Raw genomic sequence first — 72,089 nt, forward strand, 5'->3', positions numbered from 1 at the left:
ACTAAGGAAGCTGGCTAAATATTGACTGATAACTTATGGCAAAGGGGTGGGATTAAATAAGAGTGTACTTCTTCCCACTCCCTTTCGACATGTAATTGAATCAGAACAGAAGCAATATTGAAATGTACTTTATTTTGTATAGTATTTATTTCTCTAATTTTCTTTGCTAAATGTACCTGTATATTTACATGATCAAAATAAATTAACAAACAAACAAACAAACAGGCCCAAATACAGGAGAAGGACAGCTGAGAGTGGGGGAAAAATCACAAAAATGAATACTGCCAGATTTTCAACTTCGGTCTACAAGAAAATAAGAAGATCATGGGATCAGCCTCGATTGCACTTTGGACCTGCTGACGGGATGCGATCCGTCCCTTGATGCATCTACACTTTCAATTTCTGGTTGGGCTGCTTGGGTACAAATTAAATTTCATCATCAGATGATGAGCTTCATGTAAACATCTGCATGGAAACTGGATGCCTGGACTTCTCTGCTTAGACTTAGACCAAACTAAACCCTGAATTATGTTGGAAAATACGTGATGTTTTATGAATGATCACATAAGAAACAATTTTTTGTTTTGTTTTTGAAACTAAAAAACTATTCATAAAGTTTTAAATAGTTTAGAAAGCACTTTTACGTTTTCATAAATATTCATGGCTGTGTGGTAAAGCTGACATTATCTCACTTGTAATGGTTCAGATTGGACACTGTGACTGGCCGGATCTGTGCTCCAGACCACATGTTTGATACCCCTGGACCCACGCAACGAAGTATAAAAAGAACTGTGTCCACGCTTTGAGCTGTGAAGTGTGAAAGCAGATAAACAGTGTGATTTTGAGCCAAATGCTTCAAAGTGTTCCTTGATGATGTGATAAAGAAGTGGCGTTCCTCCTCCAACCACAACAGGAAGCTCATGAAGCGAGCAGTGTCAGTGTTTGTATGACACTCACCAGGAGACCTCTGAGCAGGATGGCTGCAGTCGCACAGCTCTGCTTCTCCCTGCTGTTCACTCTCATCAGCAACATTCATGCAGAAGAATTTATCGCCATAAGAAAAGAAGGAGACTCTTTACAGTTCAAGCTCCCAGATCAAAACAGCTCCTGCATCACCTCCAGACGTGTTGGTGAAGATACTCTGGTCCTGTGGAACATCTCTGACCCCTGGAACAGAAACTTCACAGTACATGAAGACCTGACAGGACGACTCTCATTTCCTGACACATTTCATGGTTCTCCTTCATTTACTCTCAACAACCTGACCCACTCAGACTCTGGACTGTACCAATATGTGTGCTGGACTCAGGGCAGCGTGACATATGAGAGAAACATCAGCCTGACTGTGTGTAAGACAGTAAGGTGGGAAGAATATATCACAAGTCCTGAAGACACTGTAGACGTACGATGTAAGGGAGCAGGTGAGAATCTGACGGTGCGTTGGATCAGACATGACAGGAAGTGGCAACAAGCTGGGCCGAGTAGTTTTGAAGACAGAACAATTTTGGAGGTGAATAAAGTCCAAGAAAGTTTCCTGGAGGTGAAAAACACATCACTTCTTCATGTCTTCACTACACAACAAACATCTTACATCTGCCTGGTGATGAACCAACAGCAGTGTGTGAGCACTTACTCTGTACGTTTGACCAAACACACAAAGCTACGTTATGCTTCAGAGGGAGACACAGCTGTGCTGGAGTGTCCCTTCATGGACCCCATTCATGACCAGCCCCCGGTTTGGTGGAAGGAAAGAATGACCGACAGTATTACTAATCAAGAAATTGGTCGAAACTTCTCACTGGTACTTCCATCACTAATGTTAAATGATTCAGGTATCTACTTCTGTGTAGGTGAAATAGTAAAACATGCGCACTGGCTTTTCGTGTGCCCTAAGTTTGGTCCACCTGCAGTAAAGGTTTTCTCAGAGGGAGATGAAGTCACTTTGAGATGCTCTGGTAAATGGGACAGTGATACTTCGGCCTTTTGGCTCATGAAGTCGATTCAAAAAGAAGGCAAAATTGTGTACGATCATGAGTTCTGCAATGACAATAGAATCACTTGTTCCGATGACAGCCTGATAATCTCTAATGTCTCACTGGAAGATGCAGGAGAGTATGTGTGTGCAGGATGAGTGTGTGTCAGCAGAAAAATTTGTTCTGATCCACAGAGAGCCCTTTGGGGTTTAATCGACCTTCTACAGAGTCAGGTGGATACTGCTCAGCGGTCTGCAGGTGATGCTTTGTGTTGTTGTGGTCTGTGTGATACAGAAAACCAGGAGAGGAGAGCGGCTTTCAGCTCAGACACACACTTAGTATGCTTATCAGCATTTATAATAATAATAATAATAATAATAATAATAATAATAACAATAATACATAGAAGTGATGAAATCAAACCAAAAACAAACAAAAATATTATTGTAGATAAGAATCTGTGACCTGACTGGATGGCTTAGTCTCTTATGTGATTATATATTTTAAACAGTTTGCCTTTTTCTATCTTTCGACTTAATTCTTCTATATTTCTGCTCATATTTTATTTCAGGTATAATGATTATGTGCTTTTTTGTTTTATGTGATTTGATGTTTATCCATATCTCATTCATGTATCTCTCAGAGTATAATTTTGAATATTCTTCTGTTTCTATCAGTGATCAGTTCGATCTATAATAAATGTTAGAAACCAGTTGTAAATGTATTCGTTCTTCACTCTGATGTGAATCATTATCATCTCTCTTGGAAAATGTATTTTGTTATTGTGTTTAAGAGCAGATTCATTACAGCACCATGTTTATCTGCACTATGTTGTTTTCATTGTTGTAAATCATTTATATTTGTATTTCAAATTGTTGTGATGCAGCAGACTGGAAACATGATTGTCTGATACAGCAAACACTTCATAATATGGACTTTACTGCTTTGATTGTGTTTTTATATTCTCCATTTCTGTTAGGAATCATTTCTGAAATAAAAATATCAAAATCTAATTTAACAGGCTCAATGTTGATGCTCTTCTGTCAATGACTCCATGATGATTTTTAATTTTAATAAACACACAATCCTCCTATTTCAGTGCAGGATTTAGAGCAGAGTATATCAGTAAACTGGATCAGAGCTCCTAAACTTTGACTTCAAATGATTAATCAGCATTTTGACCTTAACATGCAGCCAAAAACAGAATGCAGGCTAACACCTTATTGATTTAAATAATTTAAGGGATGGTTTATGGTGTCTGCTTTATTTCTTCACTAATTTAGATTTCACTGCAGAAGTAGATTAGAAGTAGAAGAAGCAGGTTAATTAAAATAATCTACTGCAACAAAATAGTGAAGAATACTTTAATGAACCAGTACTCATGATCATACTTCATGATTCTGCATAATATAAAAGTATTATTGACATTAAATATAATTTGATAGTAACTCTTTTGTACTGTTTGGCCGTTTAAAGATGATTATTGCTTCTGTTTGAGTAAATTTTAAAACGTTTGTGTGTGAAGTCACGGGGCCGCGAGTGGGAGAAAAAACATGGATGAAAGGGGAAGAAGGAGAAGAAACGCAGTTAATCTGTCCTCCTTTCCCTACATCGTTATATTGATTTGAGTCCGTACTGTGAGCAGACAACCAGCAGGAGGAGGACTGCGGAGCTCAGTCACTTCCGCACCATGTGAGCCACCGGGACTGAAGCTCATTTGCTCCCGCTTGAACTCCACATCCTCCGGTATAGAGAAGGAGCACCCCGGCACAGCAAAGACTTCCGCAACCCATCATCAGTGCGCTCCAGTGGGAGAAAGGAGGCCCGCAGCTCAGTGCACGCAGCGGCCGCGCACAGGGTCCGTCCCCGGCTGGGAGCGCGGACCGGCCCGCAGCATGTCTGCGGACGTGGCGGTGTCTTTGGCGGTGCTCGCGGGGATCGTCGTGCTGAGCGACGTGACACGCAGGTTGCTGGCTCGGGCCCTAGCAGGCACCGGGCTCTCCGAGTACGCGGTGGAGCTCGTGTCCACCTTCCAGCTGTGCTGCTGCACCCACGAGCTCAAGCTGCTGTCCGAGGTGGGCGGCATCGAGCCTGGTCTCGCGCTCACCTTCACGTATCTGGCGTCGGTGGTCCACGGGCTCACCTTCAGCGGGGCGATCGGGAACCCCTCCGGTGCGCTCGAGCGCGCCTACCACGCCAAGTTGTCGGGCTCCCGCGCCCTGCGGAGGATCGCGTGCCAGTTCGCGGCGGCCGCCGCTGCACGCGCTGCGGTGCCGAGGCTGTGGGGGGTCGGGCTGTCGAGACTGCACGCGCGACACAAGCTGTTCGGGTTCCGATGCACCAGCCCCATCCACGCGCCCCTGCACGAGGCCGCTGCGGTTGAGCTCGCGTGCGCCTTTGCGGTTCAGACTGTTATCACGCACACGCAATCGGTGGAGGAGAAATACCGCGTGCACGCCGTGGCTGCGGTCATCACCACAGCGGTTTATGCAGGTATGATAACTCTATATGACTGCTGCAGGGAATCAAATCTGGCTCCAGCGCTAATTAATCACGTGATCGGAAATCACGAGCACATCAGAGTATTTACATGGTGCCGGGGTCTGTTGGGGGGAGACACGAACCGGGCACCAATCAGACACTTCAGCCACGAATACATAAAAATCACCTAAATGTGGCTGAACAGTGGCTCAGACCTCCTGCTCTCATAAACACGCATTAGCGGTGTGAGGGACGGAGCTGCTTTGTTTGTGGTAGTTTTCATCATATTACACACAAAAGTGTGCAGCTTATAGTTATGTGGTAACGTGTCCCACCTCAGGCTAGTGCAGGCATCAAAAGGCAGTGACACGTTACCCTGCGGGAGAGCCGTGATAACGGTCTCTCTTCACAAACACTGGGGGCTTGGAAAAGCCTCAGTCCTAAAGTGTTAAGAATGGGAGCCAATCAGGTGGCAGCATGACTGTAGAACCTTTACTCTGTGTGTGTGGTGTGTGTAGAGGGACACATGTTCACTGTGTGTTTATATAGAACAAGCAGACTGGGACAATTATGATCAAACCAAACTCAACGCTTAAAATCGACTCCTGATCTTTGATCCGTCCTCACCTGGTCGTGAACGTGATGGTCAGCCAGGTATCCAGTTTACCTTTGCGTGTCAGATTTAGGCAGATTTGATTGCTTCCGTTTCATAATGACAGATTTAAGTGAACTCCTCTGTATCCATTCCCAGACTGCTACTTTTCAATAACCTTTCCTTTAACTTGCTCCGAGTGCACTTTTGTCTGCATGGTGTAACTGTAGCCTGGCATGCTGAATAACCAGTGAGTGGACCTTCCAGAAATATGTGATTTTAGGATTTTATAAGTCATTTGGCTGTTGAATGAGGTCAGTCATCTTTAAAGAGGTGAATATTTATGGAGTCATCAGTTGACACTCATTTGTGGAAGTCTGTTTTCACTCTGATAATAAAGAGGATTTATTTTTTTTCATTGACCAATAATAAAAAAGGCTGTTATTATTATTAAAGACTGGTTTGAGGAATACTGCACTGTTTGTCCCAGAATAATCAAACTGCCATGAAATACACTCACTAATTTACTATTTAGAGCTAATACACTATTAGTACATCTCAGAGACACCTTCTTTCTCACATGAAGACTAATAGATTACATCTCTCACTGTGTCCGACCAACCAACTCCTGTGGAAAGTCAGTTATTAGCAGTTTTTTAACTACACCCATAAATGAACGTTTGACTGAATGCTGAAAAGTGAATACTGAGAATTTAGGAGGAAATATTTTCAAATTTTCCTCCAGAGAATCTGATTAAAATGTAAGCAAGAATCTGTTTGATCAATGACCTTTTTTCAGCAAGTAACCTTTAAAGTCACACATCCGCTGGAATATTATAATTTTCTGCTCCCTTTTTATACCTTTATGGAGAAGAAAAGCGTCTGGAGTCCAGATGCTTTTCTATCCAAATATGACCTGGATGACTGAGAACCTTCACAGACTTCATAGACTTTCTAAGGCAGATTCAGGAATGCATTCAGCTCCTTTGTGCTGTATAGCAGATTAAATGATGAACAAATGTGAGTTCACTAATAAAACTGTGCATGTGGTGTCCAGGTGGCAGCGTGACTGGAGCTGTCTTTAACCCAGCGCTGGCCTTCTCCACACAGTTCCCCTGCAGTGGACACTCCTTCCTCGAGTACTGCGTGGTCTACTGGCTGGGCCCGCTGCTCGGTGAGACTAACACACCTGACAGAGACGTTAGAAAAATCTCAACTTAAAGAGATCACAAGTGTTTCTCCTGCTGCCGACTGAAGCCAGTAACATAAGTTTGAAAATAGTTTTTAATGTGATTTTTGCACAAACTGGCTGGAAAATCCTCAGTGTTATAAATTCAGGTCTTTGACATTTAATAATTATAAACATAAACTTTTTTTAAATTGAAATTTATTCTGGCTTTTCATTTTGTTTATAAACATGACAGCTCAAAAAGTTCTGAATGAATTCTGATAAAACTTTGAGGGGGTTTAGCGTGGAGTCATGTTAACGATCCAGTAACATTTGCCTTACACGCTATTTGAAAATTGACAAAAAGCCTTTTAACTAAGAAACTATGATTCTTACAAATGTGGTGTGTATTCAATTCAATTCAATTCAATTTTATTTATATAGCGCCAAATCACAACAAAAGTCGCCTCAAGGCGCTTTATATTGTACAGTAGATAGCACAATAATAAATACAGAGAAAAACCCAACAATCATATGACCCCCTATGAGCAAGCACTTTGGCGACAGTGGGAAGGAAAAACTCCCTTTTAACAGGAAGAAACCTCCAGCAGAACCAGGCTCAGGGAGGGGCGGGGCCATCTGCTGTGATTGGTTGGGGTGAGAGAAGGAAAACAGGATAAAGACATGCTGTGGAAGAGAGACAGAGGTTAATAACAGATATGATTCGATGCAGAGAGGTCTATTAACACACAGTGAGTGAGAAAGGTGACTGGAAAGGAAAAACTCAATGCATCATGGGAATCCCCGGCAGCCTACGTCTATTGCAGCATAACTAAGGGAGGATTCAGGGTCACCTGGTCCAGCCCTAACTATATGCTTTAGCAAAAAGGAAAGTTTTAAGCCTAATCTTGAAAGTAGAGATAGTGTCTGTCTCCCGAATCCAAACTGGAAGCTGGTTCCACAGAAGAGGGGCCTGAAAACTGAAGGCTCTCCCTCCCATTCTACTTTTAAATACTCTAGGGACAACAAGTAGGCCTGCAGTGTGAGAGCGAAGTGCTCTAATAGGGTGATATGGTACTACAAGGTCATTAAGATAAGATGGGGCCTGATTATTTAAGACCTTGTATGTGAGGAGCAGGATTTTGAATTCAATTCTGGATTTAACAGGAAGCCAATGAAGGGAAGCCAAAACAGGAGAAATATGCTCTCTCTTTCTAGTCCCTGTCAGGACTCTTGCATTGTCAACATATAGAAAATACCATATAAAGGTTTAAAATATCATATCACATTTGACCTCCGACCTTTCCTTCAAGGTCAGTTGATTGATCTGAAGGTCAAAGGGATAATAATAGAGCTATTTAAAACTATGTTTCTTACTGTCATTGTATTTTCATCGTGTCGGCATTATAGGGAATGATAAATGGGGTTCCTGAATATCACCTTATTTTGGACCTCGGACCTTCTTTCTGACCTTCTCAGTCTTTCCATGTTCTGTGCAATATTTTGGTCTCAGTGGAATTACCATCCCCACCCTAAATGACCATAGCCCCTCCACCCTTATTTATTTATTTATTATATTGTATAACTGCCCTTGTATACCGCCCCACAATGTTTCTGTTTCAATGTTTGTACGCATACACCATGTAAGTTTACTCACATATATGTATACATATATATTGCTTTTTATTTTTTTTTATTTTTTTTTCCCTCCTTGTATATTGTTTTCTTTTCTTTACTTTTGCACCTTTGTGGTCCAGCTACCCAATTTCACTGTGCAAGAAACCGCTCAATGACAAAAAAGGCTCTAAGTCTAAGTTCTTTTTTTTTTGACAACTTTATTTATGATTTTCCAATATGACAAAAGTACAGAAAAATATAACTCGAATTGCAAAGTCTAAATTCTTTAAGGTCAAATACAGCCAAACCTTCATAAAACGTTTTTAATCTTTAAAACTGTGCTTAAAATGCTGCTGCCTTTGTATTGACGACAGTTAGGAAGTAGCACTGGTATATGCGGATTTTAAATATCACAATATAGTTTCGATCCAAATATCATGTCACATTTGACCTCTGACCTCACTTTTACCCTTCACGTCTGCCTTTCTTTCAAGTTGAGTCCAAAACGTGGTACAGCCTTAAAGACAGTTTCATCTTTATATTTCCAGGACAGATTCAAGATAGAAAATATTTTTACCCGACGGTACACAGAAATAAAGAGCCGTGGTCATAAATGACCCCTCTTTGCCACGTGGATCACCAGTAATGGTTTTAGTTGAATTGTTAGACAGAAGAAACCACATTAGCGATGAGCACTGCTACGTTTTAGTGCATGTGTCTCTGGCAGCCAGCGAGCCAGTTGTATTCAAAGTGTTGACACAAATCTGATAAGCTGCTTAAATATTAAAATCTCATGACTCATTTGTTTGAAGCAAAGACGTGTGTATTTTACCTTCACTGGCAGCGCGACGAGCGTCTAAAAATATCTCCCGGTGCTTCAGGAATGACATCGTTTGTTTAATGGAATAAATCCCATGATTGCTGTTTCAGGATTCAGGCACATTTAATTTCATGCAACAGCAAATCTCAAAAACATAAGAGAGCACACATCAGATTTTGGTCGATGAAATATTCCAGTTTTTTGACTGACTTTCTTTGTGTAGTTAAAAAAATAAGATACCTTTGGATAAAAAGCACCTCGAGGTGACTGTTGTTTGGGAGTTGTTTCATTTATCTGAGCGGTGTGCATCGCTTCACAGTAACACCTTAAATGTTTTATTCAGAAGTTTAATGTTTGATATACAGAAAACAACTTTTGGCTCTTTCAGGGATGATGAGCTCAGTGCTGCTGTTCGACAAAATCGTCCCTGCGCTCTTAAGAAAACCATCGCCTCGCCATCTTCCCACGGAGAGCAAGAAGAAGGCGTGAGCGTTGCAGGATGGCGATTTTCAGGTGAAGCTGTTTGTGACAGACTGTCAACCTGCTGCTGAGAAAGAAGGAAGAAGAAGAACGGCACATATGCACTTCTTTTTAAGGGATACCAGAAGCACATCTAAGAAGTTCAACACAAAATTAGCTTTTAAACTTATGAACAGGGCAATGGACGCCAACATTTTACTTTCAATCAAACTCGTAGAACTTTTTGTGTTTTTAATCCGGAGTCAACACACTGACCTTTTTTTAGGGTTACTAAAATAATGTTTGCATGAGATTTTTTTAAACGACTGGAACCACAGAGGTGATATAAAGGACACAGATGTGTTGTAACCCTGCAAACAAATGTTATACAGTAACATACACTTAGCCCCTATTTTATGTTTAAATCATTTTTTAAGCTATTACACTAATCTGACAACTGCAAACTGAAAATATGATGTAGCATAATATTGCAACAACCTCATTAGTCTGTCTTTGAGTAAAGGATCTGTGTATTTTAGTCATATTTTACCTAATATAACATTCCTGAGCCATGCACAGTGTAGGAGTGTACATGCACATGTCTGTTAGTTTTTGCACAACTGCAATTAGTGCCTTTGAGCTCTTTGTAAATACTGTACATGCAAAAATAAACTGTGTAGTCAGTGCTGATTGGTTGTTTCTTTGATCCTGGGAAGGATTCTGCAAAAACGTTAGCGTATCCAAAGAAGCCACGAAAAATTATTAGCTTCATACTATGAAAGCTGTCCTGAAATTTTGCACATTTCAGGGCTGAAAAACACATTTAAGCCAGATGTGTTCAGACTGACACTCGGATTAAGATAAGATAATAAAGGCCATCTTATCTTAATCCGAGTGTCAGTCTGAACACATCTGTTGCTGTTCAGCCAGATTTTCCTCTATAAATATGCATCAGTTTTATGTTGATACCATAAAGCAGGGGTCTCAAACTTAACGAGCTGTGGACCACTGCTGGCACTGCCATCTCATTGGAGGGCCACTTTAGTGTTCAAGTAGTACCAGAAAAACAAAAAAAACAAGAAAACGTCACATAATTGTGTTCGTATTTAACAAAATAAAAACGCAGACATAAGTGTACACATCAGTTTTTGACTCTCTCACTGGACTAACACAGCCAATCCCTCAGCATGTTTGTGCTCTCTGCTCTTGTTGCCTTCATATTAAATAACTTTTTGCTTTTTAAAGAACTAATTTTAACATTGCGCTCAACAACAAACAAATCCTCCCTAACAAAAAAAAAAAGTAACTTCAAGGACCAAATTCCATTATATTTCTTCACATCAATATATGGGCCGCAAATAGGTGTGACGTGGGCTGCGAGTTTGACACCCCTGCCGTAAAGTTTAATCTGTTTTCTGATGATTAACTGAAGGAAACTTCAAAAATGGCGTTTCCATTTCGCCATGTGGGATACACGGCTGCTCAAATAAGTTAAATAAAGATCTTTTTGTGATTTTTTCTGTGCAGATAATCTGCAAGATGGAAAACTTTCACAAGCTGATGCAATAATTGGCTCATTCACTCTTTTATGATTATGTTTATGATAAAGTCCATTAAACATTTGCAAAATTCAAGACTCAATCCAGTTTTAAGAAAATATAAATTTGTGAGATTACACTTCCCCTTTTGACTGACCTTAGCGAGAACTCAGACATGTTTGACCATGCAAAGCTGAAAATTACTCAGATGCTTCTATCATTTACAAATCATTAAAAAAAAAAAAAAGATTTGCCACCAGAGGCTCCTGCCGCTGCTCCTCGCATATCCAAATGAGTGGGCATTCACTGCCTGTTCAATGACAGCTGAGGAGGAAGTGCAGGATGTGTACCATTACTGGAAGGCTGGTGGTTCAATAGTCAGCTTCTCCAGATCCATCACTATGGTTTATAGAATATAATGCTATAGAACTGTTCCATTTACAAACCCATCATTTACAAAAAATGATGGAATCAACACTTGGAGGACGATCGTTCAGTTTTTTTACTTTGTAGGAAATAAATCACATCTATGACTCACACAGGATTGAAGACAAACACTTCAAACTGTTGTGGTGTTTGAAATTCTGTCATATACAAATTAATGAGTAACTCCAGACGGACAAACTTTGGTGCTCCCATCCACATCGAGTTTCACTGTTATCTGCACTAACACTGAAATAAACAAGCTGATACAAAAACTACTTGTTTATTGACAATCACATACAAAGATCCACTGTCCTCAGCAAAAACATCAAATATTCAATTGGTCATTAGGTACAAAACAAACAAAAACTCAGCGTTAGTTGGTTTTACAAACACGTTCAGGACTGCATCTCAAAAGTCCAGAGTAGCTTTGTTACAGAAGTGCCTGACAGTATGTCGATGTGACCGTTATCGAATTAACAGAAACCACATGATGCGGCAGAGCAGATGTCGGAAGCTCAGCGGTAAAAGGTTTCACAGAAAAGAGAGTAAGAGCTTTAAAGAAGTGCTGTTGTCCTTGTCTTTAATCCTGCGATGCAACACTGATGCTTTGACTGGCTGCAGACACGATTTCCATCTACAGAAAGAGTCAGAACGCACACGAATGAACCAAACTGCAAACAGGCAACTTTTCTGTGGTCGCAAGTTCACAACACGGTTAATCAATGCAAACACTGATTGATGATTAGCTCAGTGGGCCGTGTGCAGTATGTTTCTCATCTCAGCACATGTTTTACATTTTATTCTGCACATGCCTTTTTTAGTTAAACAAGTGGTAGTGTAGTGTGAGTGTAGTTAAATTTCGCTGGCACGCTGAGATTCAGACGGTGGATCTGGACCCAAAAGATCATCACATGATCTTTTGCAGCCATTATAAATGTGACTTTAGTTATTTTTGAAGCATCATGTAAATAAATTCTTATTTCAGTGGTAATTAAAAGCGGCACTTACAGCATCACCTGTTAAATCTGATTAGAAATGCTTAAAAGTGTACCACCTTTGCCCCAAAATGAGGTTTTAAAAGGATTTCTCCCCCTCAACCTACTGTTTTATCGCCACGTTTTCTGCTATTGATTTTTCAGAGCTCTCTCTTTCTCTTCGTAACGTCTGCTCTTTGGCCAAACTGCCTGTTCCTGCTTCTAACGGCCAATTCCTGCAAATGCTGACCGTCACACTGAGACCTACCAGTGCTCGACGTCAGCATCCTCGAACTGACCCGCCTCCATCGCTGCTGTGTCCACCTCCATCCCATCTGTCAACATAAACACACACACCAGAAATAAATCTTAAAATAATTGATCCTCATCTTGAAAATCATCCAGAAATACTTTAATTTTCACTGCACAGAAAAGATTTTTTTGAGGAAATGTAAGTCATTTATATTTGCTCTACATTATAAACTGAACAGTATATTTATTAGTCTCTCATTGACTGGTTAAAGCAGGTAAGAAAAACATAGGATAGTTTCATTTTTAGTAACAACTGTACAGGTGATGATAACTCACACCAGAGCTTAAAGTTAGGGACTGGCTGCTTTGATTGACAGGTGTGTCACCACAGGTGTAGCTGCTAGCTGCCTGCTAGGCTTCACCTCCACTCTGTCTATGCTGCTGATGCCTCCTGAAGCATTTTAATGAATTTATCTGACAAATACAGTTTGTTGAATAAACCAACATGGTGGCAACCAAAACACTAATGCTTCAAAGTTCAGATAGCAATGGATGACAGGCTGCATGCCGATCAACCATCTCCTCCTCCACCTTCCTGATACACATCAGAGCAACGTTGAACATGAGTTGACCTTTTTTGTATCTACGGTGTCATTTTGTTTAGTTTTAGTCTGGAAACTTTTGTAATTGTGTCCCTCACATCTGTCTCATCGTGCTCCGTGTGTCATATCATTACTTACAAAACTAAAACACAAAGAGCGACAGGTCGAGGTTTATGTGACTGACCTTCAAACTCGGCTTTTGTTTCTTCCGTCCGGACTCCAGCCATGTGGTACTGCTGAGCGACTGACTGAGCCAGCATCCCCTCTAGCCTCTCCAGCGTGGCCTGACCCTCCTGCGTTAGTGCCGACAGGCCCTCGTCGCAGGTGTAGAAGGTCGGGATGTCAGCGTGACCGTGCTCTAAGCAGGTGGAGGAGAGAGATGGTGACGCAGCAGCAACAATTTAAAGACAAATTCTACCTGTGTGTTTTTGCTGTAACATGATAAAGGTGTTGAAAGCTTTTACGCACACAGAATATAGCTCCCAGACTGATATCTAACAACGACTCATGAATTCTTTCTACTGTTTCTTTGGTTGTTGGAAGAAACAGTGGCATCTCCAGTCTGCCCTGTAAGTCTGACATCATTAGCCGTTCCATCTAAAGATGATGCACCATGTTCTGAGGGATTTCTGAAAAACTCTGCTGTCACTTCACACATAGACGAACACAGAGAACTAAACAGCTGTGTACCCATTCAAATCAATGTTAGTCTCAGAGTGACTCTTTTCTGACAACATCAAATATCTGGTGTCTGGCAAACCTGAGCCGCTGGGCTGTAGTTACACCACATGGTTTTAAAAACTGAGCTTTAAAATGTGCTGCAGATGAATAGTGGTAATAAAAACCCAGAGAGACAGGCAGTGATCACTGACTAATTTTAAGGACTTGTTCAGATTAAATGACACCTTAAAAAGACAACAGCAGTTTGGACCTGGATGCAGGGTTCACGCATCATCACTTAACAACAGGATAGCACAATCCCCTCACTCTTATTTTGAAAGTTCAGCTGCTGATAACCATCTATTCTCAGTCCTGCTGCTTCTTCAGTGACATATTTACAAAGAGTAGTGTTTAATTCCACCTGTCCAAACTGCACTGCCATAAACATCAGTTACTCTGCTCAGCAAGGTGTTTCATCTCATTTAAACTTACCAGCCTCTGCAAGCAAACAGTCCGAGTCATCAGTCCGTGAAGGGGAAAGAGAAAAGACAGAAGGAGAAAAATGAAAAGACTTTTACATTCAGACAAAAGAAGTATTTTATCAAATGTTCTTTACAGTAAACTATTTAAACTGGAACTATTTGGTAATCCTTATTTTCTGTCATATATGCAGCTACAATGGTGCGTGCTCAGAGTAAAACAGCCACCATAACAAATCACGAGGTCACCATACTAACAAGTAATCATTATGAGCTTTTAAGCGCTTATTAATGAGGATTGGTTTATAACCTGGATCTGTCTAATCTCAAACATGGGGACATCCATAATGTGGCTAGCCAGACCGTCTCTTTGCAAGACAAAGCTAATCAACAACAATTTCCCTTGTGGGATTAATAAAGTATCCATCCATCCATCCATCAGAAGGAAGCTAAAGGAGTGGAGCTCCTCTGGAGGGTGGAGCTAAAGGAGATAAACGGGAGGAGTTTGTGTCAGACAAAGGAGGATCGAGGATGAACTGGTGCTGTCGGAAGGAGGAATACAGTAAATATGAAATGTGTTTAAAGATAATTCAGTGTCCAAGAATAAAAATTTAGGTTGGAAATGAGCAGAACAGATCAACTTTACAAGAACAGCCATTGGTGATGTAAGAAAATCACTTCAATAGAAATACAATTAGACACAAAGCCAATTCTATTCTGTATTCACAAATACAATAAAATGCTTAAAAAGAAAACTCAGTTTTTTTCTGGAAAGATTTTCTGTTTCTGTTTTGTGTTTCTGAATTAATTTGAGGATTTAGATCACTGTTTGTTGGAATGTGGGGAGCTGTTGTCTTCTTTGTGTCTGCTAAAGACAAATCTGCATCTATGCATTTGAGTTTTGCCTCACCGGCTTCCTCCACGTCGTACTCCTCTCCTTCAAAGTCGTTGTCCGAGTCGTCATCCTCGGGATCGGGGTGAAGCGCCTGGCACTCGCACATGGCTGAGAACATGGACTCCACTGCAAGTAAAGCACACAAAGGTATAAGTGTGATGCTGCGCCATCTCCAACTGTTGTTTATACAGGATGTGCAGCCATGTTGAAATGTCTGCTGCTCATCCCCAGCGAGGTCACTCACATGCCGCTTTGTCGCTGGGAACAAATCGAATCTCTGTGATCGTCCCTTCGTCTTCATCATCGTCACCACCATCACTGCTGCCGTCATGATCATCATCATCATCATCAGCTGCTTTCTCTGCCATTTCTGCCTCGTTCTCTTCTGTAAGGAGAAGTCAGCAGTGACCCAAAAACTCCTTCAGAAACTGTAAAGAAACTATTTGTACAGAACAGGTCAAACACGCTTTAACAACCCCGAAGACTGGACTCCCCCTGCCTAAACAAGTAAAAAGAGATATGAAGTTCAGATGTAAACTTCGCCTCACTGTTGAGTTTGCCGTTGACCATGACGTAGAGGTGTTCCTGTGGGTAAGCGCTGACGTCTCTGGAGATGGCGTGCAGTCCGATGGAGGGATACTCCAGAGAGAAACCCAGGCCTGAGCTGTCAAACCACGACAGGCGCCTGATAAAAGGAAAACAAACTGCTTTAAACAACAGCACTAAACAACTTTTAGATGCTTTTAAATGTCTGTCAGGCTTATTATCTGACTTTTCTGGCAACGACTAATTACGGTCTCAACTGACTATTAATTTATCAAATGATATTTTCAAAAATGTTAAAAAATTCCAACTAAATTACTTTAACGTTGTTTGCTTCTACTTCCTGAAAGTAAAAAAATATGTAATGAGACAGTATGTAATTGTAATGCAACAGCGTGGGTCTGTGAGAAATATAACACAGCTGTAAAATCTGAATTTACGCACACAATGTTTCCTTCCCAGTTTATTGCTGTTTTGCGCTTATCCAAAAATTTTTACTAGCTTAAGAAAAATAAATAAGAAATTAAATTAAGAATTGAATAACTGAAATAATATAACAACACGAAGAAGAAAAAGAACGCAAAGACAATGTAAAAAGGAAAGAAATACAATGATAGCACAGAAACAAATTCCAAAAAAATACAAATAAAAAATACATTTATTTAAAAATAAACATGAAAGAAAGGAAAAAAGAAACCCGCCTTTTAACATTACCGAGAGTCTAAGGTATACAAAAACAGACACAAAATATATCATGTTTACGGAGAGGTACAAGAAAAAAATGTAATATAAATAATAAGTAAACATATTTCTAATACTGGATTCAAAAGAAGACATCCACATTTTGTTCTGCAACGTATTATTTTGAAAGACTGTGCTCCGGAAGTGATTTCAGCGCACGGAGCAGACGTTTATTTTTGTGTCTATAATGTAAACTGGTGTAATTTCCAATAAAGGGCGCGTGAAAGCCCGATAAGAACCTCAATAAACACGAGCCTGAACCCCAGACCCACGAGCCAAAGAGCAAAGCATGCGCCACGTGCACCACTTACGTTTCTGCGACGTAGAGGGTGCCGCAGCCGAGCCGCTGGCCGTCCATCACCGCCGTGGTCTCGGCTTGTTCGTGTCTCACTCCCTCGGTGGGAGGTTGGAGGTTTTTCAGTAACACCATAGTCCTCGGTCCGCTGGGACGGGAAAGAACAGAAACCGGTGAAAACGCGCTGCTGCGTGATAAATTTTGTACTGGCTAAAGATGGCTAATTTCACCCGGGGTAACTTCTCAGTGCTAAATCAGTGTCGGACAGCTGGAGGCGAGAAAACGGCAGCCGTGCTATAACGCTTCGTCCCTTGGATTAGCAGATCCGGGACGGAAATCTTTGAGTGCGAGAACAGGCGTGACAAAAACTGAAAACACTGGAGTTACAAAGTGCTGGTTCAGGGTGACGTCACGCTGAAGTATCGCGACAACACAAAACTCCCAACGAGAATTCACACACTCCAGATTGGCAGTTTGAAAAGCTGCCGCGAGATGGAGCTGCTCCCTAATCTTTTATTCCTAAAGATGTGGAAACATAAATTCTTACATTATTTACAAAAAAAAGAGTAAAAAATAAACATTCTAACAAAGACTGAGCATATAGACAGTACAAACACGATTTTTTAAATAAACAAGCACAAATCAACAAAGTAAAAATAAATGATTATCTGTATAAAAAAAGAAAGGACATATTGAGTAAACACCACTGACTTTATAAGATTTTTTTTCTTTCCTTTTTTCACTTGTTGGTAAAGACATTAACTTAAGGGTTTCCTCACTGGTTACAAATTTGAGTGACTAACTGAGGAGGTTCAGTAACTGATTTAAACACTGCCTTAATAAAAAAAGAATCATTAATATTCAAAATAGTAACTCATTACGTTTGGATTACACTCCAATTACACTGGTCCACATAAGAAGCTGCTTAGCAAATATAATGTGCATTTTACAGCTGATTAGTCATTTGACATCAAAGCTTCAGAGCTCTGAAAGATCTCATTTTCACCAAGATTTGAATCCCAGGATCATCTTCAACCTGAGAGTCAAAACTATTTTATAATATACTGAAATTTTTCATGATTCATTTGTGTGTTCACATTTAACGTTTTTGTTCTGTTGGTATTTTTGTCAATTGAGAGAGTGGAGAACAAAAATATTACAAATAAGTTTGATCCTCATTATATCGGTTTCTTGAAAAATTGTTTGGAAACAGAATAAAGACAGAGTTTGTAAGGACTATAAGGTTTACAAGCACTGAGGCAGTTATGCAATTTTCTAATCTTGCCTCAGAACACACACACACACTGATTACTCATTTGACATCGAAGTTTGGGAGCTCTGATCCGGTTAATTAAATCCTGCAGTGAAATATGGGGATTGTGTGTTTATTAAAATTAAAAATCATCATGGAATCATTGATAGAAGAGCATCAACATTCAGCCTGTTAAATTAGATTTTGATATTTTTATTAATGGCCATAATTGGCCATTTTTGGCTACTTTTGATTTTACTTTTGTATTTCATCACCTTTAAATTGTTTTTACATTTTTTATTCTTGCCTTGCCTTGTTTGGTATCAACCTTTTCAGCACAATCTCACATGTCTGAATTTATTGGCATACTGTATTAACACAACTGATCTGAAATCACACAAAAACATAAAAAATGAGTAGAAAAAGGCTGTCATTGTTTTTGGTTTTGTAATGTAAAAACCACAAACATATCTACAGAATTATTTTCACAGCTTGAAATGCAAAAATGAATTGTAAATTTAAAAAAAAACAAAAAAAAACCTAGGCACAAATGTTATAAACAATAAAGTTCATACAACTATTTACCTAAAAATGTTGTCAATGCCTCAGGTGTTTTTTGAACAACCACTTGAAAAACTACTAAAATTAAAATGAGAGAACAAAGGAGCTGTAATCTGATGGAAAAATATAAATTATATTTAGAGATGAAACAGAAGTCTGAACAAGTAACACTGAAGCAAACAGTAAATGAAACATGAAAGTTGTACAAATATCAGATTTTACCTTCACATCTGCTTTTGAGCTTAGAGTATGAGGACGTTTTTATCAATGGTTGCCTTTTTCCATTTATTTATTTAATTAATAATTTACTTTAATTAATAATTGGTTTAAATTAAAATGAAAGAATGTTTTCCAGGAATACTTTTAGTGCAGTGAAAAATGTCTGAAAAGTCAAGCTGACTGTAAAGTTTGGTCTATTTGACATTTTCAGTTTTTGTGAAGAAAGCGCCACCTCTTGGTGCCACTCTGTAACTGAATGAAAGGGGAGTGTAGAAAGCCCAAACACCCCAGGAGGAGGAACGGCCAACAGGTGGAAACTGGCTGGCAGTTCGCTGGTAGCTATCTGGGGGTGGTCATTCTATGTGGGCGTACCTGTACACTGAGATGCACAGACGACTGGGGTAGTGTACAGGAACATCTGTGTCACATGTCGATTACAAGTCCTCAACTCCAGCTGTGCTTCACTGTTGGAGGTGGTAGAGAACAACTGGACTTAGATCCTGTGGGACACACATCAGCCTCCCAGGGGTGTGAGGGGAAGATAAATGTGATATCCAGTTTGTTGTTTCTCATCTCTCTCCTCAAACCAGGAGAGAACTAATCAGATTAACAATCGCTTTAGAGTAACAACTTCTTTAAGGTCCTGAACCCAGATCGGTGACATCATGGAGCCATGATCCTTGGTGTTCTTGCTCTGGCGAGGATAAGAAAGGACAAAAGTGATGTTAAATCCATTGGCACAAGCCACACGTTAGTCTTATTTCGGTATCAGTGAACCTCTGAATGTTTTGCTGTTTGCCACTGTGTCAAAAACACCTTAGCAGTGTATATAAATGCACGTGGCTGTTATGATGTTATTGCTGGTGTGTGAAGCGACCAGTGCAGTGGGTGTAATGGTTCTCTTAGCCTGAACTGTTTTTGGTGACTGTAGAAATTGGAGCTCCTTAAGAAAACATCCAAACCCCTCACAGAGTTCTGACCAGGTTTGATCCCAGGATCCTCTTACTGTGAGACCACAGAGCTACCCACTAAGGACAATAACACCTAGACCCTAATGATTTACATAGCACTTACGAATTGGAGAAAATGTTTAAATTATGAAAAAAATTAGATTTCTTGAGTTTTTCTGAGTTTGAGAGAGTACAAAGATTAGTGTGACAGTTTCAATGAGACTATCTGGAACAAGTTAAAAACATTTCCTTCTAAATTCTCAGTATTCACTTATCAGCATTCAGTGTGTCAGATGTAATCTTTTACTGTTCATGTGACTTTCTGAGAATGTATGAAAAGTGATTGGCTCTCCCGCAATGTTCTTGTTTTGAACACCCACAGCAGGACTGAGGCCACGATTACAGTTCCACCTCAACTTTTATCCTAAAATCAGTCAGGCTCGTGCTTCACTGTAAATGTTTTTCACTGATTGATGTTGGTGATATTATGTGATCGACAGTGCATTTTATTTTCATGTCCTTCATCCTTCTTTTATCTGCATGATTTACACTAACTTATCAGTGCACATTAAAGAAAAGCAGGACGACATTCCTTAAAACCTTTCGTTTGATCATTTCTCAAAAATAAGATGAAATGAACAAAGTCAGACTGACATTTCCCTCTGAAACAATCACCATATTAATAAATGATATAACAGCTCTGTAACATGTTTCACTCTACATCAGAGACATGTTAAAGCGTGTTGGCTGCATATTAACTCAAAATCCTGATTATTTGCTTGAAAATAAAGTTTGGGAGCTCTGATCCAGTTTATTAAATCCTGCACTGAAATATGAGGATTGTGTGTTTATTAAAATTAAAAATCATCATGGAGTCATTGACAGAAGAGCATCAACATTCAGCCTGTTAAATTAGATTTTGATATTTTTATTTCAGAAATGATTCCTAACAAAAATGGAGAATATAAAAACACAGTGAAAGCAGTAAAGTCCATATTATGAAGTGTTTGCTGTATCAGACAATCATGTTTCCAGTCTGCTGCATCACAACAATTTGAAATGCAAATATAAATGATTCACAACAATGAAAACAATATAGTGCAGATAAACATGGTGCTGTAATGAATCTGCTCTTAAACACAATAACAAAATACATTTTCCAAGAGAGATGATAATGATTCACATCAGAGTGAAGAACGAATACATTTACAACTGGTTTCTAACATTTATTATAGATCGAACTGATCACTGATAGAAACAGAAGAATATTCACAATGATACTCTGAGAGATACATGAATGACATATGGATAAAAAACAAATCACATGAAACAAAAAAGCACATAATCATTCTAGGTGAAATAAAAATGAGTACAAAAAAATAAGAATTAAGTCGAAAAATTAAAAAGGCAAAATGTTTAAAATATATAATCAGATAAGAGAGCGAGCTGTCCAGTCAGGTCACAGATTCATATCTACAATAATACTTTTGTTTGTTTTTGTTTTTGTTTTTGTTTCATCAATCCTAGGTCCCTGTATTAATATTAACACTATTATGATTACTTATAATAATAATGTTGTTATCATTATTACCATTATAAATGCTGATAAGCATATTAAGTGTGTGTCTGAGCTGAAAGCCGCTCTCCTCTCCTGGTTTTCTGTATCACACAGACCACAACAACACAAAGCATCACCTGCAGACCGCTGAGCAGTATCCACCTGACTCTGTAGAAGGTCGAGTAAACCCCAAAGGGCTCTCTGTGGATCAGAACTGTTTTTTCTGCTGACACACACTCAATCTCTGACTCTAAAACTGTACACCAATACTCTCCTGCATCTTCCAGTGAGACATTAGACATTATCAGGCTGTCGTTGGAAAGAAGGATTCTGATTTGATTTTCAATAATCTCAGTAAATTCAATGATTTTACCTTCTCTTTTTATCGATTTCATAAACCACCAGGGCTTCATACCCAGTTTTCTTTCAGTAGTACATGTGAGATTGACATCATCTCCCTCTGAGAAGACCTCTACTGCAGGTGGACCAAATTTGGGGCACACCAAAAGTTTATACCATTGTTTTATGGTTTGACCTCCACAGGTGTACCAACCTGAATCATTTAACATTAGCAATGGAAGCACCAGCGAGTAGTTTTGACCGACTTCTTCATAAGTCTTCGAGCCCATTTCCCACTTCCTCCAAACCGGGTGTGGGTCATGAATGAAGGGACACTGCAGCACAGCTGTGTCTCCCACTGAGCCATGGACTATCTTTGCTGCTTTGGTCAAACGTACTGAGTGAGTGCTCACACACTGCTGTTGGTTCATCACCAGGCAGATGTACAATGTTTGTAATGTGTTGAAGACATGAAGAAGTGATGCGTTTTTCACCTCCAGGAAACTTTCTTTTAATCTGTCCACCTTCAAAGCTGTGCCATCATCTAAAACTGTTAGCTGTAAGTCTTTGTCATACGTAAAGTCATGTTTGATCCACTTCACCGTCAGATCCTCACCTGCTCCCTCACATCGTACATCCACTATGGCTTTGTGTGTTACATTACGCGTTGTTTCCTTACTTACTTTCCTGCACACAGTCAGGCTGATGTTTCTCTCATATGTCACGTTGCCCTGAGTCCAGCACACATCTTGGTACAGTCCAGAGTCTGAGTGGGTCAGGCTGTTGAGAGTAAATGAAGGAGAACCATGAAATGTCTCAGGAAATGAGAGTCGTCCTGTCAGGTCTTCATGTACTGTGACGTTTCTGTTCCAGGGGTCAGAGATGTTCCACAGGACCAGAGTATCTTCACCAACACGTCTGGAGGTGATGCAGGAGCTGTTTTGATCTGGGAGCTTGAATTCAAGAGAGCCTCCTTCTTCAATAGTGAGGATAAATTCTTCTGCATGAATGTTGCTGATGAGAGTGAACAGCAGGGAGAAGCAGAGCTGTGTGACTGCAGCCATCCTGCTCAGAGGTCTCCTGGTGAGTGTCGTACAAACACTGACACTGCTCGCTTCTTGAGCGTCCTGTTTGTGGTTGGAGGAGGAACGCCACTTCTTTATCACATCATCAAATTTATTCATGAAACATTTGACTGGTTATCCAGTGGTCTGTCTGCTTATTTTGATATTTTGTAGCTGGATGGCAATATAAGATATATATCTCGATATTTTTTTTAAAACCATAAAGTAAGAACAAAAAGAGAGTTCTTAGTCAAAGCTGTGTCCCAGATGCCACACAGGCACTTTTATTAACATACAGCAGAGATGTACATGAAAAAAACTACTCAAAAATAAATTATGAGCATTTATTAAATAATGATGCTCTATAAATAAAAGAAAACTATGTTGTTTTGTGCATAACAAAGAGCTCACAATTGTGCAGTCAAAATGTAAACTAAAAGACGCTGAGCATAATAACATAGACAGATTTCACAGCTGCTCTGTTCCCATCTTCTACTGCGTGACTGACAGCCTGGAGTTTGAAATCTGCTTCGTAACCATGTCTCTGAACAGGTGCCATTTATGGTCCTTATACACACACAATACGGTAATATTACATTGAAGCACAGTACGTATCACTCCGCGAGGCTCCTCGGTAGCCGTAATGCTCCGACAATCCATCAAGCGGTGCAGCTCCGTAGCTTACCAAAGTCGAACTAAAACATTTTTTGACAGATTGCTGAGCGCTGTGTATCACATAAAATCGGTTCGCCGTCATCAAGCACAACCAGAATTCATACAAAAGGCGCGCAGTCAACTTTTGAGAAGATGAAAGGATTTCAGGCCGTGCATGGCATTAGCGTGGCTAGCTCGTTAGCATGGTTAGCTCGTTAACACGTTGACGTCCAGCTCTATGGCAAGCCATTAGTGCCAAAATTCGCCACTTTTCTAACCCGTTTGGTTAAGAAATGGCGTAAAAAACGCCATTTAATTATTCAAAACGCCGTAAAAAACGCCGTTTTTATGCATCTTTGAACGGCGTTTTCTGCCGAGTGGCGGAAAAAACGGCGTTTCCGTCTGTCTTTGAACACCGCTTTTTACTTCACTCGGATGGTGCGTTCAGGGCGCCATGTGAGAGTGGGAAAAAACGGCGTTTGTTGAAACAGAACGCCGTTTTTTTCGGCGTTTTGAATAATTAAACGGCGTTTTTTACGCCATTTCTTAACCAAACGGGTTAGAAAAGTGGCGAATTTTGGCACTAATGGCTTGACATACAGCCCCACGCACGGGGCGATGCGAAGTAACTCATTAACGGAGATTTGCCGTGTCCATCTTGTCGCTGCCTGCAGGTGAAGCGATGGGGGAGGAGGGGGAGTTGTGTTCAGTGAAGGAGAGGTGAGGTCGAGTAACGCTGCGTAAAGACAAAAGTGGATGAAAGAGAGGCAAACTTGCGGCTCTGCAACTATAATTATAACGTAACATAGACTATATCGATATAAAGGATATTGTCACATCTTATATCTCATATAAAAATATATCGATATTTTAAAAAAACTCGATATATCGCCCAGCTCTACACCACTGATATACAAAAGAGATGTGCCTGAACATGACTCTTATTAATTTGGGACAACTCAAGAGGAGCATGGAGTCTCCTCTTCAATTTGCCAGTTTACTAACATTACAGTACTGTCCTTAGGTTTTGAGCCACCCTTCCTTTCTTAATACTTTGGTACAAACACGTTGGAAATAGGAAATATGTACATTTGTAAAAAGCTTGAAATTCAATATTTGGTGTTAACACCTTTATCCTGCAACACAGACCGAACTCTCACTGAACTCTACTTAAGGAAATTAGAAGAAAGTTGTATTCAGGAACAGTTCTCTGGACTTTGGGGAGCCAATCCCTGACTGTTTTTATATCTACGTATGCTTTTACTGCATTAGCAGTATGTCATACTGAAAAATGAAGCCATGTCAAATCAGATGTCTTATTTAGTATAAATGGCTGTGTGACTGTCACGGCTGAGGCAGCAGTCATGTGGAATTATTTAAGGACCCAAAACGCAGGCACTTCTGAAGTGAGGAGGCTTTATTAAAGGAGGTGGAACAAATACACAAGGCAAGGGAGGCGAGAAATAAAACAGAGTAACCTAAACTGGGAAAACTAAAAAGCAAACCTGAAATGATAACCGAACGTGGAGAGGAACACAGACAGATGCAGGGAAATCACTCAGGATGACAGAGGACATGAAAGCAGACGAACCAGCAACAGGCAGGAGAACACACAGGGCTTAAATACACACAGCAGTAATCAAGGGGATGAGAGACAGGAGGGCAACACACCTGGGAGAAATCAGAGCTGACGGGACAGGGGAAACGTAACCTGAACACACTCACACGAGACAGAGACTTTCAGGATAAAACAGGAAACTCACAGACACAGAGAACTAGACAAGACACTGAGCTAAACAGACAGATTCACGAGCAGACCGTGTGACACCATAGACAGACAGAGGGAACACAGAGAAGTGGGAGAAGGCAGCCACAGAACAAAACCCTGAGAAATGGCAAACCTTAACAAAGGATAAAACAGAATAAACAAGCACACAGAAAAATATAAGGAAACACAAAACAGTGAGTCATCAGACTCAGGACCATGACAGTGACGATGTCATTTTTGGTGCATGAAGCATTCTCTTAGCCTGAAATGTATTTTTTGGCTGGAGAAATTTGAGCTCCTGAAGAAAACATGTTACTGTGAGGTCACAGAGCTAACCACTGAGGAAAATAACACTTTGCCGTGGATTATTTACACATAGCATAAAAATAAAAGCAAAAAATGCAAATGATGAAAAGAGTTGTTAGTTTCTTGTTTGCAGGGTTTCAAAAAAGTATAAAGATTAGTGTGACAGTTTTAATCAGATTCTCAGATGAAAACATTTCCTTCTAAATTCTGAGTATTCACCGATCAGCATTTAACCAAACGTTTTTTATCTCTGTGCCTAAAAAGACTCAAAGCCGACTTTCCACGGCAGCTGGTTAACCAGATACTGTAGAGATGTAATCTATTACTCTTCTGAGAAAGAAAGTGTCTCTGAGATGTACTTACAGTGATCGCGTATCTAGCAATGATTTTTTTAAAACACCAACTAGAATGAGACCATGATTATAGCTCCTCCCAAATCATATTCAAAAACAGCCAGGCATTTAATTTTTATCTTTATTTTTTTTAAACGAATCAGAAGCGAGTTTGCAGAGTTGGAGTTATTGTAAGACTACTGAGACAGCCTCACAAACCACCGCCTCCCAGCCTTTTCCTCACTAATACCAGATCCCTCCTCAACTAAACGCAGTCATGGAGCAGCTGAAGTTCACATATAACTAGCAGAGAAGTTGAACTGCTTTTTTGCTTGTTGTCCTCAGAATTAAGAGTCACTATAAAGGTATCAGCCTCCTGCTTCAGTACAAACTGCTCTCCCTCCTGGCTGCAGCACAGTTCCTCCTCCTCCTCTTTACTCTGTGGACACTCTGGCTCCTCCTGGTCATCCAGACCCTCCTCTGGCATTAATGCACCAGAGAAATGGGCAGTGGTTTCTCAGAGTGACCCAAAGATTTTTATTTTGTTTGAATGAAAATTATCTTACATTTTTAAGGAGGACCTGAACAGTATTTTGTTCTCACCAGTTTCCAAATCCATGCTGCACTTTTTCAGAGAGCAACTTAAAGTCTCCAGAACTCAGAAACCAAATTAAAGGTGCAGTCACAATTTAATTACGCCATATTCTTCCTTTTTTACATCTCAGAACATAAAAATAGGCATTTATTTTTCCTTTATAAATTTGGTGTTTATTCCCTTATTTACTCCCTTATCTCAGTCCTCAAGAAGTGACTCATTCTCACCACTAGGAGGAGCCATCTCCCCATTCTCCTCCTCCTTTAGTGGCTGAAAGCGGCAGTGATGTGGATTATTATGTGTGCCTATGCCAAGAGGCACACATATTACTATTCCTCGGATTTATTATTCTTATTATTATTATTATGTGTGCCTATGGAAAGAGGCACACATATTACTATTCGTCGGATTTATTATTATGTGTGCCTATGCCAAGAGGCACACATATTACTATTCCTCGGATTTATTATGTGTGCCTATGCCAAGAGGCACACATATTACTATTCCTCGGATTTATTATTATTATTATGTGTGCCTATGCCAAGAGGCACACATATTACTATTCGTCGGATTTATTATTCTTATTATGTGTGCCTATGCCAAGAGGCACACATATTACTATTCCTCGGATTTATTATTATGTGTGCCTATGCAAGAGGCACACATATTACTATTCTTCGGATTTATTATGTGTGCCTATGCCAAGAGGCACACATATTACTATTCCTCGGATTTATTATGTGTGCCTATGCCAGGAGGCACACATATTACTATTCCTCGGATTTATTATTCTTATTATTATGTGTGCCTATGGAAAGAGGCACACATATTACTATTCGTCGGATTTATTATTCTTATTATTATTATTATTCTCCATCTTCCGCCTAAATTTCGGCACGTATCACGCCCCGCAGTTTTGAGACAAGCTTCATATATGTTACCTCATTTTGTGCGGCCGGATCTGGAATGGTGTGCTATGACTTTTGGTGTTTATGAATTTTATAGTTTTTTAAATATTAATATTTTAGTGAAAATTTTCCCGCGCTCCTCTGCCAAACAGTTTTGACATTAGGATTACATATGTTAGATCATTTTGTGCGGCTGGAGCTGGACTATTATGTTGTGACTTTTGGTGTTTATGACTTTTATAGTTTTTTAAATATTAATATTTTAGTACAAATTTAGGCCAATTCATCTTTTGGCGCCAAATAAACAGACTTCATTTGTGGTGTCTTGGCTCTCTCTAGTGGTATACCGGGAGTAGTACAGCCGAAAAGATTTATCCTTGTGTTGAAAACTCCATATCCCACAATTCATAGCACGCCTCTACAGAGTGAACAATGGCGGCCACCACTTCGTTTTATATGTCTTTTATTCGTGTTTCTAGGTCACAAAATAAACTTTTAAGATATTTTCAGGCGAGAATGTAGGTGTGTAAACTTCAAATATCTGCTTGTTTTATCAAGACATCCCATATTTAGCGACAGTGCTCTGACGACGTCGGTCCTGCCTGACAGCTAGCCGGCTACCTAGCTAGCTGCCGCACTTGGCTGCAAATGGATAGCGAGGGGACTCTCTCTGTCGTTTCACCTCCCCGGTCTCTCGCAAATGCTCGCACAGAATCGGAGTTACAGCTGGATGTGGAAAAAATAACTGAGTTGTTTGGTGGTGCTATAACGCGGAGCTACAACAGTGGGCAGCTATCCACCGGTGTATGACAGAAAGGACATGCCGCGACCGCCGATCGACCGGTGTTTGCTAACGCGGAGGTCAATCGTGGATCAGGGAAAGCGAAGGCAGGAGCGTGAGGTGAACTGAATTTCAGGTAAGAAGTTATGACCTGCACTCTATTTGGGTCAGATATAAACCGAGTTTAGGTGTAGTTTATTTAGCAGCAGTTCTCTTATGTGTTGATGATAGCCGGCTAGCTAGCTAGCGCCGCTAGCATAGTTAGCTAGCACCGCTAGCGACCCTTCGTGAAAAAGCACCCAGGCTTGGCTTATATTGAGGCGGGTGAAACTCGTGTCAGCACCCGGTCGCTCGCCGACAGTATGTGTTTTAGCTGGACTTATTTTTCGTTTATATGGACCGATGATTTATTCATTTATTCACTTTAGTAACGGTATAAACAGTGAAAGGTGGTGGATTGGCCAGATGTAAACTTCAAATATCTGCTCGTGTTACCAAGACATCCCATATTAGCTCTGATGTTTTCGGTGCCTGCAAAGAGCTAGACAGGTAGCTAGCTAACCCGAGCTGGCTGTCTTTTTGACTCAGGGTCATAGCTGGACTTATTTTTCGTTTTTATGAGCCGATGAGGGGTTTTTTTTAGTAACGGTACAAACAGTGAAAGGCGGTGGATTGTCCAGATGCTGGTCGATGTGGAAAAAATAACTGAGTTGTTTGGTAGTCGCTGACGCGGAGCTACAACCGAGGGCAGCTATCCACCGGTGTGTGTCAGAAAGAACATGCGGGGAACGAGGCGGCGAGGCGACCGCCGATCGACCGGTGGTAGATCGTGGATCAGGGAAACCGAAGGCAGGAGAAGCAGGCGGCTGCCGGTCGGAGCGTGAGGTGAACTGAATTTCAGGTAAGAAGTTATGACCTGCACTCTATTTGGGTCAGATATAAACCGAGTTTAGGTGTAGTTTATTTTCGTTGTGCTGACTTTTTACAATCAGTTATAATAACTCGTACTGCGTGGTAGCTAGCACGATGGAGTTTCTATACAGCTGTGTGCGCGCTAAGTTACTGATGTTGAACTTTATGACAGCCTCCCCTGTCATTCTCTCGCCTGTTCAAACTTCAGTCATGAAACTGATCAATGATCGGCTTTTCTCTCTTGTTTGTTTATCGCGCTAAACAACAGCAGCACGTTTAAGCTTGATCAGCTGTTGTTAGAATTCATTTGATTTTAATTTCTAGTATCAGCTGATGTTTGCTGGAGCCACAGCTGTAGAAGCGGCTGGTCGAAACCAGGAGATGACCTTACTGAATCATCAGAGCTGAACTGGTGATGGAGAAACAGGTTTACCTTTTTTTTAGGTGACATGAATGAGTTGAAGGGAAGTTATGAACTGTTTCTGAGAGAAATAAACACCAAGCTCCTTTTTTAATTTAGCTGACAGCTGGTAACTGTGCAGGGGCGGATCTAGCAAAGCTTTTGCCAGGGGGCCAGGTAGGGCATTAACAGAGAAAGGTGGACACAAAGATATACTTTTCTTTCTTACTCTCATACAGGGAGTGCAGAATTATTAGGCAAGTTGTATTTTTGAGGAATAATTTTATTATTGAACAACAACCATGTTCTCAATGAACCCAAAAAACACATTAATATCAAAGCTGAATGTTTTCGGAAGTAGTTTTTAGTTTGTGTTTAGTTTTAGCTATTTTAGGGGGATATCTGTGTGTGCAGGTGACTATTACTGTGCATAATTATTAGGCAACTTAACAAAAAACAAATATATACCCATTTCAATTATTTATTTTTACCAGTGAAACCAATATAACATCTCCACATTCACAAATATACATTTCTGACATTCAAAAACAAAACAAAAACAAATCAGCGACCAATATAGCCACCTTTCTTTGCAAGGACACTCAAAAGCCTGCCATCCATGGATTCTGTCAGTGTTTTGATCTGTTCACCATCAACATTGCGTGCAGCAGCAACCACAGCCTCCCAGACACTGTTCAGAGAGGTGTACTGTTTTCCCTCCTTGTAAATCTCACATTTGATGATGGACCACAGGTTCTCAATGGGGTTCAGATCAGGTGAACAAGGAGGCCATGTCATTAGTTTTTCTTCTTTTAAACCCTTTCTTGCCAGCCACGCTGTGGAGTACTTGGACGCGTGTGATGGAGCATTGTCCTGCATGAAAATCATGTTTTTCTTGAAGGATGCAGACTTTTTCCTGTACCACTGCTTGAAGAAGGTGTCTTCCAGAAACTTGCAGTAGGACTGGGAGTTGAGCTTGACGCCATCCTCAACCCGAAAAGGCCCCACAAGCTCACCTTTGATGATACCAGCCCAAACCAGTACTCCACCTCCACCTTGCTGGCGTCTGAGTGGGACTGGAGCTCTCTGCCCTTTACCAATCCAGCCACGGGCCCATCCATCTGGCCCATCAAGACTCACTCTCATTTCATCAGTCCATAAAACCTTAGAAAAATCAGTCTTGAGATATTTCTTGGCCCAGTCTTGACGTTTCAGCTTGTGTGTCTTGTTCAGTGGTGGTCGTCTTTCAGCCTTTCTTACCTTGGCCATGTCTCTGAGTATTGCACACCTTGTGCTTTTGGGCACTCCAGTGATGTTGCAGCTCTGAAATATGGCCAAACTGGTGGCAAGTGGCATCTTGGCAGCTGCACGCTTGACTTTTCTCAGTTCATGGGCAGTTATTTTGCGCCTTGGTTTTTCCACACGCTTCTTGCGACCCTGTTGACTATTTTGAATGAAACGCTTGATTGTTCGATGATCACGCTTCAGAAGCTTTGCAATTTTAAGACTGCTGCATGCCTCTGCAAGATATCTCACTATTTTTGACTTTTCTGAGCCTGTCAAGTCCTTCTTTTGACCCATTTTGCCAAAGGACAGGAAGTTGCCTAATAATTATGCACACCTAATATAGGGTGTTGATGTCATTAGACCATACCCCTTCTCATTACAGAGATGCACATCACCTAATATGCTTAATTGGTAGTAGGCTTTCGAGCCTATACAGCTTGGAGTAAGACAACATGCATGAAGAGGATGATGTGGACAAAATACTCATTTGCCTAATAATTCTGCACTCCCTGTATAAAATATTTAGCTTTTATTAAATAGTTATCTGAATCTTACAACCAAAGTTTGTATAATAATACACAAGATTGGCTGTAGACCATTGTTCATCATTCAGAACACTATGTAAAAATAACAAAAAACAAAAAGTGAATGCGAAAGTGCATACATATTTATTTTATGTGTTTGATGTGTGTCGGGGCGTGGTCTGCAGTGCCGCTGCAGGGGAGGTGGACCCACGGGTGTAAAGTCTGTGCTCTCTTGGCTGTTTTTTGGGTGTGTGTTGGGCTATGAGTTGAAAAGCTACGGCTGCCTGTGTGGGTACACCAACCATGTGTGAAAAGTGGTCCATAACGTAATGCTTCAAAGCATGTTCATGCAAACATTGTCGGGGTCTGCCGTGATACAATGGGACTTCTGCTCATGAACCTCTGTGCACAGCGTCTGCAAATCGGGGCTGTACGAAGTCACCTCATCTTTACCCAAAACTGTAAGCTGTCATCTGTGAGGCGCGAGCGGTGTTTGTTTTTATCATAATTCATGGTGGAGAATGGCTGCTCTTCTGAGTTTTGCTCTCTGTAGCCGTATGAATGGCAAACTACAGTGATTAGCAGCGGCATAGGCACACATAAAATTTCTTCTGAAATTTTCGCTTTCTAGTTATTATTTTCCTTTTTCCGCCTGAAATTTTGCAGCGTATCTCGACCCGCAGTTTTGAGACAAGCTTCATATATGTTACCTCATTTTGTGCGGCTGGATCTGGAATGGTGTGCTATGACTTTTGGTGTTTATGAGTATTATAGTTTTTTAAATATTAATATTTTTCTGAAAATTTTCCCGCGCTCCTCTGCCAAACAGTTTAGACAATAGGGGTACATATGTTACATCATTTTGCGCGGCTGGAGCTGGACTATTATGTCCTGACTTTTGGTGTTCATGACTTTTATAGTTTTTTAAATATTAATATTTTAGTGCAAATTTAGGCCAATTCATCTTTTGGCGCCAAATAAACAGACTTCATTTGTGGTGTGTTGGCGCTCTCTAGTGGTATGCCGGGAGTGGTACAGCCTGTCTACCCTTATTTGGATTACCGTAATGATGACAATTTCAACGGTGCGCACAGCGTCGCTGCTTTCAGGAGCCATTGGAATTTTTAAGGTTGCGCAAATCATTCAAAAGTTACGGTAATGCTTGGTGGAAAACTCAATATCCCACAATTCATAGCACACCTCTGCCGAGTTAAACAATGGCGGCCACCACTTCGTTTTATATGTCTTTTATTACTGTTTCTAGGTCACAAAATAAACTTTTAAGATATTTTCAGGCGAGAATGTAGGTGTGTAAACTTCAAATATCTGCTTGTTTTATCAAGACATCCCATATTAGCGACAATGCTCTGACGACCTCGGTCCTGCCTGACAGCTAGCCGGCTACCTAGCTGCCGCACCCTGCTGCAAATGGACAGCGAGGGGACTCTCTCTCTCCTTTCACCTCCCCGGTCTCTCGCAAATGCTCGCACAGAATCGGAGTTACAGCTGGATGTGGAAAAAATAACTGAGTTGTTTGGTGGTGCTATAATGCGGAGCTACAACAGTGGGCAGCTATCCACCGGTGTATGACAGAAAGGACATGCCATGACCGCAGATCGACCGGTGTTTGCTAACGCGGAGGTCAATCGTGGATCAGGGAAAGCGAAGGCAGGAGCGTGAGGTGAACTGAATTTCAGGTAAGAAGTTATGAACTGCAGTCTATTTGGTTCAGATATAAACCGAGTTTAGGTGTAGTTTATTTAGCAGCAGTTCTCTTATGTGTTGCTGATAGCTGGCTAGCTAGCTAGCGCCGGTAGCATAGTTAGCTCGCGCTGCTAGCGACCCTTCGTGAAAAAGCACCCAGGCTTGGCTTATATTGAGCCGGGTGAAAGTCGTGTCAGCACCCGGTCGCGCACTCTATTTGGGTCAGATATAAACCGAGTTTAGGTGTAGTTTATTTAGCAGCAGTTCTCTTATGTGTTGCTGATAGCTGGCTAGCTAGCTAGCGCCGGTAGCATAGTTAGCTCGCGCCGATAGCGACCCTTCGTGAAAAAGCACCCAGGCTTGGCTTATATTGAGGCGGGTGAAACTCGTGTCAGCACCCGGTCGCTCGCCGACAGTATGTGTTTTAGCTGGACTTATTTTTCGTTTATATGGGCTGATGATGCTGGAAACCGAAGGCAGGAGCGTGAGGTGAACTGAATTTCAGGTAAGAAGTTATGAACTGCACTCTATTTGGGTCAGATATAAACCGAGTTTAGGTGTAATTTATTTTCGTTGACCTTTTACAATCGTACTGCCACGGGAGTTTATATACAGCTGTGTGCGCACTAAGTTACTGACGTTGGACTTTATTTTATTCATTAGGGTTAGTTCATAGAGTTGCCGTGCCGTACAAACGGAATCGTCCCACATTCAGAGAAAACATTATGATTTATTCTGTCGTTACGAAGCCTCCCCTGTCATTCTCTCGCGTGTTGAAACGTCAATCATGAAACTGATCAATGATCGGCTGTTCGCTCTTATTTATCGCGCTAAACAACAGCAGCACGTTTAAGCTTGATCAGCTGTTGTTAGAATTCTTTTGATTTTAATTTCTAGTATCAGCTGATGTTTGCTGGAGCATGAAGATGAAATCAGGAGATGTCCTTACTGAATCATCAGAGCTGAACTGGTGATGGAGAAACAGGTTTACACTTTAGGTGACATGAATGAGTTGAAGGGAAGTTATGAGTTGTTTTTGTGTAGCTGACAGCTGGTAACTGTGCAGGGGCGGATCTAGCAAAGCTTTTAGGGGGGAGCTAGGGCATTAACAGAGAAAGGTGGACACAAAGATATACTTTTCTTTCTTACTCTCATATAAAATATTTAGCTTTTATTAAATAGTTATCTGAATCTCACAACCAAAGTTTGTATAATAATACACAGGATTGGCTGTAGACCATTGTTCATAATTCAGAACACTGTGTAAAAATAACAAAAAACAAAAAGTGAATGCATGTGTGAAAAGTGGTCTATAATGTAATGCTTCAAAGTGTGTTCATGAAAAACATTGTCGGGTCTGCCGTGGTGCAATGGGACTTCTGCTAATGAACCTGTGTGCACAGCGTCTGCAAATCGGCGCTGTACGAAGTAACTTCATCTTTACACAAAACTGTAAGCTGTCATCTGTGAAGCGTGAGCGGTGTTTGTTTTACCATAGTTCATGGTGGAGAATGGCTGCTCTTCTGAATTTTGCTCTCTGTAGCCGTATGAATGGCAAACTACAGTGATTAGCAGCGGCATAGGCACACATAAAATTTCTTCTGAAATTTTCGCTTTCTAGTTATTATGTGTGCCTATGACAAGAGGCACACATATTACTATTCGTCGGATTTATTATTATTATTATTATTCTTCAGTTTCCGCCTGAAATTTTGCAGCGAAACTCGCCCCGCAGTTTTGAGACAAGCTTCATATATGTTACCTCATTTTGTGCGGCTGGATCAGGAATGGTGTGCTATGACTTTTGGTGTTTATAACTATTATAGTTTTTTAAATATTAATATTTTAGTGAAAATTTTCCCGCGCTTCTCTGCGAAACAGTTTTGAAAATAGGGTTACATATGTTACATCATTTTGTGCGGCTGGAGCTGGACCAGTATGGTATACACTTTTGGTGTTTATGACTTTTATAGTTTTTGAAATATTTAGATTTTAGTGCAAATTTAGGCCAATTTCCATAGAAACAGACTTTATTTGTGGTGGGTTGGCTCTCTCTAGTGGTATACCGGGAGTAGTACGGCTGAAAATCTGTATGCTTGTTACAAAACTCCATATCCCATAATTCATAGCACCCCTCTGCCGAGTTAAACAATGGCGGACACCACTTCGTTTTATATGTCTTTTATTCGTGTTTCTAGGTCACAAAATACACTTTTAAGATATTTTCAGGCGAGAATGTAGGTGTGTAAACTTCAAATATCTGCTCGTTTTATCAAGACATCCCATATTAGCGACAATTCTCTTAAGTGTTGCTGATAGCCGGCTAGCTAGCTAAGCCGCTAGCTTAGCTAGCTAGCGCCCCTTCGTGAAAAACCACCCAGGCTTGGCTGATAGTGAGGTGGCTAAAATTTGTTTAATCGCCTGATCGCTCGGCAAGGGTCTGTGTCTTAGCTGGACTTATTTTTCGTTTATATGGGCCGATGATGCTGGTCGATGTGGAAAAAATAACTGAGTTGTTTGGTGGTGGAGCTACAACAGAGGGCAGCTATCCACCGGTGTGTGACAGAAAGGACATGCCGCGAACGAGACATACAAGGCGGTGAGGCTACCGCCGATCGTCCGGTGTTTGCTAACGCGGAGGTCAATCGTGGATCAGGGAAAGCGAAGGCAGGAGCGTGAGGTGAACTGAATTTCAGGTAAGAAGTTATGACCTGCACTCTATTTGGGTCAGATATAAACCGAGTTTAGGTGTAGTTTATTTAGCAACAGTTCTCTTACGTGTTGCTGATAGCCGGCTGGCTAGCTAGCTAGCGCCGCTAGCTTAGCTAGCTAGCGCGGCTAGCGACCCTTCGTGAAAAACCACCCAGGCTTGGCTGATAGTGAGGTGGCTAAAATTTGTTTAATCGCCCGATCGCTCGGCAAGGGTCTGTGTCTTAGCTGGACTTATTTTTCGTTTATATGGGCCGATGATGCTGGTCGATGTGGAAAAAATAACTGAGTTGTTTGGTGGTGGAGCTACAACAGAGGGCAGCTATCCACCGGTGTGTGACAGAAAGGACATGCCGCGAACGAGACATACAAGGCGGTGAGGCTACCGCCGATCGTCCGGTGTTTGCTAACGCGGAGGTCAATCGTGGATCAGGGAAAGCGAAGGCAGGAGCGTGAGGTGAACTGAAGTTCACCTCACGCGATGGATGAAGTTTCATCCATCGCCTGTTGAAACTTCAGTCATGAAACTGATCAATGATCGGCGTTTCTCTCTTGTTTGTTTATCGCGCAAAACAACAGCAGCACGTTTAAGCTTGATCAGCTGTTGTTAGAATTCATTTGCTTTTAATTTCTGGTATCAGCTGATGTTTGCTGGAGCCACAGCTGTAAAAACGGCAGATGTCCTTACTGAATCATCAGAGCTGAACTGGTGATGGAGAAACAGGTTTACTCTTTAGGTGACATGAATAAGTTGAAGGGAAGTTATGAACTATTTTTGAGAGACAAATACAGGTGTAGAGTGCAGAATTATTAGGCAAGTTGTATTTTTGAGGAATAATTTTATTATTGAACAACAACCATGTTCTCAATGAACCCAAAAAACTCATTAATATCAAAGCTGAATGTTTTTGGAAGTAGTTTATAGTTTTAGCTATTTTAGGGGGATATCTGTGTGTGCAGGTGACTATTACTGTGCATAATTATTAGGCAACTTAACAAAAAACAAATATATACCCATTTCAATTATTTATTTTTACCAGTGAAACCAATATAACATCTCCACATTCACAAATATACATTTCTGACATTCAAAAACAAAACAAAACAAATCAGCGACCAATATAGCCACCTTTCTTTGCAAGGACACTCAAAAGCCTGCCATCCATGGATTCTGTCAGTGTTTTGATCTGTTCACCATCAACATTGCATGCAGCAGCAACCACAGCCTCCCAGACACTGTTCAGAGAGGTGTACTGTTTTCCCTCCTTGTAAATCTCACATTTGATGATGGACCACAGGTTCTCAATGGGGTTCAGATCAGGTGAACAAGGAGGCCATGTCATTAGTTTTTCTTCTTTTATACCCTTTCTTGCCAGCCACGCTGTGGAGTACTTGGACGCGTGTGATGGAGCATTGTCCTGCATGAAAATCATGTTTTTCTTGAAGGATGCAGACTTCTTCCTGTACCACTGCTTGAAGAAGGTGTCTTCCAGAAACTGGCAGTAGGACTGGGAGTTGAGCTTGACTCCATCCTCAACCCGAAAAGGCCCCACAAGCTCATCTTTGATGATACCAGCCCAAACCAGTACTCCACCTCCACCTTGCTGGCGTCTGAGTCGGACTGGAGCTCTCTGCCCTTTACCAATCCAGCCACGGGCCCATCCATCTGGCCCATCAAGACTCACTCTCATTTCATCAGTCCATAAAACCTTAGAAAAATCAGTCTTGAGATATTTCTTGGCCCAGTCTTGACGTTTCAGCTTGTGTGTCTTGTTCAGTGGTGGTGTCTTTCAGCCTTTCTTACCTTGGCCATGTCTCTGAGTATTGCACACCTTGTGCTTTTGGGCACTCCAGTGATGTTGCAGCTCTGAAATATGGCCAAACTGGTGGCAAGTGGCATCTTGGCAGCTGCACGCTTGACTTTTCTCAGTTCATGGGCAGTTATTTTGCGCCTTGGTTTTTCCACACGCTTCTTGCGACCCTGTTGACTATTTTGAATGAAACGCTTGATTGTTCGATGATCACGCTTCAGAAGCTTTGCAATTTTAAGACTGCTGCATCCCTCTGCAAGATATCTCACTATTTTTGACTTTTCTGAGCCTGTCAAGTCCTTTTGACCCATTTTGCCAAAGGAAAGGAAGTTGCCTAATAATTATGCACACCTGATATAGGGTGTTGATGTCATTAGACCACACCCCTTCTCATTACAGAGATGCACATCACCTAATATGCTTAATTGGTAGTAGGCTTTCGAGCCTATACAGCTTGGAGTAAGACAACATGCATGAAGAGGATGATGTGGACAAATACTCATTTGCCTAATAATTCTGCACTCCCTGTAAACACCAAGCTCCTTTTTTTGTGTAGCTGACAGCTGGTAACTGTGCAGGGGCGGATCTAGCAAAGCTTTTGCCAGGGGGCCAGGTAGGGCATTAACAGAGAAAGGTGGACATAAAGATATACTTTTCTTTCTTACTCTCATATAAAATATTTAGCTTTTATTAAATAGTTATCTGAATCTTACAACCAAAGTTTGTATAATAATACACAAGATTGGCTGTAGACCATTGTTCATCATTCAGAACACTGTGTAAAAATAACAAAAACAAAAAGTGAATGCAAAGTGCATAAATATTTTTTATGTGTTTGATGTGTGTGTCGGGGCGTGGTCTGCAGTGCCGCTGCAGGGGAGGTGGACCCACGGGTGTAAAGTCTGTGCTCTCTTGGCTGTTTTTTGGTGTGTGTGGCTATGAGTTGAAAAGCTACAGCTGCCTGTGTGGGTACACCAACCATGTGTGAAAAGTGGTCCATAACGTAATGCTTCAAAGCATGTTCATGCAAACATTGTCGGGGTCTGCCGTGATACAATGGGACTTCTGCTCATGAACCTGTGTGCACAGCGTCTGCAAATCGGCGCTGTACAAAGTAACTTCATCTTTACACAAAACTGTAAGCTGTCATCTGTGAGGCGTGAGCGGTGTTTGTTTTTACCATAGTTCATGGTGGAGAATGGCTGCCCTTCTGAGTTTTGCTCTCTGTAGCCGTATGAATGGCAAACTACAGTGATTAGCAGCGGCATAGGCACACATAAAATTTCTTCTGAAATTTTCGCGTTCTAGTTATTATTATTCTCCATCTTCCGCCTAAATTTCGGCACGTATCACGCCCCGCAGTTTTGAGAAAAGCTTCATATATGTTACCTCATTTTGTGCGGCTGGATCTGGAATGGTGTGCTATGACTTTTGGTGTTTATGACTATTATAGTTTTTTAAATATTAATATTTTAGTGAAAATTTTCCCGCGCTCCTCTGCCAAACAGTTTTGACAATAGGGGTACATATGTTACATCATTTTGTGCGGCTGGAGCTGGGCTAGTATGGTGTGACTTTTGGTGTTTATAACTTTTATAGTTTTTGAAATATTTAGATTTTAGTGCAAATTTAGGCGAATTTCTAGGCTCCTGAGAAAGATTCTGCTTTTGGCACCATAGAAACAGACTTCATTTGTGGTGTGTTGGCTCTCTCTAGTGGTATACCGGGAGAAGTACGGCCTAAAGGGTGCCATGCTTGGTGAAAACTACATATCCCACAATTCATAGCATGCCTCTACCGAGTCAAACAATGGCGGACACCACTTTGTTTTATATGTCTTTTATTCATGTTTCTAGGTCACAAAATACACTTTTAAGATATTTTCAGGCGAGAATGTAGGTGTGTAAACTTCAAATATCTGCTCGTTTTATCAAGACATCCCATATTAGCGACAATTCTCTTAAGTGTTGCTGATAGCCGGCTAGCTAGCTAGCGCCGCTAGCTTAGCTAGCTAGCGCCCCTTCGTGAAAAACCACCCAGGCTTGGCTGATAGTGAGGTGGCTAAAATTTGTTTAATCGCCCGATCGCTCGGCAAGGGTCTGTGTCTTAGCTGGACTTATTTTTCGTTTATATGGGCCGATGATGCTGGTCGATGTGGAAAAAATAACTGAGTTGTTTGGTGGTGGAGCTACAACAGAGGGCAGCTATCCACCGGTGTGTGACAGAAAGGACATGCCGCGAACGAGACATACAAGGCGGTGAGGCTACCGCCGATCGTCCGGTGTTTGCTAACGCGGAGGTCAATCGTGGATCAGGGAAAGCGAAGGCAGGAGCGTGAGGTGAACTGAATTTCAGGTAAGAAGTTATGACCTGCACTCTATTTGGGTCAGATATAAACCGAGTTTAGGTGTAGTTTATTTAGCAACAATTCTCTTACGTGTTGCTGATAGCCGGCTGGCTAGCTAGCTAGCTAGCGCCGCTAGCTTAGCTAGCTAGCGCGGCTAGCGACCCTTCGTGAAAAACCACCCAGGCTTGGCTGATAGTGAGGTGGCTAAAATTTGTTTAATCGCCCGATCGCTCGGCAAGGGTCTGTGTCTTAGCTGGACTTATTTTTCGTTTATATGGGCCGATGATGCTGGTCGATGTGGAAAAAATAACTGAGTTGTTTGGTGGTGGAGCTACAACAGAGGGCAGCTATCCACCGGTGTGTGACAGAAAGGACATGCCGCGAACGAGACATACAAGCCGGTGAGGCTACCGCCGATCGACCGGTGTTTGCTAACGCGGAGGTCAATCGTGGATCAGGAAAGCGAAGGCAGGAGCGTGAGGTGAACTGAATTTCAGGTAAGAAGTTATGACCTGCACTCTATTTGGGTCAGATATAAACCGAGTTTAGGTGTAGTTTATTTAGCAGCAGTTCTCTTATGTGTTGCTGATAGCCGGCTAGCTAGCTAGCTAGCGCCGCTAGCATAGTTAGCTCGCGCCGCTAGCGACCCTTCGTGAAAAAGCACCCAGGCTTGGCTTATATTGAGGCGGGTGAAACTCGTGTCAGCACCCGGTCGCTCGCCGACAGTATGTGTTTTAGCTGGACTTATTTTTCGTTTATATGGACCGATGATTTATTTATTTATTCATTTTAGTAACGGTATAAACAGTGAAAGGTGGTGGATTGGCCAGATGTAAACTTCAAATATCTGCTCGTGTTACCAAGACATCCCATATTAGCTCTGATGTTTTCGGTGCCTGCAAAGAGCTAGACAGGTAGCTAGCTAACCCGAGCTGGCTGTCTTTTTGACTCAGGGTCATAGCTGGACTTATTTTTCGTTTTTATGAGCCGATGAGGGTTTTTTTTAGTAACGGTACAAACAGTGAAAGGCGGTGGATTGTCCAGATGCTGGTCGATGTGGAAAAAATAACTGAATTGTTTGGTAGTCGCTGACGCGGAGCTACAACCGAGGGCAGCTATCCACCGGTGTGTGTCAGAAAGAACATGCGGGGAACGAGGCGGCGAGGTGACCGCCGATCGACCGGTGGTAGATCGTGGATCAGGGAAACAGAAGGCAGGAGAAGCAGGCGGCTGCCGGTCGGAGCGTGAGGTGAACTGAATTTCAGGTAAGAAGTTATGACCTGCACTCTCTTTGGGTCAGATATAAACCGAGTTTAGGTGTAGTTTATTTTCGTTGTGCTGACTTTTTACAATCAGTTATAATAACTCGTACTGCGTGGTAGCTAGCACGATGGAGTTTCTATACAGCTGTGTGCGCGCTAAGTTACTGATGTTGAACTTTATGACAGCCTCCCCTGTCATTCTCTCGCCTGTTCAAACTTCAGTCATGAAACTGATCAATGATCGGCTTTTCTCTCTTGTTTGTTTATCGCGCTAAACAACAGCAGCACGTTTAAGCTTGATCAGCTGTTGTTAGAATTCATTTGATTTTAATTTCTAGTATCAGCTGATGTTTGCTGGAGCCACAGCTGTAGAAGCGGCTGGTCGAAACCAGGAGATGACCTTACTGAATCATCAGAGCTGAACTGGTGATGGAGAAACAGGTTTACCTTTTTTTTAGGTGACATGAATGAGTTGAAGGGAAGTTATGAACTGTTTCTGAGAGAAATAAACACCAAGCTCCTTTTTTTATTTAGCTGACAGCTGGTAACTGTGCAGGGGCGGATCTAGCAAAGCTTTTGCCAGGGGCCAGGTAGGGCATTAACAGAGAAAGGTGGACACAAAGATATACTTTTCTTTCTTACTCTCATACAGGGAGTGCAGAATTATTAGGCAAGTTGTATTTTTGAGGAATAATTTTATTATTGAACAACAACCATGTTCTCAATGAACCCAAAAAACACATTAATATCAAAGCTGAATGTTTTCGGAAGTAGTTTTTAGTTTGTGTTTAGTTTTAGCTATTTTAGGGGGATATCTGTGTGTGCAGGTGACTATTACTGTGCATAATTATTAGGCAACTTAACAAAAAACAAATATATACCCATTTCAATTATTTATTTTTACCAGTGAAACCAATATAACATCTCCACATTCACAAATATACATTTCTGACATTCAAAAACAAAACAAAAACAAATCAGCGACCAATATAGCCACCTTTCTTTGCAAGGACACTCAAAAGCCTGCCATCCATGGATTCTGTCAGTGTTTTGATCTGTTTACCATCAACATTGCGTGCAGCAGCAACCACAGCCTCCCAGACACTGTTCAGAGAGGTGTACTGTTTTCCCTCCTTGTAAATCTCACATTTGATGATGGACCACAGGTTCTCAATGGGGTTCAGATCAGGTGAACAAGGAGGTCATGTCATTAGTTTTTCTTCTTTTAAACCCTTTCTTGCCAGCCACGCTGTGGAGTACTTGGACGCGTGTGATGGAGCATTGTCCTGCATGAAAATCATGTTTTTCTTGAAGGATGCAGACTTCTTCCTGTACCACTGCTTGAAGAAGGTGTCTTCCAGAAACTTGCAGTAGGACTGGGAGTTGAGCTTGACGCCATCCTCAACCCGAAAAGGCCCCACAAGCTCACCTTTGATGATACCAGCCCAAACCAGTACTCCACCTCCACCTTGCTGGCGTCTGAGTGGGACTGGAGCTCTCTGCCCTTTACCAATCCAGCCACGGGCCCATCCATCTGGCCCATCAAGACTCACTCTCATTTCATCAGTCCATAAAACCTTAGAAAAATCAGTCTTGAGATATTTCTTGGCCCAGTCTTGACGTTTCAGCTTGTGTGTCTTGTTCAGTGGTGGTGGTCTTTCAGCCTTTCTTACCTTGGCCATGTCTCTGAGTATTGCACACCTTGTGCTTTTGGGCACTCCAGTGATGTTGCAGCTCTGAAATATGGCCAAACTGGTGGCAAGTGGCATCTTGGCAGCTGCACGCTTGACTTTTCTCAGTTCATGGGCAGTTATTTTGCCCCTTGGTTTTTCCACACGCTTCTTGCGACCCTGTTGACTATTTTGAATGAAACGCTTGATTGTTCGATGATCACGCTTCAGAAGCTTTGCAATTTTAAGACTGCTGCATGCCTCTGCAAGATATCTCACTATTTTTGACTTTTCTGAGCCTGTCAAGTCCTTCTTTTGACCCATTTTGCCAAAGGAAAGGAAGTTGCCTAATAATTATGCACACCTGATATAGGGTGTTGATGTCATTAGACCATACCCCTTCTCATTACAGAGATGCACATCACCTAATATGCTTAATTGGTAGTAGGCTTTCGAGCCTATACAGGTTGGAGTAAGACAACATGCATGAAGGGATGATGTGGACAAAATACTCATTTGCCTAATAATTCTGCACTCCCTGTATAAAATATTTAGCTTTTATTAAATAGTTATCTGAATCTTACAACCAAAGTTTGTATAATAATACACAAGATTGGCTGTAGACCATTGTTCATCATTCAGAACACTGTGTAAAAATAACAAAAAACAAAAAGTGAATGCAAAAGTGCATAAATATTTATTTTACGTGTTTGATATGTGTGGCGGGGCGTGGTCTGCAGTGCCGCTGCAGGGGAGGTGGACCCACCTGAGGGCATCTGCAATCACACCTCTCGGGCGTAGTCTGTGCTCTCTCGGCTGTTTTTTGGGTGTGTGTCGGGCTGTGAGTTGAAAAGCTACAGCTGGCTGGAGGGTACACCAACCATGTGTGAAAAGTGGTCCATAACGTACTGGTTCAAAGTGTGTTCGTGCAAACATTGTCGGGGTCTGCCGTGGTACAGAGGGACTTCTGCTTATGAACCTGTGTGCACAGCGTCTGCAAATCGGGGCTGTACAAAGTGACCTCATCTTTACCCAAAACTGTAAGCTGTCATCTGTGAGGCGCGAGCGGTGTTTGTTTTTACCATAATTCATGGTGGAGAATGGCTGCTCTTCTGAGTTTTGCTGTCTGTAGCCGTATGAATGGAAAACTACACAGATTAGCAGCGGCATAGGCACACATAAAATTTCTTCTGAAATTTTCGCTTTCTAGTTATTATTATTATTATTCTTCAGTTTCCGCCTGAAATTTTGCAGCGAAACTCGCCCCGCAGTTTTGAGACAAGCTTCATATATGTTACCTCATTTTGTGCGGCTGGATCAGGAATGGTGTGCTATGACTTTTGGTGTTTATAACTATTATAGTTTTTTAAATATTAATATTTTAGTGAAAATTTTCCCGCGCTTCTCTGCCAAACAGTTTTGAAAACAGGGTTACATATGTTAGATCATTTTGTGCGGCTGGAGCTGGACTAGTATGGTATACACTTTTGGTGTTATGACTTTTATAGTTTTTGAAATATTTAGATTTTAGTGCAAATTTAGGCCAATTTCCATAGAAACAGACTTTATTTGTGGTGGGTTGGCTCTCTCTAGTGGTATACCGGGAGTAGTACGGCTGAAAATCTGTATGCTTGTTACAAAACTCCATATCCCATAATTCATAGCACCCCTCTGCCGAGTTAAACAATGGCGGACACCACTTCGTTTTATATGTCTTTTATTCGTGTTTCTAGGTCACAAAATACACTTTTAAGATATTTTCAGGCGAGAATGTAGGTGTGTAAACTTCAAATATCTGCTCGTTTTATCAAGACATCCCATATTAGCGACAATTCTCTTAAGTGTTGCTGATAGCCGGCTAGCTAGCTAGCGCCGCTAGCTTAGCTAGCTAGCGCCCCTTCGTGAAAAACCACCCAGGCTTGGCTGATAGTGAGGTGGCTAAAATTTGTTTAATCGCCTGATCGCTCGGCAAGGGTCTGTGTCTTAGCTGGACTTATTTTTCGTTTATATGGGCCGATGATGCTGGTCGATGTGGAAAAATAACTGAGTTGTTTGGTGGTGGAGCTACAACAGAGGGCAGCTATCCACCGGTGTGTGACAGAAAGGACATGCCGCGAACGAGACATACAAGGCGGTGAGGCTACCGCCGATCGTCCGGTGTTTGCTAACGCGGAGGTCAATCGTGGATCAGGGAAAGCGAAGGCAGGAGCGTGAGGTGAACTGAATTTCAGGTAAGAAGTTATGACCTGCACTCTATTTGGGTCAGCTATAAACCGAGTTTAGGTGTAGTTTATTTAGCAACAGTTCTCTTACGTGTTGCTGATAGCCGGCTGGCTAGCTAGCTAGCGCCGCTAGCTTAGCTAGCTAGCGCGGCTAGCGACCCTTCGTGAAAAACCACCCAGGCTTGGCTGATAGTGAGGTGGCTAAAATTTGTTTAATCGCCCGATCGCTCGGCAAGGGTCTGTGTCTTAGCTGGACTTATTTTTCGTTTATATGGGCCGATGATGCTGGTCGATGTGGAAAAAATAACTGAGTTGTTTGGTGGTGGAGCTACAACAGAGGGCAGCTATCCACCGGTGTGTGACAGAAAGGACATGCCGCGAACGAGACATACAAGGCGGTGAGGCTACCGCCGATCGTCCGGTGTTTGCTAACGCGGAGGTCAATCGTGGATCAGGGAAAGCGAAGGCAGGAGCGTGAGGTGAACTGAATTTCAGGTAAGAAGTTATGACCTGCACTCTATTTGGGTCAGATATAAACCGAGTTTAGGTGTAGTTTATTTTCGTTGTGCTGACTTTTTCAATCACTTACAATAACTCGTACTGCGTGCTAGCTAGCACTACGGAGTTTGTATACAGCTGTGTGCGCGCTAAGTTACCGATGTTACCGATGTTGAACTTTATGACAGCCTCCCCTGTCATTCTCTCGCCTGTTGAAACTTCAGTCATGAAACTGATCAATGATCGGCTTTTCTCTCTTGTTTGTTTATCGCGCTAAACAACAGCAGCACGTTTAAGCTTGATCAGCTGTTGTTAGAATTCTTTTGATTTTAATTTCTAGTATCAGCTGATGTTTGCTGGAGCATGAAGATGAAATCAGGAGATGTCCTTACTGAATCATCAGAGCTGAACTGGTGATGGAGAAACAGGTTTACCCTTAGGTGACATGAATGAGTTGAAGGGAAGTTATGAACTGTTTCTGACAGACAAATATACACCAAGCTCCTTTTTTTGTGTAGCTGACAGCTGGTAACTGTGCAGGGGCGGATCTAGCAAAGCTTTTGCCAGGGGGCCAGGTAGGGCATTAACAGAGAAAGGTGGACACAAAGATATACTTTTCTTTCTTACTCTCATATAAAATATTTAGCTTTTATTAAATAGTTATCTGAATCTTACAACCAAAGTTTGTATAATAATACACAAGATTGGCTGTAGACCATTGTTCATCATTCAGAACACTGTGTAAAAATAACAAAAAACAAAAAGTGAATGCAAAAGTGCATAAATATTTATTTTACGTGTTTGATGTGTGTGGCGGGGCGTGGTCTGCAGTGCCGCTGCAGGGGAGGTGGACCCACCTGAGCGGCACCTGCAATCACGCCTCTCGGGCGTAGTCTGTGCGCTCTCGGCTGATTTTGGGTGTGTGTCGGGCTGTGAGTTGAAAAGCTACAGCCGGCTGTTTGGGTACACCAACCATGTGTGAAAAGTGGTCCATAACGTAATGCTTCAAAGCGTGTTCATGCAAACATTGTCGGATCTGCCGTGGTACAATGGGACTTCTGCTCATGAACCTGTGTGCACAGCGTCTGCAAATCGGCGCTGTACGAAGTAACTTCATCTTTACACAAAACTGTAAGCTGTTATCTGTGAAGCGTGAGCGGTGTTTGTTTTTACCATAGTTCATGGTGGAGAATGGGTGCTCTTCTGAGTTTTGCTCTCTGTAGCTGTATGAATGGCAAACTACACTGAATAGCAGCGGCATAGGCACACATAAAATTTCTTCTGAAATTTTCGCTTTCTAGTTATGTGTGCCTATGCCAAGAGGCACACATATTACTATTCGTCGGATTTATTATTATTATGTGTGCGTCGGATTTATTATTATTATTATGTGTGCCTATGCCAAGAGGCACACATATTACTATTCCTCGGATTTATTATTATTATTATTATGTGTGCCTATGCCAAGAGGCACACATATTACTATTCGTCGGATTTATTATTATTATTATTATTATTATTATTATTGTGTGGATGCCCTTAAAGGGCTTCCACACTATTGAGTTCCTGTTTCTCTTTATTGTGTGGATGCCCTAAAAGGGCTTCCACACTATTGAGTTCCTGTTTCTCTTTATTCTTTATTATACTTTATTCTGGTTGCTTCCGTACGTTTTTTGCCGCTTAACTACTGCTTCAGTTTTCAGCCGATTTTCACAGTTCAAACTCTATACTGTTCTGCTCTTTCTGCTGACGTAGGCTATGACTTTTGGTGTTTATTACTGTTATACTTTTTAAAATATTACACTTTTTTCCTTTAATTTGTCCCATTGAAATGAATGGAAATCTTCAGAAATTCTGCTAAAACTTGCTTGTTTTTGAAACTTAACTACTTTGTCATACTTTCACCTAGAAACTCCATTCAAACTTTAAAATGTTCTCAAATTATTGGGCTACTCCTGTCTGATTCAGCTTTTTCAGATCTTCTACCATTTTAATTTTATACCTCTTTAAGTTTTCAGTTGCAAAATTGTGATTTTTCAGAAAATACATGCGTTGTTATGGTTGCTATGCAATTAACTCAGAGTGTGCACTTGTCCTTTCTGAATTTTCTCTTCATGTCTGAACAACTTCTTGCTACTCGCTCAATTTATACTCAAGCCCCACAAATTATACATCAAAACGTAGGTATTTTTGCTGGCTTTCAGGAAATGTCACTATCATTCTTGTGGGACTTACAGATTTTTTGCAAATCTCCTCAGAGTAACACAAAGTCTCAAAACTCTCCATAGAAACTCATTGGAGAGTTTCTTCAAAATCAGCGCTGGAATTCTCTAATGAGAGGCATTTTCAAATCATCATATCTCCTTAACGAAAAAAAGTTGAGACATGAGGCTTGTGCAAATATATCTTCAGACACTCCTGACGCTCACAATTCAAGACGTTTTTTCTCACCTATTACCGTTCTGAGATGAGTTACACTTGTTTGAGGGTAGGAAATTCGTCATTCACTCAGATCTCTTCAGATTTCAAACTCTGGAAATGAGGCACTTTTTTCTCTCGTCATATCTTTTTGATGGATTTCCACAGAGACCTGAAAATTTCCATGACTGTTCACCAAAGCCTGCTGTTTCTTACGGTGAAAGAATGATTTTGATGCTCCATATAGATTTAGAGTTACAAAACGTTGTTTGAGGGCAAGTCAAGGCAGTTTTGCTTTGCCTCTACTCAGTTACAGTGTATTACAAGTCATATATCTTCAATAATTTATATTTTATCTCTGAATTATGAAGACCTGCAGATTCCCCCATCTCTTCTGAACAAAACGGTGTCAGAATGAGCATTCTAGCCCCTACGGTTAGGAAATTATGGCCATTTGTTCGAGGGGAGTCCTGAATGTGAGAAATACACTGAAGAAGACTCATACTTCTCTCTGTGTCTGTGTGTGTAAGGGCTGATTACAGCAGGTGCAGCCAATTTAACTGACCTAGATATACCAAGCCCAGACTCTTAACAGCCACTGTTCCCTTTAGGCTCTGTGTATGTGTGTGTGTATCAATATTTCTCCCATGTTAAAGTATTACTCCTCCATAATAGTATTTCTGCTAAATCAAAGTACTTCTACTACATCTTAGTACTTCTGCTCAATCATAGTAATTCTGGGTAATCATAGTATTTTTGCCAAATCATGGTATTTGTGCCAAATCATGGTTTTTGTGTCAAATCATGACATTTCTGATATGTTATAGTATTACTAGTAGGTGGAGGTATTTCTGTTATGTTATAGTATATGTGCTGAATATAGTACATCTGCCAAATCATAGTATTTATCCCAAATCATAGTATTTGTGCAAAATTACAGTATTTCTGCTAAAAAGCAGAAATAGTACCTTTTAGCAGAAATTTCTGTCAAAAGATATTATTTATGTTAAAACATAGTATTTCTGCTACATCATAGTATTTGTGCCAAATCATAGTATTTGTACTAAGTCATAGTACTTGTGCCAAATCATAGTATTTGTACCCAATCATAGTATTTCTGCCATATCATTGTATTTGTGCCAAATCATGGTATTTTTTTGCCAAATCATGTTATTTGTGCCCAATTAAAATTTCTGTTATGTTATAGTATTACTACTAAGTCGTAGAATTTCTGTTATGTTATAGTATATCTGCTGATTATAGTATATGTGCCAAATCATAGTATTTATAGCAAATCATAGTATTTGTGCCCAAACATAGTATTTCTTGCCAAATTGTAGTATTTGTGCAAAAAAATACTATGTCTGCTAAATCACAGTATATCTGTTATGTTATAGTATTACTACTAAGGCATAGTATTTCTACCAAATCAAAGTATTCCTTCAAAATCATAGTATTACTGCAATTTCACAGTATCTAAGCGAAATCGTAGTATTCGTGCAAAAGCATATTGTCTGTTAAATCACAGTATATCTGTTATGTCATAGTATTACTACTAAGGCATAGTATTTCTGCTTTGTTATAGTATTTGTGCTAAAACGTAGTATTTCTGCCAAATCATAGAATTACGGCAATTTCATAGTATTTTGAGGAATCCCTTTTGTTATACTATTACTACTAAGTCATAGTATTTCTGCTTTGTTATAGTATTTGTGCTAAATACAGTATTTCTGCTTAATTATAGTATTTCTACTTAATCATAGTATTTCTGCTCTGTTGTGGTATTTCTACTATGTTATTATGTTTCTCTTAAGTAACAGTAAAGGTTTTTGCTAAGATGTTATGTTACTGCTCCATGTCAGAAATACTTTGTAGAAAGCCTGTGTTTCTTTCTGTGTGAGCAAGGGGTGCAGCTGCATTGACAGGAACAACTACACAGCCTGATGACCAGAGAGAAGCAGCATCTCTGATTGGTGGATTCAAATTGAGCAGATCCAGGCTTCTGGCTGTCATAGCTACAGCAGAAAATATAAAACTGGAAAAAGCTGAAGAAGCTGAAATAACTTAACTTTACAGAATTACATGTTTGTGTGTGTGTGTGTGCGCGCGCATGTTTCTAATTTGTGTACTTGCCAGCTGTTCTTCCGTGGTTTTCTAAAGTTTGTGCCAATTTGCCTTAGTAGAACAACAAGTAGTTTTGAGCAAAGTGTACCCTTGATTAGCTTTCTATCAGCTGGCAATAATGATTTTACAATTTTCCTGCTAAGCCAGGTCCCCAGGCAGCCAATCCTCTGTGAGGACTGGCACATTCAAATTTGCATATCAGGGCGTGAGCGTGTGAGTGATGGATGGCCAGTCCATCTATGGTCGTGCCATCAGTTACCCCCGTGCCAGCTATGTTCTGAGTGAACGAGTGGTCCATTTAGCTCAGAATTCATATGATTACAACCAATGCGTATTGGAATAAAAGAAATAAATGTGAGAAGAACATGTCAGTAGATGCTGCTAAAAAGCCTCATGGCAGTGGGGTTAAAGAACTTCCTGAATCGCTGAGTCAGTGCAGTGCAGTGACCCGAGCCTTTCACTGCAGCTCCTGCTATTGTATGAGGATGCTTAGGTGGCTGTGTTAATTTAATTTAATTGTTAATCCATTTTAGAATACAACTTTCCCCTCCTCTTCTCTGCACAATGTCTATCTGACTCCACATTTTGCAGACTGTCCAGCACTGTTTTTTTGGTTTGGTGAACTCTTTACCTGTTCCTTGGTGTCCAGTCAGTTAAATAAATCTATCATAATGCATTGCATTTTAACATAATGAATTATGATTATTAAGTTATGATTTTTAACCGTTATTTAAAATTCAAATGATCCTGTTTGGAATATTTATTCAGCTTATATAAGTAAAACTCTGCTTTTTTTGTAGCAAATAAATACTGTATGAGTATAATTAAATGAACTTCAAAATTTTAATGTCTTCAATGCCCATTTTGTGTAATGAAGGAATTTCCCACTACCCCTGAACGCCACTGTTTTCTTTCATCTCCGGCTCACTCCTGCACCTCCGCACACTACCCGCGATTGCTGAAGGTAAGACCTACTTCTCTGCTTCTCTGAAATGAAATGTTTATAAGCTTTTTGAGTGATTTACCGAGTTGTAGTTAGTGACTTTTAAAGTCAGGCGAAGTATAAGTCATATTAAAGCAACACAATGGCTGCTTTTTAATGAAAAGTTGTAATTTTAGTATTTTAAAGGACTGTTTGAGAAGCTAGCCCTGACAACTCAATGCTAATGCCTAGCGCTATAGGCCCAGTATAAAATGAAGTTGGTTTATTTGACTGTTTACATTTATTGTTTTGTTTTATTAGCTTCATTTGGTGTGTTAGTGTTTCTGAGTCTGTTACAGAAGGTCCAGTTAGTTCTTCTCTTCCCAAATTAGTCGGTTAAAACAGCCTCATTCTTTAGGTTGTAAGGTTATGTGATGTAATGAGCCGCCGTCTTAGAACCACTAATTAGCTGCTGAAGCAGCAGGTTTGGCAACTTAAAAGGAGTCATTTTACCGCCTCTGACTGAATGCGGGGAGAGAAAGAGTCACGTGCCTGTGTGTGCATTTGTCTGTGTTGCGGGTTAATTAAGGGAAGGGGGAGAAAGACTGAGAATAAAACACATAGTTACATACAAGAATAAGAAGGAGACTCTAATTTTTAAGAACCGTTTAGCAAACGTGTGTTTGTGCTGTCTCACTTTTAAATAAAAAGCTAAATATGCTGCTCTGTTTGACTTCTCACTTTGTGGAAAATTAATAAAACAAAAATGGCCCACCTTCAAATAAATAAACTGTAGCAGCGGGCCATTAATATTATTAATGTTTTATGTAGATATTTATTTTTAAACAACAGCATATTAATATATATACTAAATGATACTGTGTGCAGTTGATAACATTTTTAGGAAGCAGAATTTGAATGCAGGGCACCTCAAATGTTAAAACCTACAAATATATCATCTAAGCTTTCATTTATAATTGTTACATGCTTTGAAATTGTTATGTCACCACTTGATAAAGTGTGCAGTGCTAGGTGTAGCAAATAATTTCTAATGATATTTACTGTCTTATCTAATAGCACCAAAGTATTAGAGCTTCGTATATGGGACGGTTGTCAGTCATCCAGGTCATTGTAGTCTAAGAAGCTTGGAAAGGAAAGTGTCTGGACTTCTTTAAGTTGTGTGAAGCCTTTTACCTCGCATCTAAGAAGAAGATTCTCAGACGAGTGAATCAGTGAAGAACTTAAAGATGTCTAGACGCTTTTCTTTCCAAGCTCCTTAGAATATCACAGCTTAACATTACTAAGAAACTTATGTGGCTTACTGCAAGTGGATGTAATTACATATTGCTTTTAATGAACATGGCAATTTTTAATAAGGTTTCGAAAAAAACGAAAACAGAAGAGTTGTTGTTTGTATTCCAGAGACTACAGAGAGTGATGTAGCATTGACTCTTATGGTGATTTTAATTGTCTCATTCTGTATTTTTGTTACTTGTCTTTTGTTAGACGGAGTGAAATACAAGCTTGATTTTGTCATTTGTGGTAAGTAAACAGTGATTGTAACTGAAGCAATATGAACCTGGCATTGTGTAATATATTTAGCAATTTACATATAATAGTTTGCTCATGGGCAAAACACATAGTCAGGATTTATAATCTGTAGCAGCAAAGCCCCGGTCAGTATAAGTCGTAGCTTAAACACTTGTATTGATTTATGTTGTCTCTCAAATTCTGCTTATGTATTAAAGTCAGAACACTGTAGAAGTATTTTGCTTGAGTCACTAAATCTAATAACTTTAACAGTTAAGCAATAATACAACCATAGTTGTAAGTGGACAGTGTATGATACATTAAAGCCAGTGTGTTATTTATTTACAACATACAAAAAATTACTTTATTAATTATTTGGTGAACACAGTGTGTTTGAAAATTAAATATAAATGTTGCCAAAAAGGGAAATATTACAAAATAAATAAATATTCCTACCAACAGGTACAATGGAAGGACTTTTTAGTGTAGTATTTAAGACAATTTTCATTACAAAAATGTCGTGCCACTGTTGTTGCTGTAACTTGTCAATATTTACATGTATGAGGTTGCTTCTGATTTAAACAGTTGCTTTGTATCCAACTCTTTAATCTTAAATGACATTAAAAATTTTGTTTTTTCACATTTTATTACCATTGACTTGTGATAGACAGTCTTTGAGCCACAAAGCTTCTGTCTAGGAACAACTTGGTATATTCTGCATCTGTGCCAACAATTATTGGTGCCTATTTGCACTTCTGTATTATGAATGCTTTTATTGCACATGTTATAGCCATCTGAGACCCTGCAACTAATGTTTGTCCTTTTTAGACTACAGTAAGTTCATTAAGGCTTTCAGAAATTGAGGATTTTACTAATTATTTTATGTCACAGTAAAATCAATTGTGTGTGAAGAGGCTCTACAGTCTGAATCATTACACAGTTATCTGATGTATTGTTTCCTTTCTCTAGACTGCTAAACTGATCTGATCGTCTCAAGTCTGGTAAGTAAAGTTTTGTTTGAGGTACAATGCTGGGAAAGGTCTTTCTTTGTTGCAGATTTATTTTTTTCATGCTTCTTTTTGTCATGTTTCAAATTATCTAACAAGGATAACTTGGCTAAATACAAAAAGCAGTTTTACAGGGATTATTTCATTTATGAAGCAGAGAAAAGCAAACCAGAACAACCTGGTCTAATGTGTGAACATGTTACCCAGCTGTGGAAGCCCTGACACCAACAAGTATAATCAAGCATTTACATTAACTAGTAATGACTGGTTTAAATGCTTTTGGTCCACTCTACTTTTAGAATTGTTTTAATTAATGTTCAATATAGGGTTTACGAGTCATGTCAAGTATCTTAATTTCACTAAAGTCCAGACTCTGATTAGTCTACACCAAGAGTTTTGCTTCTTTCATAGTTGGACTTGCTTGTGTACTTCAGATCCCTTTCCTGCTGCGAATCCCAAGTGTGATTAAACTTAAGCTCAGGACTTGATGGCCTGATGCAGGTCCTAAAGTAGTAAAAGGACTCTGGGCCATCACAGTAACAGCACCATTTTTGACTTTAATGCTGGTGTTTTGGGCTTTTTTTGTTTGTTTTGTTTTTTAATATTTCTTTCACTACAGAAGGCTCAGTTTAGTGCAGTGACTCAGCACAGCTCTTGTTTATCATCAAGATGGTTTTAGGCAAATGTGAGAAAGGATTTGTTCTTTTTGGCCAGTTAATCAATAAATTTTAATTTGAGTGGATGTAAAGTTGATGTAGAGCAGGAGGCCTGCTCTAACCTCAGTGTGTGGGTTTATTTGGACCATATAATGTTAACAGTAAGTTACTGTAGCAGCACATCTTGGTTATAGACTGTATTTGTTTTTATTGTTTTAATAGAATGCAAAAATTTCCTTAATAGTTCCACCGCCATTTGTTAAACATTGTCATTCAGTTCAGTCCAATAATTTACTGTAGTACGCTTCAGTGTGTAAAGCCCTATATGTACTGTATTTTTCAGATTATAAGGCATAATGTTAATGAATGAGTCTTTTTTTTTTAAACATAAGGTACATTAAGCCAAACAAAACACACAGATAAGTCAATCTAAGTTGTAACACATAAAATACAGAACAATACGCTCACTTTTTCAGTTCATTCCTCTTCCACAAATCCATCAAATTCTTCATGAGCTGATCAGTTTGAAACCTGCTTCGTAAGCATGGCTCTTAACAGTTGCCAGGTCCCTATACACACACACACAGCATAATATTATGTTCAAGCACAGTGTGAATTACACCGCGAGGCTCCTAACTACGGTAGCTTACCAAAGTTGTACTACAACATTTTGAGAGATTTTGCAGCGCCGTGTCCCACATAGAATTGGTTTGAAGTCAGTAAGCACAGCCAGAATGAATACACAAGGCGCACTGTCTATTTTTGAGAACATTAAAGGATTTTAAGTGTGCCTTATTTTCTGAAAAATACTGGAAAGCTATGTTTATTGGAAATATGCCTAATTCCAGTCTTTTTGTGTCTTACAGGTGACCTGCTGCAGAAGCTCGCTCTCTCTCTCTCTCTCTATCATTAACAAGCCATTCAGTCTGTCCTATCACTCTCCCCACTCTATCTATTTTGACAAGCCGTTCTATCTTGCTTCACTCTATCCCACAAGCTCTATCTAAGTTATCAAAAATCACGTTTTTAACTGGAATCAACTTTTGACTGGAATCAAGTTTTGACTGGAATAATCAAGTTTTGACATGGTCCCAATTTTTGGGAAATTGAAGTTACCAGTACTTCATCTATCTGTTACAGAATTCTGAGAGATCTCTGCTCTCACTGCTCCTTCTTTCCTATCGTTAAACTCTCTCACATCCAGTCTTTTTGCTGGAAATTACAAGTAGAACGTTGAAATTACAATAGTAGAATTACAGTACAGTAGAAACTACTTACACAGCTGTAGATTTGTAATTTTAATTTTTACTTGGAACACTTAGGAATAAACACTGATAGTTTGGCTTAGAGGTGCAATTACTTTGATACATTATATAAAATTTACACCTTAAAGGTTTTTTTGTAATAAGATAAACTTGTTATATTATACAACACATTCAGACTGCTGTATTCACAAAAATATTAAATCAGATAACTTGAGATACATTTTGCTAGTCTGTTTCATTGTCAGTAAAATTGGACTATAGTAGGGTTATACTATTATTATTTAGGGACATTTCTGTTACTCAGTGTAAGTGTTCAGACACAATTGCCATCGAGAAGCTGCCCTGAGGACCCAGACTTCCTGTTTCCTGACTGCTGCAGAACATCCAGCTGAAGAATCCTCATTGCCTGTCATCTGATCACCACACCATCACAGCTCCTTATATTTGCTTTAAATTTTAAATATCTGAAAGATTTACACAAAGTCTACTTTAAAAAAAAAACGACTTTTATTATAGCCTGTTGATTATTGTGATTTATTCTGTATGTCCCTTTACAGAAGCTAAGATCTAGTCATTAACAAGTCTGGTTAAAATATAAGAAGTAAAAATATTCTGTTTTGGAAAAAGCTACAATAAAACTGAGCAAAGTGTTTTCAAAGAACTGAATGTCTTTTATATTGAGTTTGGATTAAAGTCAACCTTTTACATCTATTTACATATTTATAAGAACATTGGAACATTTTTATATTTATATTGACATTTTTTTCAGATTTAATACTAACTTGAAGAGTTATTAGTTCTTCACTGTTTCCAGGTTGAGTTTTGTTTATATCTTTGTATAAATACATATAAGCTTCAGTTTGTACTTCGATAAAATGCCAAGAAAAGGTCAAAGGTCACAGTCCCAGAAGCTTAGATGGCAAAAGCAGAAAGAACAGGTAAATTTTTCTCAGACCGGTGAGCAGGTAAAGGTGTGTGTTACAAGTATTCCTGGTCCAGAAGTGCAGAGCAGCGTTCAGACAGCCACACCGTCTTATGCAGATGTGGTAAAGAGAGGTGTTCGCTCAGCATGTGTGCCAAATGCTAAAGTACAGCAGGTAATTCCGATTGAACCCCAGGTAACTGTGCAAACGCAGCATGATGGAGAAGCTCCAGGACCGTCTCATGTACAGGTTACAAACAGTGAAACTCGTCCACGAGTGAGTAGCATCTGTGCGTCCCGAAGCCAGGCTTCTCCTAGGTATGGAAAGTACCGGAATCAGCAATGCATGGCTAACAGTTTGGTTTTCCTGTCATTCTTACACGAGGATGAATTCATAACCAGAGCAGATCTAAACCGTGTGTTGGACAAAGGCCATGCCGTGTATTCAGATGCCAGAAAGAGGTTTGTGAACAGCGTGTTTCTAGCCTGTGATGAGCTTCCCACAGTGGTCACCAGCCGCAGACACGAGTATCAAGTGGACATGTCTCAGTTAGCTCATTATGGCACATTTGATGGTACAGATCATTTTCCGAGCCTTGAACAGGGACTACAGTGTTTGGCTTCAGACGTTCGCTACGCTCTGCTACTCATGGGAGGAACAGTCATCGCAGTTTGCAGGCTGACTTCTGGTGAATACGGATATTTTGATCCTCACCCACGTAAGTCTACAGGAATGCCATTGTTGCTAGGTGTAAGTGGTGGAACTGCAGTTATGTTAAAATTCACACGTCTTAATGACATGATTGACAGGATCAAATGCTTGTACCGAATGTTTAGCATCGCACCAACCTGCACTTATGAGCTACAGCCTGTCGAGTTTCACAGTGAAAACACTGCTGACCAAAGAGATGCTGATCAAACCAGTGAATACAGACAACCTGCTACAAGTGATCCAGCACCAGTTTTAAATCAACCTGTTCTTGAATTAAACTCCCAAACATCCACTGAGCAAACACAGAAAACTGGGATCAACACTTTAACCATGGAAGTGATGTCATCCAGAGTGGATTATTCAAATGAGACAGCTACTGCTGAGATTAACCAGCATCCTGATTATTTTGAAAATGAAACATCTGCATCTTCTGTGAGAGACTCTCAGGTAAAATCAGATTATGCTCCTCAGAATGATACAAACATTGCCTCCTGTTCAACTAAGACAACACAGGAACTCTCAAATAAACTGTTGAAATGTGATAAACACCGGAGGCAAAAAATGAGGAGAAGATTATTGTCCCAACAAAAACTACCACAAAGGAAGGAAAATCAGAAAAAGAAAGAAAGGCAGATGTACACTTTTGATGAAAGCTTCAAGACAAAGAAAAAAAATTCCAGTAGAAAGTCTAATGATCCTGATCACAGACAGAAGAAGGGTGTGTACAAAAATAATCTGTATAAATTAAATACTTTATATAGAGAGAAACAGAGAGAGCATATGAGAATGATCTATAGAGAAATTGCTAAAATTAGAGAGAAAAAAAGAGAACATGTCATAAGGATGTATAAGGACAATCCCATATTCAGAGAAAAGCAGAAGGAACGTATGAAAAAAACATACAGGGAATCTTATAGACAATGTCCTAAATTCAGAGAAAAGCAGAAGGAACGTATAATAAGAGCATATAGAGAATGTGCTGTATTCAAAGAAAAACAGAAAGATCATATAAGAAGAATATACAGAACTTGTGATGAATTCAGAGAGAAACATAAAGCTTACATGAGGTCATATGTTTCTAACCTATATAAAGAAAATGAAGAATTTAAAAAGAAAAAACGATCTTACATGACAAAACGTTATGGAGAAAAGAGACAATTTCAGCAGCAACACAAGGACAATATGAGAGAACGAATGAGAATAAAATATTGGAACAGTTTTTCTTTTAGACAGATGCATAATATCAGATGTGCAATGAACATAAAAAGAAAATATCGTCAGATGCATCGACCAGCTGAAAGTTTACAGTATCATCCAGATAACAGTTTAATGAATGAGGCCATATCTCGTTTCAGATCAAACATTAAGTCAGCACCATCTTATGTTTGTACTGTTTGTCTAAAAGCTTCTTTTCCTAATCAGGTGAAAATCTGCAAAAGAGCAAATTACTCAAAACACCAAACTGTAGCTCAGCAGTGTCTAACTGGTAAATTTGTTCATGTGTGTGATGAAGCATGTAATGATCAATGCAGTTTTCCTGTTGAGAGAAAGAAAGAGTATATCTGTCACACGTGTCACAGTTCCCTCAAAAGTGGATGCATGCCCAGGCTTGCTGCTGTCAATGGTTTAGAACTGCAGGATATTCCAGCTGAACTGTGTGATCTCAACATTCTGGAGAGACATCTGATTGCCAAATGCATACCATTTGCTAAGATTATTCCACTTCCAAAAGGCAGACAAAGACTCATACGTGGTAATGTGGTGTGTGTACCATCTGAAGTCCAACAAACAGTTGACTGTTTGCCTCGGCTCAGAAGCCAATCACAGGTCATGAGAATTAAGCTGAAAAGACGACTGTGCTACAAAGGCCATCAGCTGTTCCAGACTGTCACCTGGTCTAAACTGATCCAAGCCCTGCGTAAACTGAAACAGATTCATCCACAGTACACAGATATTATTATCAGAGATGATGCATTGCTTTGTGATCCAACGTTACCTGATGATGACAGCAGTGATGAAGCCAGCATGGGAAGTGATGATTATAATGAAGCAGATTTAATGGAAATTGACAACTATGAAAAAGATGCCCTTTTGTGTGAAACTGAGTCTGAAAGTGAACAAGATATTGATATGGTATCCTGCGATGAACAACCAGAAGAACAAAATCCAGAGGAACCAGAAAGTGATTTAAACAATGGAGGTTTTGCTCTAGAAAGTTGCCTGCAGCCTGTAGACATTTCAGAAGAGATTCTCTGTTTCACTGATAACACATATTGTGTGGCTCCTGCAGAAAGAAACAATCCTGTTAGCTTCTTCAGAACTCCTCATTTGGAAGCCATGGCATTTCCTGTGCAGTTTCCTACTGGTCAGAATACACTGGATGAAAAGAGACGTCTTAAACTCACACCGAGTGCTTACTTCAAGTCAAGGCTTTTCAACATTGATGCAAGATTTGCTAAAGACACAAATTACCTATTTTTCTCACAGTTTGTCACTGAAATACACCTGGCTAATTCCAGCATGACAATACAGCTAAGGAAAGGTAAAACTATGACCAAAGATGGACGCAAAATCACATCAGGAATGTTACAAAGTAAGACAGAAGTAGAGAAGCTGGTAAGAAATAAAGATGCAATCAGATTTATGCAGCCACTCAGAGGAACTCCAGCTTACTGGCAGAAAACCACCAAAGATCTATTCAGTATGCTTCGTCAAATAGGAACACCTCAGTTCTTTGTCACTTTCTCTGCTGCTGAGATGAGATGGCCTGAAGTGATTCAAGCAATAAAGAGACAGCAAGGTGAAGAGGTTGATTTTGAAGCCCTGGACTGGTCAGAAAAGTGTGAAATTCTAAGATCAAATCCAGTAACCACCATGCGAATGTTTGATAAGCGTGTTGAGGCTTTGTTCAGAGATTTGCTTTTTTCTCCTGCACAGCCCCTTGGTGAAATCATTGATTACTTTTACAGAGTTGAGTTCCAGCACAGAGGTAGTCCGCATATACACATGTTGCTGTGGATTAGAGAAAAGGTAGAAGTAGATGTGGATGATGACCAAACTGTCTGTGACTTTGTGGACAGATACATCTCAGCTCAACTCCCTGATCCAGAAAAACAACCTGAACTGCACAAAAAAGTCACTGAACTACAAAAGCACAGCAAAAACCACACAAAAACATGCTTTAAGAGTGTGAACTCTGGTTGTAGATTTGGGTTTCCAAAACCGCCAGCGAAAAGAACAATGATTGTGAGACAGGATGAGGATTCAGACACTGAAGCTGCAAAAGCCAAACTCAGACCTTTGTTGAACCTGCTGAAGGAACCTGAAGCTGCTTCTCTCACCATAGAGCAGATTCTGTCACGATGCAACTTGACAATGAATGAGTATGAGCAATGCCTCCAAAACATAAACAAGAAAACAGCTCTTATTCTGAAACGTGACCCAAAGGACTGTTGGATCAACAATTATAACCCACACCTGCTTGAAGCCTGGAACTCTAATTTAGATGTCTCGTTAATATTGAATGCCTATTCATGTGTAGAATATCTCTGTAAATATATAACGAAGAAAGAATCTGGCCTTTCTGAATACCTGAAGACAGTTATTGATAACTCTGCAAACAACACGGTCAATGAATGTGATGAAATGAGAGCTGTGATGCAGGCTTACTCAAAAAAGAGAGAAATCAGCGCACAGGAGTGTGTGACTCGAGTCTGTGGCCTAAAAATGAAAAAATGTTCCCGCAGTGTTGTATTTGTACCAACAGATGATAACCCAGTAAAAATGAGTCGTCCAATGAGCTACCTGGAAACCACAACACATGACAGTTGTAATATTTGGATGACAAGTTTGAGTGATAAATACAAATGCAGACCTGAGACACCAGAATATGAGGAAATGTCCCTGGCTGATTTTGCTGCCCTGTGCCGGTTGGTGAGTGGTCCAAATGAAGGAAAAGATGTTCTTCCTCTTCTAAACCAGCTTGGATTTGTACAAAGGCGAAAGAATGATAAACCAGCTATAATCAGGTATTACCACTGTTCACAGGAAAAAGATCCTGAGCAATATTATGGACGACTGTTGAGACTTTACCTTCCACACAGATCACAGCAGGAACTGAAACCACAAGGGTTCCAAACCTATCAGTCCTTCTACAACTCAGGTTGTGTACGACTTCCATGTTCAGACCACAGTGAGTCTGTGAAAAGGGTTGTGAAGAGAAATAAAGACAAGTATGAGAAGAACTCTGAGGATATTGAGAGTGCACTGGAAGAGTTTGAACAAAATAGGGATGTTGTGATTGATGAATGGTGTAATCTTGCTCCTGAATCTGAAGTTGTGAGGTTGCAATGTGATGAGAATCTTCCTGAGAGACATTCTGATGATGAGAACGAACAGGAGAATGTTCCCGACTACAGTCGTCAGTCGTATGCTGTAACAGAGATCAGAGCCATCAGAGAACAACCTGCAGTCGATCCAGCTGTGGTACGTGTAATGTATCAGAATCTGAACCAGAAGCAGGCCTGCGTGTTCTATGCCATAAGAGACTGGTGTATTCAGCGCGTTTGTGGTTTGAACCCAGATCCATTTTTCTTCTATATCAACGGTGGTGCAGGAACTGGAAAGTCACATCTGATTAAATGTATTCACTCTGAAGCATCAAAGATCCTGAGCAGACTGCCTGCTAATGCAGAAGAAGCTGACATATCAAATCCAACTGTTTTACTGACTTCATTTACCGGGACAGCAGCTTTTTCTATCAATGGCTCTACGTTACATTCTCTACTCAAACTACCCAGGAGTCTGAAACCACCCATTCAAGGACTTGGTAACCAACTGGATGAAGTCAGATCTGAGCTTATTAATGCCGAAATTATTGTTATTGATGAGATTTCAATGGTTTCAAAACCCCTTTTTGCTTATGTGGATGCAAGACTGAAACAAATCAAAGGCACTCAGAGACCTTTTGGTGGAATGTCAGTTTTAGCTGTTGGAGATTTTTACCAGCTGCCACCAGTGCGACAGTCTAAACCTCTCTGTGTTTACGATCCAGAACAGATTGACCTATGGCAGGAACATTTTCAGATGATCACTCTAACCGAGATCATGCGTCAAAAAGATGATGTGGCCTTTGCAGAGATGTTGAACAGGATTAGAGTCAAAGAAAAGACAGATGAGCTTTCTCAGTGCGACAGAGATTTGTTGTCACAGGCTGTGACTGTACCAGAAGAATGTCCAATCGAGGTCTTACACATCTATGCCACCAACAAGAATGTTGAATCCCACAACACAGATACGCTCAAGAAGCTTCATTCAAACATTATAATCATCAATGCAGACGATTTCCAGAAGGATAAATGTACAGGCAGAATGGAACGAAGAGACAAACCATTTACAGGTGGGCGAAATGATTTACCCGACACCCTGAATGTCGCTGAAGGAGCCCGAGTGATGCTGACCAGAAACTTGGACACATTAAACGGTTTGGTCAACGGTGCTTTTGGTATACTGGTAAAAGTGGTGAGATCTGAAAATGATGGACACATAATTAAACTGGGGCTCAGAATGGACAACCGGCAGTCTGCAAGAAACAACCGCAGTGCTAATGCAGCATCTGATGATCTGGTTTACATTGAGAGAGCAGAGGAGAGTCTGAAGTTTAAAGGAGCAGTACGCAGACAGTTTCCTGTAAAACTCGCATTCGCCTGCACAATTCACAAAACCCAGGGTCTTACAACACAGACAGCTGTAGTTTCAATGAAGAACATTTTTGAACCAGGTATGGCTTATGTTGCTCTCAGCAGGGTGACGTCTCTCAGTGGACTCTATTTACAGGACTTGGATGAGAAAAAGATTTACGCCAATCCCGAGGTAACTGCAGCGCTCCAAACCATGAGACAAGCCAGCGTTGAGGAAATGATGCCTCTTCTTCAGGTCAGAGAAATAGCCAGCAGACCTGACACTCTTACACTGATCCATCACAATACGGAGGGTTTGCCATCTCACATCAGTGACATCAAGAGTCATCATGAAATGTGTTTAGCAGATGTTTTGTGTCTCACTGAGTCTCACCTCCAAGGCTCCTTTGTTGCAGACAGTCTTCATTTGGACGGCTACACAATGTTCAAACGCAACAGACATGTGTCCTACACAAACTTTCCTCACATGGCCAGCAGAAGTGGTGGTGGAGTTGTTGTGTATTTGAGGAATCATTTTCAGGTTCAGGTAAAACAGTATCTGCATAATGTCACTGATCTTGAGTTTTTAGTGTTGAAGGTTCAGGCTCCATTCCCTGCGCTCATTGCTGTTGTGTACAGACCTCCTGACTACAGTTTGACACCATTCATGCAAAACCTGGTAAGTCTTTTAGATTCACTTGAAATAATGGACTGTCACCCAATCATTGTGTGTGGAGATTTTAATGAGAACCAGTTACAGAGTGGAAGAAAACAGATTCTGGAGCAGTTTCAGTCTAGAGGGTATTCACAGCTGATCACTTCTGCCACTACAGACAAGAACACCCTGCTTGACCTCATTTTTATTTCTCAGCCACAGCAGAATCTTCATTCAGGTGTCCTGAGGACATATTACAGTTACCACAACCCTGTATTTTGTGTCCTGTCCTCCAGCCAATCATGAAGTCGCCTGGTGAGTTTTGAAACAATTACAGATCATGTTTGTCACAGAGTTTACTGATTGTAGAGCATGAAAAAGATTTTTTGTTGATAATGGAAGGCTTCCCAAAAATTCGCTTCCCTGCTCTGTTTGTAAGAAGACCATCTTTCAATTTATCAAACCTTTCTCATTGCAATGTTATTAATCATTTCACCAAATCATGGCTGTACTTCATGCAGAGCAGGGAGATCTGCCTTCTGTTATCATGCACCTCTGATCTGAAATGTGCTGCAAAAAGTATTAAACAGACATCATTTATTTTTTATTCTCATGTTTTAAATGACTAAATTTACTATTTTAAAATGCATTTTTTCATGGATGTTAATTGTCATCTCCTTTTTTGATACTTTTATTTATTGTGACATGTATCTCAACAAACGAGATCGAGAAATAGTAAATAAATAAATCCCAGATAAATGCAGGTATTTATTATTGGTCACAGACAATTATATTTTCTTGATTATAGTAGATTTTGTAGAATCAAACGTTGTGGGAATGAATGAGTTTTTGCTTATCATGTTTTATAGGTAAAAAATGTCAAAAGTTTTAAACTATCTTTAGGCTACCAGAGATGTCTATAATGATACATTATGTAGAGAACAACATTTTTACAGCTTACAGAATTTGTATAAAAACTGATTTAGAAGTAAATGGAAAGTTTCTGCATCCATTTTCTGACTTGGCCTTTATCCGGGTGGGTTTGGGTTTGGGTGGATAAAGGCCAAGTCAGAATTTTCTGAGCAGCTGCAAAAAGACATCAGAAAGCGGGGCTTTAGGTGTAGCCCCCGCTTTCTGATGCACTAATTAGATTTAGTAACTGACACCCCATACCAGCATTACATAAACACTTGGGGGCTGAGCTGGGTGGGTGGGGAGGGTGGGTGGTGTTACAAGCACTTTATGTTTTGTAGATATATTTTTTCAGACAGGGCACACACAGTCCTGTTTCCTTTGAGGCAAAACCTTCAAACGTCACCATCCTCAGCTGAAACAACAACATCTTAACACCATCTTCATGAACTGCTGAGCCAAACCTGATCCATCAGTGCTGGACTGCACAGATAACTACATGCCACACAGGGACTGCTGTTTTATGAACTGCCATACCAGTGTGTCTTCAATGGAGAAGATGACACACCCATCACCTGACCTCCTGCCTGATCACCATGCTGCCACACTACACACCTCTGAAACCATCAATGATGACTCATACTGAGGAAACTGTATTTCTTGTCAGAGATGCTCAGTGATCCTCAGAGCAGAGAGAGGTATGATTCTTTATCTTTGATAAAAAATGTCAGTGCTTTTAAATCCTATTTATTGCATAAATAATTCCATACTGAAATTATTATACTCGTTGACACTTTTTGAGTTTTAATTGACATTATGGATTACAAATCTATGCTTTTTCTACTCTGTCTCTCTGTGCAGGTACTGCTGTCTTCTGAGTTCTTCAGTGTCCCAACTGAGACATTCAAACCTCATCACAGAGCTCCTGTCTTTCCTCACCATCATGTGAGTGGGAGATTGCTCTGGAGTCTGGTGGCCTGCAGCACCTATGAGGTATTTCAATATTGTTCATTTTATAACTTATTTGTAGTTTTTAGGCCTTAACACAAATAAAATGTTCCCTTTTCTGTATTTTTTAGAACAAGCTCGTCCTGTGTGCCTGCATTCCAGCTTCTTAGACTCTACGCAAATGGACACAGTATCAGTGTTTGACCACTCTTACAGACACCGACTTCTGTCAACTCACTGCTACTGATCAGGCACCTCACTCCAGGAAGACAGAGGGTTGCAAGCCTGTCATCGTTTCCAGTGTGGCTTTGTATTCTTGGGGTAGCATCAGATTTTTCCCACAAATATTCAAAGGTAACACTTATTTTAAGCTTAGTTATTAAATCAAAAGTCTTCCCTTGTGTTAATTACATTTTATTTGTTTTTGTTTTCTTTTAGATTTATATACAGTGATCGGACGTGGTGGAGCTTTGTTAACTGTGTGGAAAACATCTGTTTGTGATGCTATTTACAACGAGGCTGTAAGGTGACAGTTTCCATGTAATTTCAATCCTTTTACTAAGCAAAAACATGTTTGCAATTAACATATTTTTTCAGTTTTGTCTTTTGGATTTATGGTTAACATTCCTCTGTGACAACAAATACTAAACTGGTCCAAGTGACCAGCATATAATTGGCCGAGGGTAAAAAGGACCACAATGAATTTTTGACTGTGTTTGTGTCACCAGATTTAACAAACAATATCAGATATATGAAACTGAACTCTGGATTAATGTGCAGATATACTGTTTTTTGTGGGTGGTTTTTGTTTTTTGTTATTTTGTAGAAGAAACCCAATCTATTTACCCAAACCATATAACTTGTTTTGGTAAATAGTGGATTAATATATTTAAGTCTATAAGTATAGCAAGCTGAATTCATACAAACACACAGCTCTAAATCTTGAATTGTAGGATGTACAAAAATGATCATGTGATTATTATGGCCATTTAAATAACTATATCTATTGAACCATTACACGTATTCTTTATAGAAATTACACAATCTCAAAATGTGAAAAAGTGTTTAAGAGAAAAGATAATGTGTGTTTGTATGAATCCTGCCTTAGTATGGGGTGTCAGTAACTACATTAGTATAGAGTAGGTCTAACAGTGGTTTTCCACATCTCCTCTAATATATATAGATAATGGGTCAGACATATAAAGTCATTTTGAAAAGTTCATGAAGGTCTCATCCATTTATAGGTGTTCCTCTTTATCATTTTATATCAGGTCACACAGCTGACTTGAGTTTTGATCAGAGTAGAACCATAACATTCATGCTAATGGTTCTACTGTTTACAGTTACTTTATGATGGATTTCACCCTGGTCACAGCACTATGTAAAAAGCTGTTAGAGGTAAAGTTAACCCAATTAATACCTTATCATAAGTCACTCTCTAACGCAGGGCAGTGGTTATTTTTAACTGTAATTTATTCTACAACAATGTTCTTTATTTGATCCCTGTTTCTTTAAATATGTGCATCGATTGGTCAGCTGTGTGACTCGACACCTGAAATATATCACAATGTCGACTTCATTTCAACAGTATTTTGTAGTTTGGTACCATATTTATCATCGAATCAGGAAGCAGTAAACTAATTGAAAAATATAAGCTTTTGAAAATTTTAATGCTGCATTGGAATATGCTGTTTATCCTTGCCAAATGGTATGTGCACAAAAGTCCAGCAAATCAGAGGATATATTTTTGTCTCTCACTTGCTGTTTTTATATGTATATATTTTTGCAGTTAATAGCCTATCATGTGTCTACGCATCTTAGGGCCATAAACATGGAAAACAAGGATATGTTCACAATTCCAACATATGCTTCACTTGTTTGTATATTTAGATTCATTTGATTTGCATTTTCTATTAATATTTTTCTGTTTGTCCCAAATGGGATTTTTGTTTCTGTATGCCATTATTGTAATCATTGGAAACAACGGAGTAAATCTTTGATATCATATGTTTCTAAAAAATATTTAAATGTTCTACTTTTCTACTACTGGTTTTCTATTTTCTAAACTTTCTGCCACTCTTTGGCATTTCACTAACATTATTTTTGGGTGTTTTTTCTCTGACTGCAGCATCTTGTGCATTTATTACCTAACTGTTTTTGTGGGGGGTTTTGTTTGTTTGTTTGTTTGTTTGTTTGTTGCCATTTTTACATTTCACCAGCTGTGTAAACTCTGTAATTTTACCTTGGTTTTGATCCACATCAGTTTATCTGCTGGCTGTTTTTTTTTTCTTTTCTAATGTTTCTGGTAATTTTTCACAGTTAAATGAGTGACTTTGAGGTTAATTCTGCATTTTCAGCTGTTATCTGTTGACAGTTTTGCCTAATTATTACATTTCTGCAAAATTAGAGCAGTTCTGGTAAGTTGTAATATTTCTGTGAAGTTATGTTATTCTAAATTGTTACATTTCTGCTAAGTTGTAGCTTCTGGTAAACTACAATGTGTCTGCTGAATTGTTATGTTTCTTCTAAGTTGTTGCATTTCTGCTAAATTATTACATTTTTGTTAACTCGATGTTGTTCTGCAAAGTTATTAAAATTTTGACAACTTTTTAAACACTGACTTTGATTTCTTCAGCTTTTTCAGCTATTTTCAACTATTTTCAGAAAACATGCGTTGTTATGGTTGCTATGCAATTAACTCAGAGTGGACAGTGGAAGTTTGTAAATTTTCTGTTCAAGTCCGAACAAGTTCTTGCTACTCGCTCAATTCTCACTCAACCCCCACAAATTATACATCAAAACGTAGGTATTTCTGCTGGCTTTCATTGTTATCATTGTTGTGGGAGTTACAGATTTTTTGCAAATCTCCTCAGGGCAACAAAAAAATCTGAAAACTCTCCATAGACAGTCAATGGAGAGTTTGTTCAAAATCACCGCTATTGTTTCCCATTGAAATGAATGGAACACATTATCAATCTGGTCACTTATTTCTGCTCGCCAGGCTGAGCTGTGTTTTAGCTCAGTGAGATGAGCAGCCGTTCTCAGACTGGGAGGCCCGGGTTCAAATACCGCAACATTTTTTTTTCAGTTAACAGTTAAACTTTTTTAACTCTTTTCAACACAAATTTCAACTTTTTCACCCCTTTTCAGCAAAATTTTCATTTTTTTCTGCTGTTTTCAGAAAAAAAAGTCTTTTCAGCAGAAATTCTGCTCATTCACCTCTTTTCAGCAGAATTTTCACCGCTTTTCAGCCCAAATTCTGCTTGTTCACATCTTCTGCAAAATTTTCTGCCTTTTCACCTCTTATCAGCACAATTCTCAGCAGCTTCTGCTCATTTCAGCAAAATTGTCACTCACTCCACCTATTCTTTGTCACAATGAGGTAGGCTCAGTGAGATGAGTGGCTGCTTTGAAATCAGGAGTGCCAGGTTCGAATCCTGCTCAGGGTGACATTTTTTTTTTTCCACCAACATACAACTTTTTGCAACTTTTCATCTTTTTCAGCTTTTCAGCAGACAGCTTCAGCGTTAAGGCATCCACACAGCATTTTCGCAGGAAATGCAAATTTTTCTAGTTCTTTATTATTATTCTTAGGACTTCCGTACGTTTTTTGCCGTCTATCTACTGCCTCAGTTTTCAGCCGATTTTCTCCGTTCAAACTCTATACTGTTCTGCTCTTTCTGCTAACGTGCTATGACTTTTGGTGTTTATTACTGTTATACTTTTTAAAATATTACACTTTTTTCCTTTAATTTGTCCCATTGAAATGAATGGAAAACTTCCACAATTCTGCTAAAACTTGCTTGTTTTTGAAACTTAACTACTTTGTCATACTTTCACCTAGAAACTCCATTCAAACTTTAAAATGTTCTCAGATTATTGGGCTATTCCTGAATGATTCAGCTTTTTCAGATCTTCTACCGTTTTAATTTTATACCTCTTTAAGTTTTCAGTTGCAAAATTGTGATTTTTCAGAAAATACATGCGTTGTTATGGTTGCTATGCAATTAACTCAGAGTGTGCATCGTCTTTCTGAATTTTCTCTTCATGTCTGAACAACTTCTTGCTACTCGCTCAATTTCCACTCAACCCCCACAAATTATACATCAAAACGTAGGTATTTTTGCTGGCTTTCAGAAAATGTCACTATCATTGTTGTGGGACTTATAGATGTTTTGCAAATCTCCTCAGAGTAACATAAAGTCTCAAAACTCTCCATAGAAACTCAATGGAGAGTTTCTTCAAAATCAGCGCTGGAATTCTCTAATGAGAGGCATTTTCAAATCGTCATATCTCCTTAACGAAACAAAGTTGAGACATGAGGCTTGTGCCAATATATCTTCAGACATCCCTGATGCTCACAATTCAAGAATTTTTCCTCACCTATTACCGTTTGGCCATGAATTACACTTGTTTGAGGGTAGGAAATTTTCCTCGCTCAGATCTGTTCAGATTTCAAACTCTGGAAATGAGGCACTTTTTTCTCTCGTCATATCTTTTTGATGGATTTCAACAGAGACCTGAAAATTTCCATGACTGTTCACCAAAGCCTGCTGTTTCTTACGGTGAAAGAATGATTTTGATGCTCCATATAGATTTAGAGTTACAAAACGTTGTTTGAGGGCAAGTCAAGGCAGTTTTGCTTGCCTCTACTCAGTTACAGTGTATTACAAGTCATATATCTTCAATAATTTATATTTTATCTCTGAATTATGAAGCCTGAGTTTCCCCATCTCTTCTGAACAAACGGTGTCAGAATGACCGTTCTAGCTCCTACGGTTAGGAAATTATGGCCATTTGTTCGAGGGGAATCCTGAATGTGAGAAATACACTGAAGAAACTCATAGCTCTCTCTGTGTCTGTGTGTGTAAGTGCTGATTACAGCAGGTGCAGCCAATTTAGCTGACCTAGATATACCAAGCCCAGACTCTTAACAGCCCTGTACACTTTGCTCTCTGTGTATGTGTATGTTTGTGTGTGTGTATCAATATTTCTCCCATGTTAAAGTATTACTCCTCCATAATAGTATTTGTGCTAAATCAAAGTACTTCTACTACATCTTAGTACTTCTGCTCAATCATAGTATTTCTGCTAAATCATAGTATTTTTGAAAATCATGGTATTTGTGCCAAATCATGGTTTGGGCAGAACATAATATTTTTTATGTTATAGATTACTACTAAGTGGAGAATGTCTGTTATGTTATAGTTATGTGCTGAATATAGTATATCTGCCAAATCATAGTATTTATCCAAATCATAGTATTATGCAAATTACAGTATTTCTGCTAAAAAGCAGAAATAGTACCTTTTAGCAGAAATTTCTGTGAAAAGATATTATTATGTTAAAACATAGTATTTCTGCTAAATCATAGTATTTCTGCCAAATCATAGTATTTGTACTATCATAGTACTTGTGCCAATCATAGTATTGTACCCAATCATAGTATTTCTGCATATGATCGTATTTGTGCAAATCATGGTATTTTTTGCCAAATCATGGTATTTGTGCCAAATCATGTTATTTGTGCCATTAAAATTTCTGTTATTTAGTGTTACTACTAAGTCATAGAATTTCGTTATGTTATAGTATATCTGCTGATATGGTATATGTGCCAAATATAGTATTTATAGCAAATATAGTATTACTGCCAAACATAGTATTTCTGTAGTATTGTGTAGTATTTGTGCAAAAACATAGATTCTGCAAAATCATAGTATATCTGTTATGTTATAGTATTACTACTAAGGCATAGTATTCCTACCAAATCATAGCATTCCAAATCATAGTATTACTGCAATTCCATAGTATTTGAGCGAAATGTAGTATTTGTACTAAATCATGTACTTGTACCAAATCATAGTATTTTTTGCAAATCATATTATTTGAACCAAACATTGTATTTGTACGAATCATAGTATTTCTTCTAAATCATAGTATTTCACCCAAATCTCAGTAGTTGTGCTAAACCAGTATTATTGCCAAATCGTAGTATTTGTACTGAAACATAGTATTTGTGCCAATAAAGTATTTGTACTAAATCATAGTATTGTGCAAATCATAGTATTTCTGCCATATTGTGCTAGTTGTGCAAAAACATAGACTGTCTGCAAAATCATAGTATATCTGTTATGTTATAGTATTACTACTAAGTCACAGTATTTCTGCCAATTCGTAGTATTTGTACTAAATCATACTACTCGTGCCAAATCATAGTATTGAAATCAAAATATAGTGTTTGTACCAATGCATTGTATTTGTACGAAGTACAGTATTTCTGCCAAATCATAGAATTACTGCAATTTCATAGTATTTGAGCGAAATCGTATTATTTGTGCAACAACATACTATGTCTGCAAAATCACATTATATCTCCTATGTTATAGTATTACTACTAAGGCATAGTATTTCTACCAAATCATAGTATTCCTTCAAAATCATAGTATCACTGCAATTTCATAGTATTTGAGCGAAATTGTAGTATTTGTACTAAATCATGGTACTTGTACCAAATCATAGTATTTTTTGCAAATCATATTATTTGAACCAAAACATTGTATTTGTACGAAGTCATGGTATTTCTTCTAAATCATAGTATTTCACCCAAATCTCAGTAGTTGTGCTAAAACCCAGTATTATTGCCAAATCGTAGTATTTGTACTGAAACATAGTACTTGTGCCAAATCATAGTATTTCTGCCATATTGTGCTAGTTGTGCAAAAACATAGACTGTCTGCAAAATCATAGTATATCTATTATGTTATAGTATTACTACTAAGTCGTAGACTTCATGTTTTGTTATAGTATATCTGCTGAATATAGTATATGTGCCAAATCATAGTATTTATAGCAAATCATAGTATTTGTGCTAAAACATAGTATACTGCCACATTATAGTATTTGTGTAAAACCAGAATGTCTGCAAAATCATCATATATCTGTGATGTTATAGTATTACTACTAATGCATAGTATTTCTGCAAAATCATAGTATTTTTGTAGAAAGCTTGTACTTCTGGTAAATCATAGTATTTCTACTAAATAATAGTATTTCTGCCAAATCATAGTATTTGTGCCAAAACATTGTATTTGTACAAAGTCATAATATTTCTTCTAAATCATAGTATTTCAATCAAATCTCAGGAGTTGTGCTAAAACGCAGTATTATTGCCAAATCATAGTATTTGTACTCA

General features: G+C 39.7%; 2 protein-coding genes and 1 long non-coding RNA gene across 6 annotated transcripts; 2 read left to right on the top strand and 1 right to left on the bottom strand.

The window, feature by feature from the left end:
* Positions 1-3,436: 3,436 nt before the first annotated feature.
* On the top strand, positions 3,437-9,796 carry aqp11 (aquaporin 11). Of its 2 annotated transcripts, XM_019345261.2 has the most exons (3): positions 3,480-4,466; positions 6,104-6,220; positions 9,040-9,796. In XM_019345261.2, the coding sequence occupies exons 1-3, from the start codon at positions 3,869-3,871 to the stop codon at positions 9,138-9,140; spliced, it is 816 nt and encodes a 271-aa protein (XP_019200806.1). In that variant the 5' UTR covers positions 3,480-3,868; the 3' UTR covers positions 9,141-9,796. The 2 variants fall into 2 exon arrangements, with proteins under 2 accessions (XP_025753997.1, XP_019200806.1); XM_025898212.1 differs by lacking the exon at positions 6,104-6,220 and having other exon boundaries at positions 3,437-4,466.
* Positions 9,797-11,260: 1,464 nt separating this feature from the next.
* On the bottom strand, positions 11,261-16,942 carry clns1a (chloride channel, nucleotide-sensitive, 1A). 2 transcript variants are annotated; one of them, XM_003448961.5, is made up of 8 exons: positions 16,532-16,650; positions 15,485-15,621; positions 15,181-15,321; positions 14,952-15,062; positions 14,055-14,060; positions 13,087-13,260; positions 12,317-12,383; positions 11,261-11,708 (listed from the first exon to the last, which is right to left on the bottom strand). In XM_003448961.5, coding segments are annotated over exons 1-8 (756 nt in total). In that variant the 3' UTR covers positions 11,261-11,707. The 2 variants fall into 2 exon arrangements, with proteins under 2 accessions (XP_003449009.1, XP_025753998.1); XM_025898213.1 differs by lacking the exon at positions 11,261-11,708 and having other exon boundaries at positions 12,312-12,383; positions 16,532-16,942.
* A 47,662-nt stretch (positions 16,943-64,604) lies between these two features.
* On the top strand, positions 64,605-65,871 carry LOC109205044 (uncharacterized). 2 transcript variants are annotated; one of them, XR_002064510.2, is made up of 4 exons: positions 64,605-64,647; positions 64,811-64,942; positions 65,029-65,251; positions 65,336-65,871. It is a non-coding gene; the product is annotated as an uncharacterized LOC109205044 (long non-coding RNA). The 2 variants fall into 2 exon arrangements; XR_003213900.1 differs by lacking the exon at positions 65,336-65,871 and having other exon boundaries at positions 65,029-65,325.
* Positions 65,872-72,089: the final 6,218 nt, after the last annotated feature.

This window comes from Oreochromis niloticus, linkage group LG14, assembly GCF_001858045.2.
Source record: "Oreochromis niloticus isolate F11D_XX linkage group LG14, O_niloticus_UMD_NMBU, whole genome shotgun sequence".
NCBI lineage: Eukaryota > Metazoa > Chordata > Actinopteri > Cichliformes > Cichlidae > Oreochromis > Oreochromis niloticus.

Coding starts and splice junctions, on each gene's coding strand:
- aqp11 (XM_019345261.2), top strand. CDS start 3,869: ATGTCTGCGGACGTGGCGGTGTCTTTGGCGGTGCTCGCGGGGATCGTC. Junction 4,467..6,103: donor CACCACAGCGGTTTATGCAG/GTATGATAACTC, acceptor TGTGGTGTCCAG/GTGGCAGCGTGACTGGAGCT. Junction 6,221..9,039: donor CTGGCTGGGCCCGCTGCTCG/GTGAGACTAACA, acceptor TGGCTCTTTCAG/GGATGATGAGCTCAGTGCTG.
- clns1a (XM_025898213.1), bottom strand. CDS start 16,650: ATGGTGTTACTGAAAAACCTCCAACCTCCCACCGAGGGAGTGAGACAC. Junction 15,322..15,484: donor GGTCAACGGCAAACTCAACA/GTGAGGCGAAGT, acceptor TTCTCCTTACAG/AAGAGAACGAGGCAGAAATG. Junction 12,384..13,086: donor AACAAAAGCCGAGTTTGAAG/GTCAGTCACATA, acceptor TTATGTTGACAG/ATGGGATGGAGGTGGACACA.